General features: G+C 37.6%; 2 pseudogenes; both read left to right on the top strand.

The window, feature by feature from the left end:
* The first annotated feature begins 31,823 nt into the window (after window positions 1-31,823).
* Window positions 31,824-46,165, top strand: LOC126941905 (flavin-containing monooxygenase 5-like; annotated as a pseudogene).
* Window positions 46,166-57,597: 11,432 nt separating this feature from the next.
* On the top strand, window positions 57,598-64,495 carry LOC126957851 (flavin-containing monooxygenase 5-like; annotated as a pseudogene).
* Window positions 64,496-72,089: the final 7,594 nt, after the last annotated feature.

Here is a 72,089-nt window from a genome sequence, read left to right as displayed (position 1 = left end):
GTCTTTCATTATCTGTGAGATCAGTTCCCTGCATTACCTTCCCTGTCTCAAGTTAAGAGTAGTTTCCATGTTCCTGGTTGATCCCTGACTGATACAGACACATCTCCAGGAAGGCTTTCCCAGCACCACCCACCTCCAGGTCCAAAGCACCCTATGGACACACCACTATTATATCTATTACACGGCATGTGATTGCTGGTCTCCTGTGTTAGGTTTTCAAAGCATTTTATGTGAATTATTTTGTCCTTATAACAATACTGTGACTACAAGGACAATGCAAAGACTTATTTACAGATGGAGAAATAGATTCAGACAAATGATTTGATGTCAGGTTCTTTTTCCAAGCCACACAATGATATATATCAAGAACCACATCAAAATACCACCTCATGTCATCTAACTTCACTAGGGATGCTTACATGTCAGGCTGTCACGTATTAAACTGCTGGTCATATTTGCAGAGAATAACCTTATCAGGAGGGGGTAGTTTTGTATACAAGTACATCAGTAAAATGAGTTTTATTAATAAATAATGCTCTCCAGTTTGAAGAAGAAAACATATAGTTTGATTTTTCCTAAAGCTGATATACTTTAGCAGGAATTAGATTCCATATTTCAGGCTTGAAATATTACACACGATACAAAACATTAAAACCCCCAAAATTTTGTTTTATGTGTTCATGTAGTTAGGATTACAATAACTTTTTCTTGGAGAAAACAACATATTTTCAGTGGTGGTATGTTTTACCTTAACTTTAAATTACTTAGATATGTAGCCATATTTTTTTTAAAAAAAAAATCAAGAATGGCTGTTAATGTACACAACAGATACTATATATTGTATGGACTCCTATTATATCTTGGAAAATGAGAATAATGTGCTTCATAGAATTGAATTATAAGTCATTGTATATTGAAAACTCTTCAAAACCATAAAGTACAGTAGTGTTAAAACATTATATGCCCATCTGCATTTGTATAGATAAATAGATAATACAGGTAGCAAGAGATCTTGAAAGATAGACAGAGACTGGAAGGGTAAACATCAAGATGTTTAAAAGGATCATCATGAATTATAGTCTTCACCATAATTTTCTATAAAATAATAATAAACATGTGCTGCTCTTATAATTAGAAAAAATTGCCAATATAAAAGAATAAAGGATAAAAGAAAGTCTAAGTATGATCACTACTATTTTCTATGAGTCACTACAAATAGCCCAGGGCTTCCTGGATGCCCTCTGCCCAGTACTCTCCAGTCACCCCTCAGTCTAGAACTTGAACCCCTCCAAACTCTGCAGGCAGAGAAGTAGCGCTTATTTCCTCTGCTTATTTTCACTTTCTGGTGTACTATACACATTTTTCTTTTCCTGTCCTTCTATCTGTTCCCCAATAAATTTTTTTTTGCTCTTCTTAACTATTTGCCAGAAAATATCTTCTCTCTTAGTAAAGGTAATGAGAAATTGCTTTCTTTGAAAGAATTTAGTCCAGGAGCCTCATAATTCAACATATAAAGAGATTTCTTCCTTGTTACTCTTGTATTCTAAAAGATGGTGAGTGTCTTCTTCTCTTTTAGGAGAAGGCTGACGGTGGCAGGGCAAGCATCTATAAATCTGTCACCAGCAACACTTCAAAGGAAATGTCAGCCTAGAATGATTACCCTTTCCCTGCCCATCTTCCCAACTATTTGCACAATTCTAAACTGATGGAGTACTTCAAGATGTACGTCAAACGCTTCCACCTTCTGAAGCACATCTGGCTTATGATAAATGAGGCAGAGGGCACTTAGCACAGGTGGAAATCTTTTGGGAAGGTGAAAAGCCAGGCCAGAGCAAAGTATAGCAAGGGCTCCATTCAGTTCGGGGGGTTGACTCGAGCATGACAGGGTTCACCTTATATACATCTTCAGTGAAATCAGCAGGAGCTTCTCTCTTCTCTTCCTTTAGGAAAAAAAAATACGGTGGATTGGCTGAAACATCAGACTGGACCCCTTTTGTAGACTCACCCCTAACTATGATGCGAACCATGGTTGGGAGCAAACCAGACTAAATAAGGCTCTACTTAAAGAGGCCTTGGTAGCAAAATCAATTCTAAAGGAACTCATTTATGAAAGCCCGGAGGAGAGTGGCTATAACTGACCTTATTCATTAAGGCCAAGAGTTCTTGGGAAGGAGGGCAAGTGGGAGGAGTGGTCATGAGTCTGAGTTTGTCTCATTCCCAGTCAAAGGTGTGCAGTGTGAAGAAGTGCTCTAACTTCTCGTGCACAAGGCAACGGGATGTTGTGGTCGAGCCTAGAGGGAAGCAGAAATCCTATGTCTTTCATGGGATTGTGGTGTGTAGTGGCCTTCATAGCCATTCCGTATTACCACTCTAGGACTTTCCAGGTATGTCATACAGAATGCTAAGGCACTGCTTTTATGGGGTTCTATCATTGTTGTTATTGATATGTATTTTTAAAGTTTTCAACTCTGAAAGTCACCTTATTTTTACAATAAATATTACCTTTTCTGACTGTAAAATAATGCATGCTCTTTGAAAGTCCATTCAAATAATACATAATGTTTTAAATTGAAAATAAAAATTACTAGTATCTCATCAGCACCTGGATTACTTCAGAGCAAAGTCCTACATTTTACCACAATTGGAAGGTTGTTTTGTGGTGGTAATAGTTTGGAGTAAATAGGAAAATCAAAGCTACAGAAAATATTTTTAGATTTAGCCTTATTTTGTGTGTATGTATATGCATAGCATGACAAATATAAATAGCTATTTGCTGGTGTTACCATGCATCTTAAAATAGACTGAATGTTACTGTTCTACTATTTGGAAGCTCAAGCACCTTGAATACTAGGAATGGTGCAGGAATAATTTCCCTACACAAGATCTCTCTGTTCATCGCTAGAAATATGATACGTATTTAGTCTTCTTGAAGAGTACTGAACCTTAGACTCCTTCAAGGTTCCCAGGATGCTCTGGATTTCTCCACATCCATTGTTTCTTTCCCAGTGTATGAAAAGATGAGAAGGTCATAACTGGACAAGAGAAGTCTATTGACTAACTAGTTAATTAGAGATTTAAACATTCCTGTATTTATACATTCAATAATAATTCAAGAAATGCCTATTGAGCACCAACTTACCAGAGGCTCAGCAGAGAGCAAAACAGACAAAACCTCCGTCCTCAAGGAGTGTGCATGGTAGTTGATGGAGACAGACACAAATGGGATAAATATGTTGGAGAAAATAATTGTTGAAGTGAAACATTTACCAGGGAAGGAGGAGGGGTTTTAGCAATAGGGGATTGTTTTACAACATTAAATAAGGTGGTAAGGCGAGACTCAGTTAGAAAGGGGCATTTAAGTAAATACCCAAAGGAGCTGAGGAAGTGATGCAGGTCTCTGGGGAAAGCATACTGTTTTGAAGGAACAGCGTGTGCAAAGGCCTTGAGGTAGGAGTGTGCCTGACAATTCCAGTGTGGCTGGACCAGAGGAAAGAGTGGGAAGAAGATGATGACAGAGAGTGAAAGAGGACCAGATCAAGAAGGGCCTTCAAATCTTATGTTTGGACTCTGACTTTGGACTCTGAGCCTCAGGAGTGGCATGCTCCCGCCACTTTGACTGCCGTGTTAAGAATAGCTGGGAGAAGATGGTAGTGGTGGAAGCTGGGAGACCAGTGTGGATGCTCTTGCACTAACCCAGGTGAGAGAAGATGGGGACATATATTGATATAGAGATGATGGGTACACGTATCGAGGTGGTAGCAATGGAGATATATAGAGATGTGCTTGGATCCCACAAGTAGTTTAATGGTAGAGATGACAGGATTTAGTGATGAATTAGAAATGGGATGTGGCAAAAAGAGAGGGGTCCAAGATAATGCCGATGTTGTTGGCCTGCATGAGAGAGAGAGATTGAGGAGGCCACAGGATGACCAGGCTCCAGAGATGCTCATTGAGAGTGGGAAAGAATGGAGTAAGATTGAAAACATTCAAAGGAGACAGCTAAATTTATTTTCTAAACACTTACTATATCACAGGAGCATAACAAGGGATCCTTATACCATTCCTATGCAATAGGTAAAATAATTTCCACTTTACACATTACAAAGTTAACTACTAGGAGATTCATGCCTAGGTTTGTTTGACCTCAAAGTCACATTGACTCCAAGGGCAAAGAGTTCATTTTGGAATAAAAGAGAAACATTTTCTCCTGGGGAAAAGAAGCCAGAGGAAAGATAGATGAAAACACACTAACTTTTAGGTGTTGAGGAACTCACCTTAGAATTTTGTTGTTTTCACACAAATGAGAAGAAAGGTTATCTTCAGAGAATGAGAGGGATGACACTGGCACCAAGGAGAGGGGAAATAATGGAAGTAGCTGCAGTAAGAAAATTGATAGGGACTCTCCTATCCATGGGTAATTGAACTTGCCAAACGTGGAGTTTAGGAGCAATTAGAACCATGCCAGGAGTTCACTATGTGAGAATCAATAACTGTTTCCAAGGAAAAGCTAAAGTTTTGGAGCAAACTCTGTAGGGAAGAGGAGACTCAGCAAAGACTGAACCACCATTAGGACTGAGTAAGGCTGTGTGTGCAGTGTCACAGGAGGAGAGCAAATGAAGCCCATATGTGCAGACCCCAATATTGTTTAAAAGATGAAATGTTGCAAAATCAATCAGCTTTTGTGGCTTTGCTACATAATGTTTCTCTTTAAGTCAAAGTAAAAAACTTATTTTTTAGGAAAAAATGAGTTCTTACATCCTCTTAGCTGCAGATCTTGTGGGTGGTGATGGAATGTTTGGCCCCAGTAGGAGAACAGAGAGATAGTGCTGGTAGGAAGGGTGTACTTGCCCCAGAAGGTAAAGGAAACAGCTATACAAGGATGAAGCTTGGGTAGGGAAGACAAGACAGAGGAAACTGAGTCCAGAGCAGTAGTTGTGAATAGCATGGGTGACAGATGAGGAAAATATATTACTTAAACAAGAGCTGAGCTCCTCCTTGAAGGCTTCTCAGAATACAGATATGTAAAAAGGAGTCAGAGGTGAGATATCTGAGTTTCTCAGAAGTCTGGGGGTCTGTTCTGGCTTGGAATTTACAGTCTAGAACAAATCTGTAGGAGGATTCATTCTGCCTGATGGTGCTGGGCTGGCAGGGTCCATGACACTGGTGTCAGTAGACCAGCAAATGAGATGTGTAAACAGAACAACCTTTGAGTTCAGTAATAAGCTTTAGAGTATTCCAGGAGTTAAAATAAATGGAATAATGACCAGTACTTTAGTAATTCTGTTCTTTCCCACAGGGATCGAGAGGTTCAAAGGCCAATATATTCACAATTGGCAATATAAGAGGCCAGAGAAATTTTGGGAGATGAAATCATTGTGATTGGCCTTGGAAATTCTGGAACTGATTTGGCCATTGAGCTCAGCCATGTAGCTGCACAGATTTGGCTACTAAAATTCTCTGCCCCTCAGAGCAACCTGCCCACTTCTCTGAGCATTGCATGAAATATGTATAGCATCTACCCCGTCACACACACAGTCTTGATTGTTAATTACCTCTTCACACCTGTTTTCTTTGTGCAACATCATAGTAACCCATTTTTAAAAATTGAGAATGGAGTAAAAATAAATACTTCAAACTTTAACACCTGCCATATTGTTTATATTTACTAAAGCATCTGGATGCTTCATTAGGTCAGCCAAGGGTTTCAAAAATCAACATACCAGAAAACCATTTTTTATATTTCTTTCTTTTCCATTGACATGACATTTGACACCATCTCCCAACTCTGAGTCCTCCATACTTAGATTCCAGGGACATAATTAACGAAGTGCTCTAGATACTACAATACTATGATTAGCTGATAGATGGCATTTACATGTCAATTTGTTAATTTCTAATCTCCTTGCATTATTTAGTTTTTCTGGAATTTAGAACCTAAGTGATTGTATGTATGAAACCCTCCTTTGAAGAAGATTCAAAGGGCTAGTGAGTGAGATCCAGAGGGAGGCCTGGGCAGATTTCTGGAGCTATAAGCAATGTTAGGTGTGTCTGTATGTGTGAGTATATGTGTGACTGTATCTTGGTCTAACTGAATTTGAGAAGAGAGGAACACTTTAGGCTAAAAAGGCAAGAGACTTCTTATCCACTTATCCTCTTGAGCCAAATAAGAGATATATGAAGAATATTTCTCAGTTCCCAAGAACTGAGAAAAGCATCTTATGAAAGGAAATACATTGTGAGGCAGTTATTTTTCATATATTTGTCTTCTCTCCCAGGTGTTTCTCAGCACAAGACAGGGTGTATGGATTTGGAGCCGGGTCTGAGATTATGGGATGCCCATGGACACTGCCCTCGTTACTCATTTTAAATCTGTCCTCAACAAATTTTACCCTGCATTCTTAATCAACAGATGGACAGAGAATAAATTAAATGCTTGATTTAACCATGAAATCTATGGTTTACAATCCCCACATAGGTATGTTTTGGGATTAAAAAAAATAATTTGGGGTCTTTGGGGTCAGCAGCTAAGACTTGGAACATAGAGGTGGTTTAGAGTCCCTGTTTACCATCTTGAAAATAAACTTCAACTATCTTAGGAGAATGTCAATCATTGTTGCTTTTATCATGCTTCTTTGAACCATTCTACTCACTTATCTTACAGGAAAATATCGAGTTCCAGGATTAGGGTGGCAGCTTCATCTGTCATCTGACACCATCTTCCAACTTTGACTCCTTCCATACTTAGATTCTAGGGACATGATTAACAAAGTGCTCTAGATACTATAATATTAATACTATAATTAGCTGATGGATGGGATTTATGTGTCAATTTGTTCATTTCTACTCTCCTTGAATTATTTAGCTTTTCTGGAATTTGGAACCTAAGTGGGGCATGAAAGTGGATAGGCCCACTCATTTAATTCACATACTGGCTACTTATATAATAAGGAACACACAGAAGGTACTCAGATAATAGTTATTCATTTACTACACTTAGTGTTTGGCCATTTCCTTCATGGTTCTCAGGCTTCTGAAATTCACTCCTTCTTTAGACTCTGAGACCTGCATAAGGTGGACAAGCAGTAGATGGTATACTGTGTTATAAAGCATCACCTCCATTTTCCCAAGCCAAAAGAATCAGGAATCTGGCACTATAAGGGGAGCAATAAGAGGGGAGACTTGGGGCAGGGAGAATCCTTTGAAATGCAGCAAACGCTTTCTTTGCCTTGAATAGAATTGTGGATCCAGACAGCTATCTGAATCTTTGCTTCACTATTTACTAGCTATGTGATATCACCAAATTTACTTAACTACTTACTTACACCTCATTTTTATTTTATATAAAATGGGGACAACGTTAGCACCAACTTAGAAAATTGTTTTGAGCATTAAATAGGAAAGTACATGTATAGCTTGTACTAGTACCTAATGCATAGTAAATGCTCAACAAATTTGTGTTGTTTTATATTATTAATTTTCTGACTATAGTAAAATTATACCTATGGAATTTAAGTTATGGAGGTGACTGACTGACAATATGAAGAAGTCAATGCCATCTAAAGAACTTACCTTTACTTACATTTCCCAAGCAAAACGGGTGTGCTATACCATGCAGGGCCATAGAGGAGCACCATGTTTGGTCAGGCGGAAGCCAGAGCAAGGCAGAGAAGTAGAAGGATCAATAGTAAGGATGGCAAAATATAAAGAAGAAAATTTCAAGAAGGGAATGGCCAAACGTCAAGTGTAGTAAATCAGTAAATATTATCTGAGCACCTTCTGTGTGTTCCTAATCATATCAGTAGCCAGTATGTGAGTTAAAAGAGTGAACCCATCCACTTCCATGCCCCAAAACTCAAAAAGGGAAGTTTGCTGGAAACAAATGAGGAAATATTGCTCAACTTTTATATGAAAACAGTTTTTGTCTGCATCTGAAGCATACAATTCTGTATTCTGAACACTGAATCTAAAAAAAAAATACATAATGGAGCTAGAAAAATCTCAGAAAGACAATGAAAATGATGAAGGTAGACTGATGGTCTGCTGCATGAAGACACAGTAGAAATCTGCAGATATGGTGGGGTGAAGGAAAGATGGAATGTGGAGTTCACTCAACGCTGACTGCAGACTAACAGCAAATATTCCCGAGGCTGAAAAAAGTAAAATTTGGGATAAGTATAAACATGCACACTGTATGATTAATTCAAATATGGTGTCAATAGAATAAAGCTTTGCTTGAAAATATAGCTAGAGTACTAGGGAAAGAGAAGTAGTAGAAAGTGGAAGAGGTAGGCAGGGGCAGACCACATAGGGCTTTGTAAGACTACAGAATGGTGGGGATTTGGGTTTTTATTTTCAGTGAAATACAAAACCACTGGAGAACATTTTTGTATATTAAAAGGATCATTCAGGCTGCTAAGTGTAAGAGAAAATGTAAGGAGTAAAGGGTGGAAGCAGGAAGACCGCTAATGGTACTGAAATTAGATAGTGCTAGTAAATTTATTAAAATGGCATGTATATTCTCAATATAAAATAAAAACAAAAATATAGTCTGATTTTCCTGTTCCAATGCAAACACCTTGGCAACTACTTTTTAAAACTTTCCTATGAAATTATTTAAAAGAAGTTAGATGTTAATGTACTACCAGTATAAGCTTTTATACCACATTTCAAAATCTTTCCTTTGTATATAGTAAGCATTAATAAATATCATTGGCATTCTGATACATACAGAAAGTTTCCTCAGTAAGTAATTCAGAAAAAGATTTGAGGAAAAGAAATATTTCTGTAAAACAAAAATGTAGTTCTCTCATTAAACATTAAGTAGTTAATGGTAAGCAAATAGTAATTAATAATAAGCAAAAAGACTTACTATTAATTTTCCTGTACTTCAGTTGTTATTATTCAGATTCCTGAGCCATCAAATGACTATCAGTGATGATCTACCCAACCACATAATTTGTGGAAGAGTTGTGATGAAACAGAATGTGACAGAGTTCACTGAGACAACTACCATCTTTGAAGATGACTCAGAAAAGGAGATTGATGCCATCATCTTTGCCACAGGCTACACCTTGTCTTTCCCTTTCTTGAAGGATGACTCATCAATCCTGGACAACCAGTGTTCCATGTTTAAATATGTGTTCCCTCCTCGGCTGGAGAAACCAACCCTAGCTTTCATTGGCATCCTTCGGACAGTGGGAGCCACCATTTCCACTTCAGAAGTCCAGAGCTGATGGACTGTACATGTTTTCAAAGGTATGTGCTGACTTCAGTATTTAGAAAAGGTTGCCATCAGGTGGTGTGATTTCAGAGACATTGCAAAGGTCTTTTGCCGTAAGACATCTCTGAAGTTAAAACCTTTACAATATCTGAAATTCTGCCACTTGAGATCTGTTACTTCAGTGTTTGATAACTACTTATTTAATCTTCATGATTCCTGTGTGAATATGAAAAATAAAAATTACTCTCTTAAGCTACTAATGATAACTTATTGGCAAATAATTCCTTAGAGCACTATGGGGATGTATGTAGCATAGAATGTGAGAGCAGTAGGGAAAAAAAAAAAAGATCTCAACATGAAGTAGAGGTGGGAAATAACAGCTCTCTTACTTCCCAATGTTGTTAGAGTCATTCTGGAATAAGTGAAAATTAAAGGAAGCATTTTTTGCCTATCTTTCAAGTGTCCATTCAAAATATAAAGAAAACAAGCAGGTAAATTCGGCAGAATCACAGAGCCACTGGAATAACACTACAGCACAATTCAAAGAGCAAGGGCTCTATAATCAAATAAACCTGGGATTAAAAACTAGTTCTACCATGTACTGGCTGCATGATCTTGGCCTGCTACTTGACCTCAATTTCCTCATTTGTTAAAAATGGGAAGACATGTCTACTTTGCAGGATGGTAAGAATTAACAATTAAGCACCTTGACTTTAGTAGGCATTCAATAAATATTGATCGAATAAATAGAGATTAGCCATTGTTGTAATCCATTATTACTATTCTTTATTTTACCATTAATTCTAAGCTCAAGAATGAATCAGTGATGACAGATTCAAAACCTACCTTTATAAAATGATGCCAATAATATTGTAGTAATTCCGTTTATTTGTCTCTTTCTCTTTTAAAAACTTTTCCGTATTTCCTGGAACGTTCTGTGTTTTTCAAAATGTAGGATGTCACCCATTTTAGGAATGAAAGAGAATTGTTGGAAGATGACTTCCGTCCATTAAGATGGAAAACTAGTACAAAACCTTGGTGTAAAGAAAACAATCAGAAGACTTTGAATTACCATTAATAGCTACAATCCATATTTGTAAACTAAGTAGTAATAGAAATGAACAAGTGTAACTTCCTATTTATGGGAGAACCAGAGTATACACTCTTATAAGGGAACTACAAATAAACTCATCTGTGCCTTGTCAGTTGGGTGAGACTCAACCCTTTAGTCCATCCTTCTTCATGGGCTTTGAGGGCTTTGAGGTCTGCTAATCAAGATGTGAACTCATCAGGCATGTGACAAAGATGTGTGTTTGCAACTGGCAGGCATGTGCCCTGTTAAAACAATGAGTGGAGGGCATTCCAGAGCTGTCCCTGGATTCATCTTCCCCACGCCTGTGCTACCTCACTCATGATGTTCTTTACCAAACGGAGCTTCAGGGTGTCTATTTTTTCCTGAAACCACATCTTCTCAATAAAAAAGCCATGTTGAAATCCGGAATTTCTTTCCTAGGATTGAACAAACTACTTTCAGTGAGTGACATGATGGCTGACATAAGAAAGAAGAGAAAAAAAATGTTGGAAAAAGTATAAGAAACTTGTTTTTTGGTAAAAGTCAATTGAAAGAGTTTAGGTGGAGCTGTTTGCCTTACAAATATTCTTTATATTTTAATCATCATAATGTCTTGATCTATTTATCAAGATGAGATCTCAAATTATCAACTTTTAAATTTCCTCTTAATCAAGCATACTATCATGTATGGAATGTTTAGGGGTGAAATGGACACAGAATGGTCCTTCATGAAAACTTCAGAAATGTGTTTAAAGTTCATGGAACGGCAGCCACAGCATACAGTTTTAAATTTATGATAGCCTTACAAATGTAAGGCATAGAAAAATGTAATATGAACTGAAAGATTGTTTTATTTTCTAGGATTCCTTTAAGGAGTTTAAGAAGTTATTTCCTTTAAGGAATTGGGAAGATAAATCAATGTGAGAAATGAGTTGGCGAATCATCATAGAATCTGATTAAAATTCTGATGTGAGTTCAGAAGCTTGTAGATTGTGCCAGACCTTCTTAATGAAAAAGTATTCTCAACCACTAGGGTTGGGATGTAATTTATTTCTATTCAACAAGTGTCTGTTGAGAATCTACAATGTGAATGTCACAGCATGTTCTCTAAGATCAAAGGGCTTACATCCTAAGAACAGTCAGTTATCCAGTAACTTTTATTTAAGAAGATTAGCCAAGAGTTGCATTTCAGTAATACATAAAATTAATGTCACACATACCTAAATAACTGTCATGTACAATTCATAGAGCATAGTTCCCACCACCGATTGACCAAGATAAGGTTGTTTCCTGAATGAAAACCAAATGCATGGCAAAAATATAGAATTTAGGACAAGGAAAAAATATCATTAGTAAGACAAAAATCTTCTGAAACACACCTATTACTATCCAAAAACCCTTCCAAGTATTTGAAGGAGAAAAATACACCTACGTGAATATTTCATTAGAAACTCCCGAAACCAGGATGGCAGAAAACAAGGAAACCAAATTTATCTCTTGCTTTTTGAAGAAGTCATCAATGACACAGTTGCTATTAAGCCACTAATAGCCATCATCTTTTCCCTATAGATGATCTCCTCACACAAGGTCTACCCAGTATTTAGAGGAAACTGCTTGGAGGGATGGAAGTTATCATGGGACACAAGGCTTCTGATTTTGTTTCTTTTTGGTCTCAGATTGCTGAAAAATCCTCATGAGGCACACAGAGTGTACTATGTAGATTACATAGATGAAACTGCCTCTGAAATTGGAGCGAAACCCAACCTCCTCTCACTCTTCTTGTGGGATCCAAAGCTGGCTATGGAAGTTTTCTTCGGACCATGCACACCTTACCAGTACTGCCTTCAGGGGCCAGGGAAGTGGGCTGGAACCCAGGAAGCCATCCTGATCCAGAGAGAGCAAATTATCAAGCCCCCGATGACTCATATCCTTACTCCTGACCAGCCTTCATTCTCTGTATTATTTTGGCTTAAAAGTATCAGTGCAGTCCTTCTTATCTTTGTCCTCATTTTCATCATTGTTAAAGGATAATCCTCCTTTGTGCATTATTACAGTATAGACCAACAATGGTACACAATAATTTAGAGCCCAGCATATGCAAGTGTTTTTCTCTCAATTCAGACTAGACTAGTGCAGTGAACTGTCTAATAATTCCAAAATTTCCCATGCATTGATATTTTGGCAAAATTGGAGATTTTGCAAACAGAGTTTTCAAGTAAAGTGGTTTGTATAAGAAATTACTTTTGAACTGCACATTTAATTTCTGTAACACGACAAATATTCCAAGAAATTCCAAGTACTCCTAAGCATCTCTTTATAGTAAACACATTTTTTGTTGGCTTCTTGCAACTGGTAAATTCTTGTTTTTGCATCTGAAGCACAGGCTAAGAAAAAGTATCTCTTCAAATAATCTAGAAAATGTTAACAGTGAAAAATATCACCAGAAACCCTTTCCACGAGGGCCACATTCTATAGAATCATGGATACTGAAGTAACAGGCTATTTCAGATATGTTTGAGGATTTTTTTAAGGTATGGAGGGTGGCGTGGAGAGAAAAAGAGGAAATAACAGAAGTCAGGAACTCTACATAATTTTGTGTTCTTTTAAAACTATTGAAAAATACATTGAATAAGTCACATAGTAGACATAGAAAATTCTATAAACGCACTCAGGAGAATAAGAAGCAGATGTGGGTGAAAAGAGTAGAAGGTATTTGCAACATTTACAAACACTTTAATAATTAATCAAAGAGATGAAGTATTTTAGTCTCTGATTCAATCACTCCTAGTGAACCTAGTTCTGATATTCTGTATAAGCTTGTTTTTTATCTGAAATATATTACTCATTCTTTAATTTACTGAAAAAAGTATTTATTGAGCATCTGCTACATCAGATTGTGCTGAGTGTTGGGAATAAGCAGGCTCACTGGATAGCATCTGGTCTTGTGGATTTAATGCCGTCCGTGTACTGATGATGCTCAATCACAGATCTTTAACCTTCGACCTGACTTTAAAAGGCTGAAGTCTAAAGCTTACACTTACATCAACCATGTGTCTATTCAACCTATTCAAACTTAAGTAAGCCAGACCCTGGTGTTTTACTCTAGAGATTGGCTTCCCCATTTCTATAAATGAAAACTTTGTCTTTTCAATCCCAAAACAAAAAGTTTTGAATCTTTTGATTCCTCTCTTTCATACCCCATGCTCAGTCTATCAACAAATCCTGTCACTTTCAAAATAAATCCAGAATCTCATCACTTGTCACCACCTCCACTGCTACCACCTGAACTCTTGCCACCATCTTTTGTCAGTATTACTTCAGTAGTCTCCTCACTGGACTTCTTATTTCCCCCTTAATCTCTGTGCTTTCTTCTCCTTATAGCAGCCAATTGATATTTTTAAAATGTGAGGTTATGACATACTTTACTGCAAACTGCCAGTGGCTTCCACATCACTCAGAGTAGAAGTCAAACCCTAACAATGACTTACAAGTGCTTCCCGATCTGCTTCCCCACTGCTCTTCTGACCTCATCTACCACTACTCTTTTCCATGTTCGCTCCTTGAACAAGCCAAACCCACTCTCACTTCATGACCATTGCACTTGCCATGCCCCTTTCCAGGAACATGCTTCCCTCTGAGGGTCCACAATGCACCCTCCCTCACCTCCTTCAGATGTGTGCTCAAATGTCATCTTGGGGCCGGGTGTGGTGGCTCACGTCTGAAATCCCAGCACTTTGGGAGGCTGAGGCAGGAAGATCACTTGAGGCCAAAAGTTCGAGAACAGCCTGGCCAACAGGTTTGGTTTAGTAGAAACCCCATCTCCACTTAAAAATATATATATAGGCTTGGTGGTGCATGCCTGTAATCCTAGCTACTTAACAGGCTGAGGCATAAGAATCAAGAATTGCCTGAGCCCGGGATTGCAGTGAGCCAAGATAGCACCATTGCACTCCATTCTGCGCAACAGAGCAAGACTATCAAAAACGAACAAACAACCAAAATGTCACCTTGTCAGTAGGGTCTTTCCTGATTGCTCTGTATAAGACAGCATGCCTCAAAACAGTCACTTTCTATCCTCCTTATTCTGCATTATTTTGCTTCCTGTCATAATATATAACAACTATTACTCTGTTATTTATTTGTTTTTCTGTCTCCACTTCAAAGTGGCCAAAAGAACAGGGATCTTCACTATTTTGTCGGGAATAGTTCCTGCCACAAACTGGTCCTTAAAACATGTTTGTTGAATAAATGAACAAGTAGATATCATCCCCATCTCTGAAGAGCTCACAATGATAAATAAGAGGCATGTAAACAGATAATTAACAATTTATCATTGGTGTCTCTGTCTATAACCAAAATATGAACAAAATGCTGTTGGAACTCAAAGGGTAGAGCAAAGAACTCAATGAAGGGAAATTAGGAAGGATTTGCAGAGATGAGGAAAGTTGATTTAGATCACAAAAAGATGTTTAGGAGATTTTTCCAGCAAAAGAGAAGGGCATCAAATATGCAGTGTGTGTGTGAGTAGATCAGCCTGAATGCCAGAATGTGGGACTGGGTGAGGAAGATGAACCTGAAGAGGTAGTCTGGGGGCATAATTGGGAGAACCTCGGCTCACCACACTGATTCTTATTCCTTTGGTTCATCTGAGTCAGAACCACAGCCTCCCAACCCCCAGCTTCTCTCCCCTGTGCCCTGGTCCTGTTCTCCCTGCATCCAGCCTCTCCTGTCACCCCACACCGTCTCCCAAACTCTCTGCCAGAGCCGACTTTCTGAAACTCCAACCTGGTCACATCATTCCTGTGCTTAAAACCTTAATTTTACTCTTTGTGGTCTATGGGACTGGACTCAAACTCCTTACCTTGCTTGCACATAAAGTCTCTTTTTATAGGTCGAAAATGAAGTAAGAATTTCCACTTTTATTTAAGTTTTCTTTATTTTATTAATCCAGAAAGGAAATGTTGGAACTCAAATTTGAATCTGATACATATTTCAATTGCCTCCATCTCGAACCTCTCTCAGTAGATGAGACTTCCAAGGAGGCTCATCTTTACCATGTCTCCTCTTTTCCCACATTGCTACAGACATAATCACATTAGGGTAATTCCAAGCAAAAAGGATTTTGTTTTGTTTTTTCATAGTTTGGTCTGACCTCTCACTGACAAATAATCCTCTCCAACAATGGTTCTTAAATTTAACATGCATCATAGTCCCCTGGAGTGCTTTTGAAAACATAGATTGCTGCACTTTACCCCCAAAGATCATGATTACACAGATCTGGGGTAAGGACCAAGAATTTCCATTTCTACAAGTTCTAAGATGCTGCTGCTACTGTTGCTGCTATCTGAAGACCACACTTTGAGAGCAATCTCATGGGCAATGTTGAGATGGTAGATACCAGACCTTCTAGGACCCTGGGACAACCAGGTCAGCATCCTATTTAAGTGAGGTAAAGACCTAGAGAGAGATTTTTCCTTGGTCACAGCCAGTTCTGCCTGAGGCTGGCCCTGCCCTGGGTAAAAAAAAAAAAAAAACCACCTACTCTAACAGCTTCTACACACACACCACCTAGCTCACACCAGTGGACATTCACAATAAGTACTTATGTCCAAATAATTAAGTTCTACTGAACCCAATTATGCTGGAGTTCAGTGTAAATGCAAAGCATTTTCCTAACATGTTTCTTACCATGTTCTTATCCTAAATCTTTGATCGTTTCTATTTCAAAGAAACAATCATTGCATGTGTATTATAATTTTTGACATCAGATAATATTCTGTACAAAATCTTTCAGAGGTCAGAAAGTTTTAATATCCTTTTATCCTCAGGAAATGAAACAGATGTGTTAAGCTGTCTAGCCTACAGCTTCACACTGAATCACTAGGCGTGGAGATTAAAATCCAGGAGCTCTTAAGGGTTACATCTTGTGCCTAAGACAACACAGTTGCCCAGTCATAGTCCCTTCAGTTTTCTTGAAAAATTACCAAGAGAAATGGAGAAAATTAAGAACTTGAAAATAAAGAAATTGTAAGAATGGAATTGTTCTGTGAAACCATGTAAACATAGAAATGTCTAACAATTATTTCAGTTCCAAGTACAATATAAAACACAAAGGTCAATGTTGTCTTCTGAAGAATAAGTTATATAATAAGGATGGGCTTTAAAAAATACTAATAGAAACCTGGAGCTAAAATCTCGAATTTTCTTAACACAAGTTGAGATGAAGAGAGACTAACTCATGCTATTAATAAATTCTCCAGTTTAATAGGGAGTACTCGAAACATACCATTCACTTGTGACTACACTGTGGTAATTCTGAGACACCCTTGGGAGTGGGGAGTGCTTCTGATTTGGCCCTGATTCCACTGTCTGAAAGTTTGGTGTACTCTGTGTCCCAGCACTTGGGCAGTTCTGCATTTTCAGTTATGTTTCTTGGTCACAACTGAAATGGGTCTTAGGGACCCCTGCCCTCCTCAGTGACTAAGCAGTTTTTCCTCTGTACAGTCCATCTTCACAGACGTCTGGCAGTTCAATGTCTTTTTTTTTTTTTTTTTTTGAGACAGAGTCTTCCTCTGTCACCTAGGCTGGAGTGCCGTGGGGTGATCTAGGCTCACTGCAAGCTCTGCCTCCCGGGTTCACGCCATTCTCCTGTCTCAGCCTCCCCAGTACCTGGGACTACAGGCACCCGCCACCACGCTCGGCTAATTTTTTGTATTTTTAGTAGAGATGGGGTTTCACCATGTTAACCAAGATGGCCTCGATCTTCTGACCTTGTGATCCTCCCGCCTTGTCCTCTCAAAGTGCTGGGATTACAGGTGTGAGCCACCGCGCCTGGCCAGTACAATGTCATTTTTAATCTCAAACAGTTACAATCTATTTTAGTCTAGGCAGATGGCTCTTTTGTCAGTACAACTCTGTCACAACTTCAGCTATCTATTTCGTTCCAGACAACTCCAAGTACCAATAGCCATAGCCACAGCCTTCTTTTTACATGCTTCCTAAAGTTGCTGCATTTCTTTGGCTTCTCACAACTGTGCTTCTCCACCTTGACACACACACACACACACAAACACACACACACACACACACCCCTACCTCCTGTTTTGCTACTTTTCTCCCTGAATCCTGCCTTGAATCAATTGCATGTTCTTTGGCCTTTTCAGATATTAGTGGGAGAGAACACCTTGAGTTCTTTTGCTCAACCAAAAGGATTTCCTGGCATCGCTGCCTTCTCTAGACTTGGACACCTTAGTCTACTCTAAGGCTTTAACAATGAGTAGGTTGGCTGTACCCTTAGTTTGATTCTGTTCCTAAGGCTAAATTTTAATCAACCATTGTCACTGAAAGGTCTTCCCAGTTTCATATTTTACTTATTGGGTTCAGAAGCCGTTGCCTCTTCCAATCCTGTAAGCTCGCAAAGTTTTAAATTATCTTTATTTCTTTTGTTCTTGCTTGCAAACTGGCCAACTCTCATTTGTGCTTATTTCTTTCTTACAGTATTGAACCAACTAACAGCAACCAACATACACTCCTCACATTGTTTTCCAACCTCTTTCTCTAGAGTCTAGAGCAAGGGTCAGCAAACTTTGTGTGCAAAGGTTGAGACAGTGAATATTTTTGCTTTGTGGGCTATATAGTCCTGCAGCAAGTATTCAACTCTGCCAATGTAGCACAAAAGCAGCCATAGACCATGTTTTTTTTAAACGAACATGGCTGGGTTCTAGTACAATCTTATTTATGAGCACTGTAATTTGAATTTCATATAATTTGTTCATGTCATGAAATAGCATTCTTTTTATTTTTTCAAGCATTGAAAAATTTAAAAATCATTCTATGATGCAGAATTATTTGAACTCCCTGATGATGATGACATAGGGTAGCTTACAGAATACTTCTGAAAACTTCAACCAATAAAACCAAAACCAATATATACAACTTTCTAAATGCCAGATAAGAGGTAAGCAAAGAAAGCCCTGTTCATTTAGCTAAGGAAAAAGATGGATACATTAAAATATGGAAACAATAAAACACAATGACAGAAATGAAGTCCAAACATCACTTATGAAAATAATTGCAAACTAGTAAAGCTCTCTAATGGGTTGAATACGACAAAGTCTATGTAGAAGAAAAAACAAAGTGGCACAAATGGTTATACCAGAGATTGGCAAACTATAGCCCACAGACCAAATCCAGCCCAGCCTGTTTCTTGATTCTATAAATCAAGTTTTATTGGAACATGGCCATGCCCATTTGTTCACAGATTTTTTGTGGCTGTTTTCAACCTATAGCAGCAGATTTGAGCAGTTGAGACAAAGACTATATGGCCCACAGAGCCTGAAATATTTATTTGGCTTTAAAAAAAAAAAAAGTTTACTGATCCCTAGGTTGGACAATAAAAAATAAACTAAGATATGTAATAGAAACAGGAATTAAATATTTTTAATAAAGTGGAATGAATTGTCAACCTTCATTAAGTGGATAGAAAATTGCTGAGTGTTAAGGGTAAAATGAGCTCAGAGTAGAACAACCCACATTTTTCAATTTTATTGTAAGCTGCACTATAAACTCCTCAAGGTACAGATTTATTTAATTTCCCAAATCATAATTCTTTCTTTACCAACAATAAAGGTTAAATATCAGTCTTTCTTTCCATCCAAACTAATTTTTCAGTCTCTAATTTACTTCTTTTCAGAGAGTGGTATTTGAGTGAAACCAGCAACACAACTGAGGGCATATGAAAAATTTTAGGAAATTATTTATAGTACACATTTACAACATACATGAGAACTCTTAACAATTTCATTAAGCAAAATGCTTTCAATATAATGTATTCAAAAATAGGCAAATGTACTGTTTCTCTATATTGATTCTTATGTTGGATTAAACTTTTTAAACTGCAATCTGAAAACATCCCAGCTCACCTATGTGCAATGTGTACTCATCTCTTTGAATGGCCTGGGGGATTCTATCCCAGTTTGAAAGGAATTCTCCACCTGAGCTGGGGTGGGCTTATTTGCCAGGAGCCAAGCCACTCCTGCTGTAGAAGAAACCCATTCCTTCAACTCTTCTGCTTTTTTTAAATCAAAACGAAGAGCCCATGTCTCCATTACATATCTCTTAATTCACTAATTTATTTTGGACCACCTATAAAAGACAATGTATACTTCCATGAGTCCTCCAGGCAACTGATGTCATGGAATAGTATCTTAATGCAGAATATACTATCCCAACACTCCTAGGACAATTTATTTACTTGGAATAGGCATGACTGTGCCACATCCGCATTCTCCTTCCTATTCATTTATCTCACAGATAATTATTGCGTGCCCACTGTGTTAGGGTTCTTTGGAGAAACAGAACCAATAGGAGATACATAGATAGATATTATACAATATTGTGGGGACTACCAAGTCTTAAATTTGCAGGTCGGGCTGGTTGGCTAGAGACACAGAGAAGAACTGATGTTGCAGTCTTGAGTCTGGAGGCAAATGCCTTCCTTCTCAGGCCGCTCTGTCTTTTTCCCTTAAGGCCTTCAACTTATTGGATGAGGCCCACTCATTTTATGAAGAGTTATCCGCTTTATTCAAAGTCACTGATTTAAATGTTAACGACCTTTTTAAAAAATACCTTCACAGCAACCTCAAAATTGGTATTTGACCATAGACACCCCAGCCTAGGCAAATTGACATATAAAATTAACTATGACACCCAACTGTGTTCCAGGCACTGAGGATACAGTGGTAGATAAGGCTGCCAGACCCATGGTCTCAAGTAACACACACAATACAAGTTCATAGAGCAAAACTGAATTAGTATAAAATACACAGAGGAATAATACATGTGCAGACATTAAATGTGGGGAGAGCATAACAACCTGGTGAGTGCAGTTAGGCAAACTTGGCCTTGTTGTCGGTCACTGATGGGGGACAGGTGTGCTCTCCCAGGGCTCAGCTCTTAACATCTCCTCCAGGAAGTACATCACCGTAGGACTCAGCAACATTCCCCATGGGTCATCTTTACTGTGTGTGCTGCTCATTTGGGCAAGCAAGGGTTGGCTCTCCCACACAGAGTACATGCAGCCTTAGAAGCACGTAGGGGAAAAATGTTCAGCAGAGGAGCTTTTATGTTCTTTCTGCTTCTACTGATGCTCTTCACTTTTTTCCTACTTTAATCTTTTTGCAAGACTCACTGAGAAAATAGACCAAAATATACACCCCTGTGAATGTGTCATTCAATTTAGTTACCAAGACTTGACTGACATTTCCCCGATGACAGGCCCAGAAAATTTCAATTTTGCCCTGAGTTGCATATTGTCTATTTTTCTTCACCACGGTCAGCCTTAAGACTTTGCATCACTACCAGTCCCTTTTACAAAACACGTTGGTCCCATTTGACCCAAAAGTGTTCTTTGTAATGATATAATCTCCTCAAGCCCTTCCTGGATATATCATAATATGCTTATGATCTAGAAGGAGATAGGAATGCTATGTTAACCAACAGTTGAACAACTGTTAAGAAATTACTCAAGTATCGAGAGTAACAGGCTACTGGGAGGTTTGAGAGAAAGGGTTTGTCAGGATAATCTGATTTCATTGGAACTCTACAAGCTCCGCAGCTGGGAAGAGGTGACTCACCAAATGGGGTCAGCTGTTTTAAATTCCAGGCACTTTAAGCTGAGCTTTGCTTTCTGTCTTCTATTGTTTCTCCTATAATCATATACTTTCTCTTCTAATGTTAAATTATTGGGTTTTAAACTTTATTCCATATTGATTTTGCCTGCTGTCCCTCAGTTCCAGTCTCTAGTCTCCAACCCCAACCTGGTAACTTCTCTCTGACCCCTAATGTCTTCCATTGTTTCAATTTTGTTTTTCTTCACTAGGGACCATATCTGACTCACTTAAATACAGTAGTTCAACACAAAGAACCCAAGTTCCTGCTGTTGCCAAATATCTTTCAAGGACAAAACCCCAGTCATTGTAGATAAATGAGAAGAAAGAGAGATCATTTATAATGAGTTTAAAATAAAAGATCTGATTCTGTCTCATACCATATGCTTGTCATTACATTAGGCAAACTCTATTTAAATCATAAAATTGTTTTATGTGCTTAATTCTGTAACATTTCCCTCCTCATATGACCATCATCTTAATGATATTTAATTAGCATGATACTTTGGCACCTTTGTAAATTTGGGCATTACACATTATTATCCAAGTAATGAAGAAGTCAGGGGAAAAGTCAACAGAGAAAAATTGCACAGGAGTCCCTAAAGAAATTCTCACATCATGTTACAGGTCAGACTGTATTATAAAGGTACATGGCTTGCAACTAGCTGCAGTATTCAGTATACAGAGGTACTTTTAAAAGGATAGATAGACATTATTGGAATTAAATCTTAAAAAAAAAACTGAAATTATAAGAGCTACCTATCTCCAAGGACCAGGTTACTGAAAGATCTCACTAGTAGAAAGTTTCAATTTACTTTTTCTCAGCAAGATAAAAGCACCTATTTAAACTATTAAATTGGGGGATCAAAATAGAAAGAAAGATTCCTGGATGGATCATTTCTAATGCTGAGAACATAGCGTTTTAAGTTGTTTCTTCCATAATGAAAATTGTTCAAACATTGGGATTATATCGTCTGCTTCTTTCTTTCTTGCAGTTTTCTTTATATTGTTCATTTGTATCCTTCTTTGTATTGATTAATTTCTATTTTTCATGGTACTTTGTTGCTAGCCCCCTGTCAGAAGGCATTCATTAAACAATGAATGAATGGGTATAAAAATGAGGAGAGACGGTGACTTCAAGGAGTGGAGCAGACCTTTCCAGCCAGCCTTGAACTAGACACACATGACCATAGTGATGTTGTCATCACGTGTTTCCTTGTTTGCTAATGAGATAAGAAGGAGCTCTAAAGAATGTTCTCATATGCATTGTCCATAGGATTAAAATGAAGGAAGTAATGTTGGTTGTGATCGAGAGCCAGAAGAGTAGCTTAGCTGTTTGTTCAGCTACTGTTGCTGATATATAATACAATTGGATGTTGTGGAAAACATTGCTTGTTTCTATAGAATCTTATTGAAAAAAACTGCTGACCTGTGACCAGGCTTCATTTCAGAGGATTATGTGCATTATCTGCCAAGAAATTTCCTCAGGCATCCTTATAACTGAGTTTCTGTTACTGGAAAGTAGATGTACAAAGGATTAGAACATTTTATCTGTATTTTCTCCTTTTCCCAGGTATTCAGAGGAACACATAAGCTATTTCGTTTTTTATAACATAAGTTTGGAGTGAAAAATGGTAATAAGTAATGAAGATTAAGAAAACAAATTAACTTACTTGACTATAGTAATCATTTCACTATGTATGTGTACTTCAAAACATCATGTTGTAGGCCTTAAATATATTTTTAAAAGGAAAAAAATTTAATAATAAGGCAGACATACTTCACACCCACAGGTTACACTCTCAATCTCCCTTACTTTTTCTTTTTTTTCACCTTTCTACATGCTATTTACTTTAATCTTTCTTTTTTCTTTTTTTTTTTTTTTGAGATGGAGTCTTGCTCTATTGTCCAGGCTGGAGTGCCGTGGTGCAGTCTCAGCTCACCACAACCTCGGCCTCCCAGGTTCAAGCGATTCTCCTGCCTCAGCCTCCCTAGTAGCTGGAATTACAGGTGCTCACCACTGCATCCAGCTAATTTTTGTATTTTTTTAGTAGAGACGGGGTATCACCATATTGGCCAGGCTGGTGTTGAACTGCTGACCTCAGGTGATCCGCCCACCTTGGCCTCCCAAAGTGCTGGGATTACAGGTGTGAGCCACAATGCCTGGCCAATCATTGTTATAACGATTGACAGTCCATCTCCTTCTGCTAGAATGTAAGCTGCAAAAGGGCACGCCCCTTTGCTTGCATTACTGATTGTATTCCAGGTGCCTACAATATACACCATTTACTCATGTAATCGATTTCACATAGTAATTCTGCAATGAACACAAAGAATTTTTAAATTGGGATTTTTATTTTACATAATATATGAGTTCTACAAACAGTTCTCATAACCAAGGGGTGGCAGACTTTTTCTGTAAAGGACCAGGCAATAAGTATTTCAGGCTTTGCAAGCTCTAAGGTTTCTGTCACAAATATTCAGCTCTGCTGTTGTAGTGCAAAAGCAGTCATAGGTGACACGTAAAAATATGAACATTGCTGTGTTCCAATACAACTTATCTATAGGTGCTGACATTTGAATTTCATTTAATTTTCAGTGTCATGAAATATTCTTCCCCACCCCATCTATTTAGAATGTAAAAACCATTCTTAGCTTGTGGGCTAGATTCGGCTCATGGGCCTTAGTTTGACAACTTCTGATATAAACCATCCTTCACAAATCAAATCATCCTGTAAGTGAAAAGGGGAGGCTTTAGGAGGAGTTGTTGAGGGTAGGGCATCGTGGAATATGCCTCATTGCCTCTCCACGCTGACCAAACAGGAGAACTTGGCAAATCTGATGAGCTCACATTTCTTTTTCACTCCTTAATGGGGAAGATGAAGGGCTCATAATAGGAACCACAGAAATGTCAACAAGGACTTCCTTGTAACTTGTGCTTGATTATTATTATCATCAATCAAGGGTTTCTTGGCAATAATCTTTTTTAAGCCATATGTCCTTGTGAAGTTTAGTTTCGATGAACTGGAATGATATAATCTATAAACCCATAGAACTCAGCCCAGGCAAGCTGCCACAGGCCACAATATGCCGAGAACAAATGAGCTAGTGAGAGTGCCATAGCCAAGCCCTCCACATCCCTTAGGGTGACCACAAATGTCCTGTGACCTTTTGACACAGGACCTATGTCAACATTAACCCGTATATTAAATACAGTAAAGCTGAATGCAATTCTTGCATTTCAAACAAAAATATGGTAGAAGGGTAATATTTTCTTCCTGCACCTCAATGGAAGGTTTAGTCCCTGACCTCCCTTATAAGATCACTAATCTGGTATATGACTAGCTAACGGAGCATAAGTAAAGCCACACCTACATAAAACCAGAGACAATACTCTATTTCAAACTACAGTAATTATTTAGAACATGCTAGATCCACTTTCTTGTTTCACCTCCTTCCTCCCTTCCCTGCTCAGCAGTAGCATTGAATGGTGTCACTCACAGAGCAGCTCTTCTCAGGTCCTCAGTTGATCCTGGTGGGGAAGAAGTGCACTAAAGCCTCACTGTCATCAATGGGTGACATATGGAATGGGTCAGTTTTCCATCTTTACTGTGCCAAACTTTCGTCATCTCCATGCTCTCCTAGTCCCATTCACATCCTTACTTCCCTAAGATCAATGAGATCCCTGCTCTTCTGCAGCATCAGCTTAGCAATATATTTACTCCAGATCCAGACCAATCTTTACTCCCCTCTTAAGTACTGCTGGAGAGAAACTACATCTATGGGATATTGATGCATCTGCAATGCTCCAGTTTCCACCTTCAATGCTGCATGGCAATTCATGCATTCATTCAATAAACATGTACCAGTGCCTACTCCTTGCCAGTCCTGCCTACTGGGAATACATCAGCAGGCAAAATGGACAACCATGGAGTTTACATTATAGTAATAAGAGGCCAACATGGAACTGAATAAAATAATAAAATATAGAGTATTTTTAAAGCTGACAATGGTATAGGGACAGATCGAGTGAATTAAGGAGGATCAGAAGTGATAGAGCAGGCAGGATGAGCAGGGATGCTGCAGTTTTAGACAGGGCCCTCATGATGGGACTCACCAGGGATTTTGTATTATCCCATTTTCAGGCCCCTCTCACATTCCTCTCAGTGGTTGCCTCCAGTCTTCTAGCTTTCCTGAAATCCCACAATGAGCTGGGCATGGTGGTTCGTGCCTGTAATCCTAGCATTTTTGGAGGCCAAGGCTGGAGGATCACTTCAGCCCAGGAGTTTGAGATCAACCTTGGCAGCATAGCAAGATGCCATCTCTACAAAAAAAAAAAAAAAAAAAAGAGAAAGAAAAATTAGTTATGCATAGGGGTGCACACCTGTAGTCCTACCTACTCAGAAGGCTGAGGTAGGAGGACTGCTTGAGCCCAGAAGTTTGAGGTTACAGTGAGCTATGATCATGCTACTGCTCGCCAGCCTGGGTGACAGAGCCAGACCTTGTCTGTAAAAAACAAACAAGCAAACAAGCAAACAAACAAATACCCTTGCTGAGAACCCATCCACAGCTCCCATCTCTTTCAGAACACCACTTTGCCTCCTACATCATTAAGAAAATTGAGGCAATCAACTATGAGCCGACTCAAACTCCTGTATCATCTACCGTTGCATCAAACTTCCCTCCAGTTTGGGAGGAGACCCTCCTCAAGGTCAAGGCCAGCATCCCCATTAGGAGCCTTGGAATCCATCTCCTCCTCCTCCTCCTTCTCTGGGTTCCACCACAATTATGCCTCCTCCCTAATATCTTCAACGTGACCCGCTTTCTTAATAATTCTCCCTCAGGCTGTGAAGAAAATCAAGCAAGAATCAACCATTCTGTCTTTACCTTGCAAACCTTTTTGCCTATTATCTGATTTCACCCTTTTCTATTCAAACAAGCTTTTGTATTCCCAGAACCTTGGTCTCACTTTTCTTTCACACTTAAAAACAACCACAGAAACTTGACTTCTCTTGCCCATTTCTTTGTTTGAACTACTTATGCTAGCGTTTAAATGAAACCAAAAAGCTATTTCCCTAATTCAGACCCTGGACTGGCTACATAATTTGCAGGATTCAGTGCAAAATAGAAATGAAGGACTTTTTGCCTAAAACTCATTAAGAATTTAAAGACGTTAATGGCAGAGCAGTGCCAAGTGCCAGGTCCTGAGAGCAGGGCCCTGGGACAGCACACGTCACACACCCATGGAGCAGATTCTGGTCAGACCTTTCTACTGGACTCCTTGCTGTTTATAACAACACAGACCACCACTGCAATACAATTTTTTCCCTTCTGACTCCCAGAGGCAGAACAGTGCATTATTTAGAGCAGGGGTCCCCAGCCTTTTTGGCACTAGGGACCAGTCTCGTGGAAGACAACTTTTCCACTGACTGGTGGGGATTGGGGGATGGTTTTGGGATGATTCAAGAACATTGCATTTATTGTGCACTTTATTTCTATTATTATTACATTGTAATATATTATCAAATAATTATACAACTCGCCATAATGTAGAATCAGTGGGAGCCCTGAGCTTGTTTTCCTGCAACTAGATGGTCCCATCTAGGGGTGATGACAGACAGTGACAGATCATCAGGCATTAGATTCTCATAAGGAACATGCAACCTAGATCCCTCACATGTACAGTTCACAATAGGGTTCAAGCTCTTAGGAGAATCTAATGCTGCTGCTGATCTGACAGGAGGCGGAGCTCAGGAGGTAAGGTGAGTGATAAGGAGTGGCTGTAAATACTGACAAAGCTTTGCCAGCTTGCCCGCCACTCACCTCCTGCTGGCCCAGGGGCGTGAGGAACCCTGCTGTATGAGAGGATGTAAATATATAAGAAATATAAAAATACAGAAAATTATTTACAAAATACAGGGAAATAAAACGTGCCCCAGATACAGATATAGCACAGAGGAGAGTGCTGAGCAAGTGATCTTGGAGAAGACTTTCCTAAGTGGGGAGGCACAAGTGGTGGCGGTGGTAGTGAAGGTGAACTGGGGCCAGAGAGAAGGAATCAGGATAGCGCAGCAGATGTGGCAACAGTTCTCAAATCTGCACTACGTCACTATTTCTTTGAATGTTTCCTGTGAGATTAAGTGCTTAATTCATAGTTTATTTTCCTTAATACAAACCTTTAGCCCGATTCTGCCCTGTGAAGTCAACCATGATACTGCGTTTAGAAAATATTGACAGCTTCCAAATTTCCACAACTGTGTCGGACTCACTAATACCAAGCAGACAGGAAAGATAAACAAGGATCCCTGTTTGTCTATGAACCATCACAAAAAGATAAACTTCATTCAACTGAGAGCAGAGTCGACGGTGCATTTACTCTTAGCATTTCAGACATAGAGAAATACATTTCTCTGCCAAACCAAGGACTTTAAAGTCAAATTTGACTTCTCTTCCAACTTAAAGTTAGTTTTATTGCATTGCATATTTCAGAAACAAGAGTTTTTGTAAATGCTTTCAGAAAAAAAAAAATGTTTATCAGTAGTAACTGCATGGTTCTCTCTTTTTCCATACCTACATCCAAAAGAATAGTGTGAGGTATCAGGATAAGAAAAGCAGGTATGAGAGATGATGTTTACTTTCAATAGGACGGGGGGCCAGGGAGAAGCCATAGGTGTAAGATTCCATGCTTTTCTGTGATTTATAATTTAGGTGTAGATATGGCTCAAAGGCATGAAGAGAGAGTTTGCTCCATGGATCTTTTTGGAAGGAGAAAAACAACACTGAGAAGAAAATGAAACATTTTAGATGTACAGGAAACTGTTGTTTGAAAATTTCTGTGAATTGAATAAACCAGTGATGTCCTTCATCTCCCACAAATTCTGAAGCACAGAACAGAAATATAGTTTAAGAAAGCATGTAGTCAGACGCTTGCAGCAATGGAATGCTAAGTTTTACATTACTTGGTAAAATTAGAATATATGTTCTAAGAGCTTCTGTTCATTTGAATTTTTTTCTGTTTGCTTTCACATTTCTGATTTTATCAGTTAATCATATGTTGAGATTTTTTTCCCATTACAAAATTAGTAGAAGCACAGAACAAGGACTATTGTATATAAGATAAGTAGGTATTCATGTAAGGTAAGAAATAACTTTCTAATGGCCAGAGCTTTTTGAAAATGAAATATACTGTCTATGAAATAGCAGCAGCCTCATCATTGTGTGTGGTCAAGACTTGATAAACAGAAGTGAGCTGTACTGTAAAGAGGATTCCTAAGTTTGTTAAAAAGTTGGACTAGATGACTTTTAAATTTCCCTTTCAACTCAAAGATGTGGGTCTAAAATTCTTCCTACGTTATAAGTGACAGCCCAAAAGCCAGTTATTTAATAACAATCATTTTTATTTGTTTTATATATATGTATTTTGTATAGAAAGGTATAAAGATTAAAAACACCATCACCCATAGTTGTATCACCCAAGTGTTATTAGTAACAATCTGATATATTTCTTTCTGTAATTTTTATCTTATTTTGTTTTCTCATAAAAGTTATATGCATTAAATGGACATTTTCATTGTCTACACTATAATTTTTCTTAATATTAAATTATCTAAAATGATACAAAGGTTTTGACTTCTGACTAGTGAATTAATGACATTGTTTATTTCCCAGAATATTTGTTATACTTTTCCCAGCCAATGAAAATGATTTCATTTGAAAGGTCTTTAAAATGTGTCAATTAGCATTAAAATGTATTGCAGACCAATATTAGTAGGTGAATTATAAATACCATCACATTAGACATGGTCCCAGCCCATCCATAAAAGGCTCATGGCAATTTTAAATCCAAATTGTAAGACTTATGGGAAGGGATTATACATTAACTAATCTGATAACTTATAAATATCTTCAAGTTGCTGTGGAATGACTCTGTTTTCAAGAAGACAGAGGGAGCCAATACATCTACTTCCATTAAGAAGCTGAAATTAAATTTGAATTTCCTTCTTTCCAAAGGTTGGTCTCTTATGTTTGCCTTATACTATATATTGTCTTGTTGGGGGGAACCATGGGGATAGGCATTAACATATTTTATCTAATTATAATTACTTGGTGTAGTATTCTGATTGCCCAACTATGTTAGCAAGTAAAAGAAAAGTAGGGAAGTTTAGAAATTAATTAATTCTCTCAAATTGTATTCTGTAGATATTTGTTAGCTATAAGTCTCAAATCTCTAGGTGCTTATTACTCAATCAAGACAAGACAGGATAATAACTAATAAAATGATGTGTGAAATGCAGTGATAGAGATGTATGCAAAGCACTGTATGGTCACGAAGATGGTTGGGCTTAATGATGCCTGAGAAGTTTGGGGAAGGTTTTACATAGGAGATAACTAATAGAAATGGGAGGTCCTTTCTGCAGTGTAAATAGCATTTTCAACAAATGACATTTTCATGAAGAAAGGGCACGAGTTTACAAAGTCACTACAAATGATTCAGCAAGGTTGAAACACTGTTTGCATGTTGAAGGGGGCTAGCCCCTCCACACTTGTGGGTATTTCTAGTCAGGCGGGACGAGAGACTGAGAAAAGAAATAAGACACAGAGACAAAGTATAGAGAAAAAAAAAGTAGGCCCAGGGGACCAGCGCTCAGCATACAGAGGACCCGCACTGGCACCGGTCTCTGAGTTCCCTCAGTATTTATTGATTACTATTTTCACTATCTCAGCAAGAGGAATTCGGCAGGAGAACAGGGAGACAGTGGGAAGAAGGTCAGCAAGAAAACATGTGAGCAAAGGAATCTGTGTCACAAATAAGTTCAAGGGAAGGTACTATGCCTGGATGTGCACCTAGGCCAGATTTGTGCTTCTCTCCACCCAAACATCTCAGTGGAGTGAAGAGTAACAGAGGAGCACTGCTGCCAGCATGTTTCACCTCCCGCCACAGGGCGGTTTTTCTCCTATCTCAGAACTGAACAAATGTACAATCGGGTTTTATACCAAGACATTCCGTTCCCAGGGACAGGCAGGAGACAGAGGCCTTCCTCTTATCTCAACTGCAAGAGGCCTTCCTCTTTTACTAGTCCTCCTCAGCACAGACCCTTCACAGGTGTCGGGCTAGGGGACGGTACCCCTGGTTTATTGAGAATGGAGAATGGCAATGACTTTTACCAAGCATACTGCCTGTAAACATATGGTTAATAAGGCACATCCTGCACAGCCATAGATCCCTTAAACCTTGATGCCATACAACACATGGTTCTGTGAGCTCAAGGTTGGGGCAAAGTTACAGATTAACAGCATCTCAGGGCAAAACAATTGTTCAGGGTACAGATCAAAATGGAGTTTCTTATGTCTTCCTTTTCTCAATAGACACAGTAACGGTCTGATCTCTGCTTCTTTTCCCTACAGCATGTATCTTAAACTCAGCAGTTACAGTGTAGTGTCTTCAACTTTATCTGCACCACCCTCTTCTCCCCTTAGATTGAGGCCTTGAAGTCTAGAACCCCGTCATATTCTTCTCTGTGGCCTGAGCAACAAGCTAGTACCTGGTCCACAGTTAAGAATCAATAAGTGTTTGTTGAACAAATAAATAAGGAGTAAATGAATGAATGTACAATCTATGGCTTAGAAATACTAAGTTTTGGTATTTTTATAATAATTTTGAGTTTATATTTATAGTTTTTAAGAAATTTCTTTTATTTTAGTCAGTTTTTATCAGATCATTAAATAAGAGAGAAAAAATCAATATGTTGGATTTACTTTACTTTCATAGGCTTTTCTACAGTGTAATTAATAGTCATTGTGTCTACTTTCTCTGGTCTTATTTTCTTCTCAAACTACTGTAAGATGACTTCTACCCTCCTACTCCACTGAAACTTCTCTCTCTCTCCCTCTGTCTCTTTCTTTTTAGAGACAGGGTCTCATTCTATTGCCCAGGCTGGAGTGCAGTGGTACAATCATGGTTCAATGTAGCCTCAAACTCCTGGGCTCAAGCTATCCTACCACCTCAACCTCCCAAGCAGCTAGGACTACAGATGTGCACCACTAGGCCCAGCTAAATTTAAAAATGTTTTTGAGAGATGGGGGTCTCTCTATGTTGCTCAGGCTGGTCTCGAACACCTGGCCTCAAGTGATCCTCTCACCTAGGCCTCCAAAAGTATTGAAATTATAGGCATGAGCCACCACACTGAGCCCATTGAAACTTCTCTAGCAAGGATCACAAATGGACACAACCTTGGTACATCTAATGGATGTCCTTATCTCATTGAACTTCTTATGTTCCTCCACATTTCTCTGCATTTATCACTTCTGCCTTCACTCATGTTGTCTCTGCTGTCTGGAATGTTACACGATCCATACACATGCACATACACGCACACGTGCGAGCATACACACACAGACGCGCGAACGTGCGCACACTCGTGCGCGCACGCACACGCACACACCCCTCCCTTCCTGGCCTCTTACCTAGCTGATTCCTAGTCATTCATCCTTAGGTTTTTGTGCCTGTGTCACTTCCGCAGCAGGTCAGGTATTCCTTCCTTGTGCTGCCTGCTCATAGCACACAGGGTATGATGCTACTATTACATTTATCACGTAGCCTGGGAATTATATGTTTGCATTTCTCTCTGTGACTATACTGAGAAATTTGGTGGGGGGAAGGAATATTTCTTTCTGTATACTTTTGTATCCCTTATACCTCTCATAGTCCCTGATTGGTAATCAACATACTGGTGTTCTCATTGTTAATAAGAATAGTGAAAACTTAGGGCAACAGACTGAAGGTCTTTGTGACAAGTAATTTTTGTTTAAATGGGATGGATGACAGTGACAGAGCTCTAAATTTCTACTAACCAGCTGAGACACGATGGCAAAGAAGCAGATTGCTGTGATTGGAGCTGTAATTAGCGAACTGGGTGCCATTAAGTGCTGCTTAGATGAAGATCTGGAGCCCACCTGCTTTGAAAGATATGATGATATTGGAGGTCTCTGGAAATTTCAAGTAAGTTTAGATTTCATTTGGTTTTAATCATGTAACTTTAAAAAAAAAAAGCTAGAACAATTTGATGCTGGTTTCCTCAGAGGAAACATATAGCACATCACATTTTAGGAATTATGTAATGACTCTAATATTCTTGCTTACGGATTAACGGAGGAATTATATGAATATATGTCAATTTCAGATTAAGCCATGAAATTTATCAGATTCTCTTCAGGGTAGCTGAGATTCCATGTGGTCATCAAAAATATTAGAAAGATATAGTGGTTGAGGATCCTTTCAACTGATCAGATGATATTGTGCCCAAAGTTAGAGATGTCACACCATTTTTTCCCCTGACTTAGCATGGGTATACAGTAGGGTAGGATGGTCTATTGCTGGGCTTCTCCCACGTAATCTCATATTCTCTTCTGTGGTCACACCTGCTGACTGGCCATTGCATGGTATCTTCTCTTGTCAATCAGAGGGCAATGACTTTTTATTTCTCTCAGTTCTTGGTAGCAGGAGATTTATTGCCGTGAGGAATTCAAACTTGGTGCCAAACGTTGAATAGGCTTAAGTTCCTGGGTGGTCTCATCTTCTTTTGGTGCTTCATTCTGCCATCCTTGGAAGTGCCCTTGAAGTCCAACACTTCTGATCAGTATTTTCCAGTTCTGATAATCCCAGAGAGCCACTCTGCTCACCAGTCATGGCTCGCTTTCTCATGGGTGTGCGTGAATGAGCAGATTTCCTTCTCTTGCTCCTGGCTCTTGTGCCCACCCAGACCATGTTTCAAGAGCCAGAACCCTCTCCATCCAGAATATGGAGAGTGGACTTGAGGCAAAGTTATCAACTATGCTGCCCCACAGGGACTTTCCTCAGGTGCCACTGGAGCAAATCAGTGCCCAATCAGCATTCAGATAGACCCTCCAACCTGCTGTTAGGGTCATTCAGATATTCTTCCATAACCTGTGGATTTTCCTGTGTACAGTTTTAATTGACCTTCAGTTCTAAATGTCCTATAATACCCATTTTGTTTCTTCTTTAAGAGTGCATTCATTCAACAAATATTTTTTGGGCCCTACTCTGTGTCAGGAACTTTTCTAGGAGCCAGGAAATATATTAGTAAACATGAATACAAAAATCCTTGACCTTAAAAAGTTTACATTCTAATGGGAAAGGATAATTAAATTAAAAAGTAGTATGGTTAATGCTGGTAAGGATAATAGAGAAAAATAAACCAGGAAATGAGAGTTTGATGAATATAAATTAAATATGTGCTCATGAAAAGCCTCAAAATGATTTTTGACAAGGAATTGAAATGTAAGAAAGAAAGCTGAGAAGAGATCTGGGGGAAGGGATTGAGAGGAATCTTTAAGTGCAGAGCTGTGAGGTGGGAGCATGCCTTGCATGTTAGGGAAGAACCAGAGAGCCGATGGGGCTAGACTGTAGTGGCCCAGAGGAAGAAGTCTAGCAGGTGGTCAGAGGGGAATGGGAGCCCAGATCATATTAGCATTTAGACGCCATGATAAGGACTTTGACTTCCATATAGATTAAAACCATGAGATGGTTTTAAACGAAGGAGTAATGTTCTATGGCTTGTGTATTAACTATAAAAGACAACCCTGATTGCTCTATTGAGAATAGAACAAAGAAATGCTAAGAAATTTGTCCAGTTTGAAAGCTACTCAATAATGTTCCAGTGGGAGATCACAGCAAACTGCACCAGGTTTCTAGATACACAGATTTTTAAAAAATATGTTATAATTTCTTATATGTTGACTTTTTCTATTTCTTTTTGAATTCACATCATATATTTAAAAAGGTTTGTGTCTATTATATCTTCTTAGTGGATAGTTCCTTTTATCCATACAAAACACCTTTTTGTTCCTTTTACCTTTAATTATGTTGTGTTGGTATTAATCATGTATGCATGAATTTAAAATTAAAATATTGCTAAAGTAGATATCTTTTTGTTATACCTTGATAAGCATATTTTTTCCATCACTTAATTTTCTGGTTTTGTTTGTTTGTTTGTTTGTTTGTTTGTTTTTTGAGACAGAGTCTCGCTCTGTTGCCCAGGCTGGAGTGCAGTGGTGTGATCTCAGCTAACTGCAAGCTCTGCCTCCTGGGCTCACGCCATTCTCCTGCCTCAGCCTCCTGAGCAGCTGGGACCACAGGCGCTTGCCACCATGCCTGGCCAATTTTTTTGTATTTTTAGTAGAGACAGAGTTTCACCGTGTTCTCGATCTCCTGACCTTGTGATCCACTCACCTCGGCCTCCCAAAGTGCTGGGATTACAGGCGTGAGCCATTGTGCCCGGCCAATTCCATCACTTAATTTTCAATTTTACTTCATTTTATTTTAGGTTTGCCTGCATAAAACCTGGTTTTACTTTATTGTTCAATGTAAAACCTTCTATTTTTCTTATTTTAAAAATTGTGCTGAGGTGTAATGTATGCATTAAAATGCATAAAGTAAGCTGATCTTATGTGTACAGCTTGATAATTGTTATATATTTATATATCTATACAACTACTGCTTAAGCAAGATATAGACTATGTTCAGAATCTTAAAATAGTCCCGTGTGTTTCTTCACTATTTTGATGCTTATCACCATTAATTACTCCTGATTATCTTTGAAACAATGCATTTATATTATTTTTTGTATTTTTTGACTTTTAATTTATGTAGTTGAGATTTATTCAAATCATGGATGTAGCAGTAGTTTATTTTTTATTTACCATTAATGTGTAGTATTCCAGTATATGAAAATACTGCAATTTATTCACTTAGTCTCCTGTTGATAAAATTTTGTGTCTGGTTTCTTTCACCCATCATTTGTGTATGTCAAATGCATTCATTATATGAGAATAGCTTTAATTCGTCTAAAAATTTTAATTGTTGCACAGTATTCCATTGTTTGAATATACCACAATGTATTTAGTCTTTCTTTTTTTGTCGAAATTTGGGTTGTTTTTACTATTTGGCAATTGTGAAAATTCTTGCACATGCCTTTTGGTGGATATAAATTTATTTCTTTTGGGAACATTCCTAGCAGTAAAATACCGATTCAAAGTTTAAGCATCAGTAGATATTGCCAAGCAGTGTTCTAAAATGAATGTATCAATTCACATTTCCACCAATAATGTATGAGAGTTCCACTTGCTCTACATCCTTCCAAATGCTTAGTATTATTAGTCTTTTTATTTTGACCATTCTGGTGGATATGGAGTGGTATTGATTATAGTTTTGCTTTGTGTTTCCCTCATGGGTACAGATGCTGAACATCTTGTAATATGCTTATTGGCATAGATATTCTCATTTGTTAAAAATTTGTTCAAGTCTTCTGTCCATTGTCAATCTAGTTTGTCTATCTTTTTTCTTTAGTAAGAATTTTTTTTTATATATTTTGTATATGAGTCTTTTGTTGCATACATTTGTTGTGAGCATATTCTGGTATGTGGTATGTGTTTTTACTATCATAAAGATAGTATACCTTTCGACAGAGACTCATGATTTTAATGAAGCCCACTTTATCAAGGTTTTTAATGGTTTGTAATTCTTTGTGTCACAGATAAGAAACTTTTATTTATCCCAAAGTCCTGAAGATGGTTCCTTGTATTTTCTTCAGAACCTTTATTGCTGTACCTTTAATGTTTAGATTTATGATCCATTTTGATTTACATTTTGTGTATGGTGAGATATAAGGATCCTGTTCATTTTTCTCATATACAGATATCCAGTGGATATAGCACCATTTATTGAAAAGATCATTATTTCCCCCATTGAGTTACAATAGTGCCTTTTATTTATTCATTCATTTTTGGAAATTTGGTGACTATTTATGTGGAGTTTTTTCTTAGTGTGTATCACTGGTCCATATTTCTATCCATACATCATTGCTGTATCTTTATAGTAAAGTTTGGCATTTTTGTTTTTCTTCCTAAGTATTTTCTTTAATTTTCAAGGATGTCTACATTTTAATGTAAGTTTTAGAATTAGCTGTCAATTTTCGCAAAAATATCTGCCAGAATATTATTTGGGATTGCATTGGCTTTATGGCTATAGTTGGAAAGGATTAAATTTTTAATAATACTGAGTCATCTCATTTATGTAATAGTATGTCTATTTATTTATTACTTTTTCACTTCTCTCAGCAATCATGTAGAAGCCTTGCATATCTTTTCTTAGATTATTCTTAAGTATTTGATGTTTTTTATGCTATTGTAAATAATAGCTGTTGTGAAAGTTCCACTTTTCAATTTGTTGCTAGTAGATAAAACCATTAATTTTTATGTGAGCTTTGTATCCAGCAACACTGCTAAATTTTGTAATGCTTTGAATGTAGATTATTTTGGATTTGCTATGTACATAATCATGACTTCTATGCTTAATAACAGTTTTACTTCTCACTTTCCAATATTTATGACTTTTGTTTCTTTTTGTTCCTTATTGCATTAGCTGGGTCCTTAAGAATAATGTTGCATAAAAGTGCTAATAGAAGATATCTTTTTATTCTTCCCAACCTCACCTAAAAGAAAAACTGCTCAATATTTTACCAGTAAGCACGATGTTAGCTAAGATTTTTTGTAGATTAAGAAAATTTCCATCTATAAATAGTTTGTGGAGAGTTTTTTAAAGTCACAAACATACGTTAACATTTATAAAATGATTTTTCTGCATCACCTGAGATCAACATCTCAATAATTAGCATTGCTATGTTAGTGCAACACATTTTATAGATTAATATTCAGATGATAAAATAAATTTTTGTTTTCAGAAAAACCTACTTGGTCATTTGAAAATATTTTTAGTCATTGCTAGATTAGATTCACAATTTTTTTCTGATATTTTTAACTTGCTAAAATATAATTTTCATCAATGTTTGTGAGACCTTATATTATAATTTTCCCCTCTTATAATGTCTATCTCAGGTTTGATATCAAGGTTATTCTAACTCAAGATTATGAAATGAGTTCAGAAGTGTTTCTGTTTCTTCTATTTTCTTAAATAATTTCTGTTCAATTGGTATTATTTTATTTTCTTTAAATGTTCAGAAGAATTCAACAGTGAAACCATCTGAGCCAGTTTTCTTTGTAAGAAGCTTTTTAATGACACATTCAACAGATATAAGGATTTCAATTTTTCTTTTGCTTTTCATGTCAGATTGGTAAGTATTGTTTTTCAAGGAATTTGTCCTTTTTTCTAAGTCAACAGTTTAAGGGGTATTATTCATAATAACCTCTTTAAATATTTTTTACTATGTTTAGATTCTATAGTGTTATTTTATTTTTATTCCTAATATTGACAATTTATGTTTTCTCTTTTTGGGGATAATCTTGCTAGGGATTTATTAATTTTCTTAATCCTCTAAAATAACAAACATTATCATGCTGTGTACTGTTCATTTAATTTGTATTTCAATGATTTCAGCTTATATTTTTATTATTTTCTTTTTCTTCATTTTTGTGTTTATTTTATTGTTCATCTAGGTTGTTTTTTAAAAAAAAATATTTTGGATTCAGCAGTACATGTGCATGTTTGTTACAGAGGTAAATTGCATGTCACAGGGATTTGGTAGACAGATTATTTCTTTTACTCATGGCAAAGGGTAAAGCAGGAGCAAGCCTCCCACATGGTGGGAGCGGGAGCAAGAGAGAGGAGGTTCCACACACTTTTAAACAGCCAGATCTCCTTAGAACTTACTCACTATTGCAAGGACAGCACCAGGGAGATGGTGCTCAACCATTCATAAGAAATCTACCCTCATGGTCCTGGACCCCACTTCCAATACTGGGGATTGCAATTCAACATGAGATTTGTGTGGGGACAGATATACAAACTATAGTAGATTTTTCTCCATCCCTTTACTTTGAGCCTATGGGTGTCATTGCTTATGAAATGGATGAAGACAGCATACAATTGGGTCTTGCTTCTTTATCCAAGATGCATGCCGCTCTGTGCCTTTTAATTGGAGCATTTAATCCACTTACATTCAAGGTTAACATTGATACGTACAGATTTGGTCCTGTTGTCAATGAGCTATTAGATGATTATTATGCAGACTTGATTGTATTGTTGCTTTATAGTATCAATGGTCTATGTACTTAAGTGTGTTTTGTGGTAACCATTAACAGTATCTCCTTTCCATAATTAACACTCCCTAAAGGATCTCTTGTAAGAGAAGTCTGGTGGTAACAAAATCCCCTGGCATTTACTTCTCTGAAAAAGATCTCATTTCTCATTCACTTATGAAGCTTAATTTGGCTAGATATGAAATTCTTGGTTGGAATTTGTTTTCTTTTCTTTAAGAACGCTGAATATAAGGCCAGGCACGGTGGCTCACTCCTGTAATCCCAGCACTTTGGGAGGCTGAGGCAGGTGGATCACCTGAGGTCAGGAGTTTGAGACAAGCCTGGCCAACATGGTGAAGCCCCATCTCTACTAAAAATCTAAAACTTAGCTGGGCATGATTGCACATACTTGTAATCCCAGCTACTCATGAGGCTAAGGCAGGAGAATCACTTGAACCTGGGAGGTGGAAATTGCACTCCAGCCTGGGCAACAGAGCAAGGTTCTGTCTCAAAAAAAAAAAAAAAAAAAAAAAAAAAAAAAAAAAAAAGAATGCTGTATACAGGCCTCCAATCTCTTCTGGATTGTAGGGTTTCTGCTGAAGTGTCCACTGTTAGCTTGATAAGGTTTCCTTTGTAGGTGACCTATCCCTTCTCTCTAGCTGCCTTTAACATTTTTTTCTTTCATTTCATCCTTTGAGAATCTAATGACTATGTGTCTTTGGGATGGTGGTCTTGTATAGTATCTTACAGGGACTCTCTGCATTTCCTGAATTTGAATGTTAGCCTCTCTAGCAAGGTTGGAGAAATTTTCATGAAGGATATCCTCAAATGCTTTCTAAGTTGCTTGTTTTCTCTCCCTCTCTTTCAGGGATTCCAGTGAGTCATAGATTTGGTCTGTTTACATAATCCCATATTTCTAGAAGGTTTTGTTCTTTTATTTTTGTTCTTTTTTCTTTATTTTTTTCTGACTGTGTTCATTGATCTTCAAGCTCCGAGATTCTTTCCTTAGCTTGGTCTATTATGCTGTTAATACTTGCAATTGTATTATGAAATTCTTGAAGTGAGTTTTCAGCTCTGTCCAAACAGTTTTGTTCTTTCTTAAAATGACCATTTTGTCTTTCAGCTCCTGTATCATTTTATTGTATTTCTTAGATTTCTTAGATTGGGTTTTGACTTTCTTCTGAATCTCAATGATTTTTGTTTCTTCCACATTCTGAATTCTAGGTCTGTCATTTTTACCTATTTTAGCTTGGTTAAGAACCATTGCTGGGAAACTAATGTGGTTCTTTGGAGGAAAGAAGGCACACTGCTTTTTGAGTTGCCAAAATTCTTGTGCTGGTCTTTTCTTATCTGTGTGGGTTGATATTGCTTCAGTCTTTGAAGCTGCTGTCCTTTGGGTGAGGTTTTTTTCTTTAATCTTCTTTGATGCCCTTGAGAATTTGATTGTGGGATAAGATGGGTTCAGTTGACTGGCTTCATTTCTAAAAGATTTTAGGGACCCAAAACTCAGCTCAGTATTCCAGACTGTGTCCTCTAACTGGGGGACTGGTACCAGCCCCAGCTTTGTTCTCTGATGTTAGGATCCTGCTGCACTGGAGGGGCCAAGGTGCTCCTGGTCCACTGGCCATAACACTCCAATGGGGGAGTGTGGGTCAAAGTACCTCTTCAAGGTGGGGCAGTGGGATCCATGCTCATTTGCATGTGCTAGCCAGCTGCAGCAGTGCATCAGCTGGGGAGGGTGCTGGAAGGGGAGCGGTTGCCGTCATCTGTGCTAGCACTACCTACTACCAGCAGCGGTCGCAGCAGTAGAGGCGTGGCACTCATAAAAACAGGATTGCCAGTGCCCATGAGCACATCCATCCTGCAGGGGTGACCTGGTGGGGTGTCAGTGAGGAGGGGGATGGGAGGTGTGGCCTGGCATCATGGGGTGGGGTGTTAGCAGGGATGGGGTAGTGGGGTGCACTTGTGTGTTGGTGGGGGAAGGCTGGCTCTCTGCTGGAATTCTTCTATAGTTAAATGCAGGCAGCCCAAGAAGGAGCTATGATTAAAGCACTGGGAAGCACCCCAGCTGGGCATCCATGGTTGCACTGCCAGCGGGTGTAGCCAGGCTGGGGCCCCAGGTGAGGCCAGCAGACAGGGGTACACAGATCAGACTGTCTTCATCCCACAGGCAAGACCACCCTGCTTTGTCCAGGTCCAAAGTCACCCTAAAGCTAAAGTCTCCTAGAGGAACATAGTTGAGCCTTGGGAGATGGGTGCTCCAGCCATGCTCCACTATACCTAACCCTCTGAGCTCCACATGTGCTTGAGTCCTGCCCCACCACCTCTGTATATGAGTTTCTTCATGAGTTTCTCCTAGAAAAACTTTGTATATTAGTTTCTCCATTTGATTCTGTTAATTTTTACTTTACATATTTTGAAATTATGTTATTAGGTGCATTTGAATTTAAGATTTTAATATCTTCCTGTAGAATTGACATTTATATTATTATTTCTTTCTCTTTATGTCTAATAGTTCCACGATATCTAATTTGTCTAATGTAGCCACTCCAGTTGCCTTTTGTCTCTTGTAAATAAAATAAAGAGGTTTTGTCTGGTATTTTATTTTTTGTTTTAATTGGAGTGCTTACATATAATAAAGCATGAATATATTGGGTTTTAATTTACTATCTGGTATGCTTTTGATTTGTTTTATATCCTTCTTGTTTCTTTACTCTTGATTTCCTTCTTTCTTTTGGTTTTACTCATTTTTTATTTTTTTGTACATTAATTATTTAGATATCCATTTTTGAATTATCCTTTTTAATTTTAATGCATATCCTTGTCTTATTGCTTTCTACCTGAAGAAGGCAAAGATCTTATAACAGTTTAGCCCCGTTTTCTGACCCTTGTGTTATTATGTATTTTACTTGAATATTTTATAAACTCCACAAGATATTACTATTACTAATGTTTTAGTCAATATTTTTATGTTTATCCACATATTCATGATTCCTAGGGTTTTCATTTCTTCCAGTATTTCATGGTTCCATCTTTGTTTATTCCCATTTAGCCTGAGGAACTTCCTTGCATGTGTCTCATAGTGTGGGATTGCTGGCAACAAATTCTCTCAGTTTTTGTTTGTCTGAATGCAGGTTTATTTCACTTTCATTTTTGATGGGTATTTTCACTGGTATTGAAGTTTATTTCAGTATTTTAAAGATAACATTCCAGTCTTCCTGACTTCTGTCATTTCTATTGAGCAATCAGACATAAGCCTATTGTTGACTCAGAGTAACTTCTTTCTCTAGTAGATATGGACAGAAGAGAGAAAATGTTCATGGAAAAGTAAAAGGCAATGTTCTTTATTATTCCCAATTACTTTTCTTCTCTAAAATATTTTATTTAGATTCTCTTGTTATTGTAAAGTTTATTTTATTAAGAGAATCTTTCTCCTGTAGAAAAATACTTCAGAGAAAATGCCTAGTATTTACAAGTAATCTGTGACCATCAATACTTCCAAGGAGATGATGTGCTTCAGTGACTTCCGTGTCCCTGATAATTTTCCCAAGTACATGCACAGCTCCAAACTCAGGACTACTTCAGGATGCATGCCACACACTTTGGCCTCCTCGATTACATTGGTTTTAAGGTAAAATCTAAGTAAATCATTGCATAGTCAATGTGTGTGTGTGTGTGTGTGTCTGCGTGTGCATGTATGTGTGCAGACACACTCAATTGTACACACATGAGCTATATTTGGCATCTTCTGGTACGATCAGAGAAAGAGATCATCAGCGAGCTTCCACCCTAGAAAATCACCCCTTATAAAGAAGTAATGTTTTGAATATTTCACTTGAATATAAGGTTGAAGAATTTTGCCCAACAGAACCTATTCTAATAAGACTTTGGTGTGGCATTGTAAGGGTCCTTTCTGTCAGCCTTAAATTCAACTGTTGAAGGACTTAGAATAGTGGCAGTAGTAATTGAGCCATATTATATTGTGTGTATATAGAATAAGAATGAAGGGAAGGTCATATAAGCAACACAAGGAAGACGTTTTTTCAGATCCATGTAGTTCCCATAATCTACCACCATGACCCCCAACTCACACTTAAAAATCCATCTCTATAGTCATGGTGGAATATTAATTCCTATCTGAAACTCTAAAGCCAAGTGCAGGGAAACTGAATAAGTTTGTGCTAAAATATGAAAAATATAAGGAATATTAGTCTCTTGCATGTGGAAGTCATCCTGGAAGGATATTTCTCTTGCAGCTTCAGTCACTCCTCTGTTTTTTCACTGTTAAGTATTAACTATTTCTATTTCTATGGAAAATTGGATTTTTAAATAAAATACCTGTAATATCTTGAAAATGCACACACGGCAAAGGCAGTCACTGTGGGAGTGGGAACTAAAGTGAGAGCAAATGCCTCTGATGAAGATAGAAGAGTCTCAGATAAGTTGTATTACTCAGACTCATGGGGTTTGGGGGAGGAGGGATTAAAACTGAGAACTGTGATAGTGTATCACCTATGTTTTGCCCTTGTTCTCAGACCAAAGTGCAAAGTGTGAGGAAGCACCCAGATTTTTCTGTCAATGGACAATGAGATGTTGTTGTGGAGACTGAAGAGAAGCAAGAGACTTTGGTCTTTGATGGGGTCTTAGTCTGCAGTGTACACCACACAGATCCCTACTTACCACTTCAGTCCTTCCCAGGTATGTTACTAAGAATCTGTTTGGTAAAAGAGTACTTTCCAGATATCCCACAGAGCAAAATGATTGAGCACGAACTTTATTACTAGTCTCTGGTCACATTCAATAACAAACAACTAAATACCCAATATTTATGTTAACAGGACAATACTAGACAACAAAAATAGGCAAACACACATCTGTTTTTTACTTTCTATAGTTTTAAATAGCTTCTAATTAATGATAACAATTAGCCCTGGCCCACTTTCAACTGGTTTTAGTTTTGTGTCCATTCATCTGATCTCACTTCCTTTCAGAGAAAGTGGAATTACTAAAAATAAGGGGCAAATGGCAAGCAAAGCAAGCAAAAAGCTGGCAAATCCACAAACTTAAAAATTTTAGAGTATGGGACAAAATTTTAAATAACATTCATTTATCACTGGTTTTCATTGCTTGATAAAAACACACTAGCAGCTTACTGTTTGGTAAATTCCTTTGAATTCCATTTGGTAAAATGGTGCCCATCTCAAATGAGACTATTACTTGAAAACAAAACAAAACAAAAAAGCTTCCCTATCCCCTCTAACTAAAGCCTCTCCCTTTACTTCTGATCCTTTTCCCCTCCCTTTACATCAATTGCTATCAGAAGTCAATCAAGAAATACTCGATATCTCAGTGCCTTTCCATGATGTCTAACAAGCCATCATAAGAAATTCTTTGGTGGTTGAGGCAAACTGAAAATAGAAGAGTCCTAGATGAAAATCAAAGGACTTAAACTTGAATTTTTGTTGTCCAACTGACTAGCTGAGTCATGTATGACAAATACCTGACCTTTCTGTGTTTGCACACCAACACAAACATTTGTAAAATAAAAAGACCTGATTTTCTAAATGTTAAAATGCAATGTAGTCTGGAAATTATTATATAATTATAACAAAATATATAGATTATATTAATAACTGTAATATACGTATCAGCTTCCTTTTGACTTGCTTCCTGGCTGAGAGACACACCCTACAGAGACACTTTTGGGACATATATATATTTTAATAAGTGTCAGGGGACAGAGATACAAACATGCCTAGAGCGAGACAATGTATGAGAATGCCAGACACAGATTACGGCTGTTCTGAAGCTCTCAGCAGAGCCAGGGACCACATGAGGGCATTAGGCACTTGGAAGGAAGAAAAGATGTCAAGTTGATGAAGAAAGGCCCTATACTTCCTCAGAAAATAATGAAACAAAACAAAACAACAACCAGTTTCCAGCTTCATCATTTTGCCTAAGAATGCAGAGGACAATGTAATCATGAATAAATTAGATCATAGTGAAATTGTTGTGAAACTTTCAATTTGGAATAGGTCCAAGACAGATAGATCTACTATTTGCTAAATACTTTATATGGCCACTAGTCTATATTTAGCGTGTGTGGGTTGTAAGTCTGAGTTTACTCCCTGCTTTCCTAAGCTCTGTGAAATATAAAATTACATTTTTAGGACATAGGGTGATGTTCCATATAGCTAACCCAGACTCAAAGTCTTGCTCTTCCAGATGAACCAGAATATAACTTTCTATGTGTTGAGTTAGCAATGTGAAAAATACCCCTAATAATGAGAAATGTTCTTCCGTCACAGGCATTGAGAAGTTTGAAGGCTGTTATTTCCATAGTCGGGAATACAAAAGTCCTGAGGACTTTTCAGGGGAAAGAATCATAGTGATTGGCACCGGAAATTCTGGAGTGGATGTTGCGGTGGAGCTCAGTTGTGTAGCAAAAACAGGTTTGTTTGTTTTGAACAACTTCACTAATGGAAACACAACTTTCACTAATGGAAATCTCTGCATTTATAGGTGCCATTCAGAATGTAGGTTTAGTCTGTGAAGGACCAGAGAAGAAAGTGAAATCTATGGACCCTGACCTCAAGGTGTTTACATTCATGGGGCGCAGAGGATAAATGCAAAATAAATCCTTCATATTCACAGTGGAAAAATACATGTAAACAAATTACTATTAATTGAGCCAATTCAGTAAAATATTAGCATAGATTAAAGAAAATGTTAGATAATTAATCTGACTTTTTTACTACCACAGCAGTGCTTTGGTCCTGAAACAGACTTCAAATAGTAGTAAAGATAAGAAATTGCAAATCTATCTGGAATCAGTAGATTTTGGTGGTAGAATTAAATAATAGAAAACAGAGAAGAGTTAATGATGATGATAAATATATAATTCTCTTTAACTAAAGTGTTATACTCTAATGATGAGGAAAGATAAAATATTAAATTTTGCTTTAGACATAGTTTATTTCATGCAAAACCAAGTTATCTAAGACTTTCATTTATGCTTGATTATTCAATATTATTTCTTCTCTTAAAAAATTAATAACACTCAGAGTTTATTAAAAAAATGAGATAACTTTCACATTCAGGATCATTGGCCACATTTAATAAAGCCTTAATAAATAAAGCACCCTACCTATGAGGATATTCAGATATCCTGATTTTCATTACTTATTTGTCTTTATTTGTTATCATTAATCATTAGTTTTTAGAAGAAATTACTAAGTGAATTACTAAAAGTTTAGTTTATTTTTAAAAATTTAATAAGCATTTAAAAAGGTAAATGTTTGGTCACTAGCGCCCATCTAATCTATTTTGTACTTCACAGATTTGACCAGGAGGAACTGAGATTCAACATCCTCAAGACTGCAAAAGCACCTATAATCAAACAACTTAATATATTTCCTAATTTTATCAGCATGCAGACAAGTTTACAAATACATTATAGAAAGATTTGAAGAGTGATTCTGGTTACATTCAGTTAAGCAGGATGCTAATCCTGAACGATCTGATGTATTAAAGTTTTTAATGTTTGTGTCTTTGTTTTGATGCATACAATATAGTGGAAGTCTATAGTAGTTAATATGATGATAATCGCTTCTAAATTTAAATCCTTATTTATATATGAAGCATAGCTATGTCTATGTCCAAGAAAGAATTTTAAAATAGTAAATCAGAAACTTGTAAACTAGTGAATACAATTTTCTATTTTTCATTCAGAAATTTGTTGTCATAGACACAGCCTTTAACTGGAAATCAGTAGACAGGTCTGGTCAAGCACAGCATTGCAACCACTGTGTAGTATTTTACTACCTAATCCTCAGTAGCCAACACTGTTAAATCTGCGCAATGAGTAGCATATGAATAAAAATAATATCATGTAAAATGTTCTCTCTCTCTCTCTCCTTCACTGGTTTGCTCTATCTCTGCCTCCCTCAGGTATTCTTCAGTACTAGACGTGGATCATGGATTTTATACCATGTTTGGGATAATGGGTATCCCATGGATAATTCACTTTTCACTCGGTTCAATAGTTTTCTCCAGAAAATATTAACTACAACACAAATAAATAACCAGCTAGAGAAAATAATGAACTCAAGATTTAATCATGCATACTATGGCCTGCAGCCTCAGCACAGGTGATCACCAAGGGGTCTTACTTTATGCAATTATGTGTATGTGTAAAAGGGAAGTTACCTTAAAGACAGTTCAGCTTCTGGCAATTAACATTTATTTCGGTAAATTAATCTCATACACTTGCTAGTATAAATCACTTATATTATGATGTACATAATATATGTTATTGCACCTAAACCTGTCAGACAAGTGCCTGGAGAACAGCTTCAGGAATCTCCAAGGTGAGAATGGGAGAGTGGCAGATTTTGGAAAGAACTTGGTATGGACTTTGGTAAACGTCAAAGTCAGCCCTTCATGAAGAATGCCTGGCCCTAGCACTGCACAGATTAAGAAAAATATGAAGGAGTAGGTTGAGTCCTTCCTGAGGCCAGGAAAGGACTGAAAATGAGGGGACAGGAAGGCCTTCTCTATGTACATCAGCAAGAGAATGCATTACTGGTTTCTATATCTTGGACCCAAAGAAGTGGTCCTCTTCACCTTTTACCACCTGCAGAACAGCCACCACAAGGAGCATTCTGATAACCAGACATCAGCCCCAATGAGCCATCAAAAATCTACCATCCCATGTAAATGAATCGGTATCCAGAGAAAAGAGTCAGAAAATCAGAGCACATGCCTAGCTAGGGAAATGGAGGAGGAAAAAGAAGTCAACTTGCATTGGAATAGGAAGAGATCTTAAGGGGGATTCAACTGCCACAAGAAATATTATTCAGAGCTTAAGAATATCATTTGGCAACTAAAGACAAGACTAGATAAATGGAAGGAAAAATGGTTACTGGATAGATTAAGAGAAATTGGAATAGGTGGAGAAGACTTGATGCTTAAATAAATAACAGAATATTTTTTTTCAGATTGAAAAGAAACCAGGATGATTTATGATCCTGAATTTACCATCCTGAATTCCAGGGTGGATTATGGACACACACACACAAATATACCCAATCACATACATGTACTCTTATGTAGTATTCCTCAGTTTCCCCTACTTTTTTCTCTTTCCTGATCAAGATATATCAGCCAGCTGCATGTTTTCCCTTGCAGGCCTAAATCCAAGCCCGGGCCTTGAACATTTTCAGGCACTGATAAAGGTATTTAGGTTATTGCCCCAAACACCAAAGGATACTAGCCCTGGACCTAAGCCAGATTCCTTAAGCTCTCAGATAAATATCATAACCTGACCTTCTCATTGTGGATATACCTAAGCGGAACATTCCTTGTCTTAATAATCTGTAGAGAATTAACATAAAGAGAAGTAAATGAAGTAGGGGGAAGCCACATGATTTTACAAGTGGAGGTCAAGGCACACTCTGTGCAGCATTCGACCTCAGGGACATACAACCAGAAGCCAGGAAATTCAGAAAAGAGCTGGTAACAGAGAGACCTCTCTTCCTGTTGGGACGGTTTTCTTGGGTATTTCCAGGTTATTCCTACATCCAAGTTCCAAGAATCACTGCCCAAAGCATTCAGCATAAGTGTGATGCAAAATGCTTTACATTCTGTATTTGCTGTTTGAAAAATTAGATAATGAGCAACCTGGAAACCAATCATCATAACTAAAGATGAGCAGATTGATGCATAGCACTGTTCTTCCCTACTCCCACTCTCCCCCTCTCAAGTTTTTCTTTAAGCACTTAGTCCCTTCTAGGATTGATATGGGATAAGCACATTTGTCTAGCTGGCATGAAAATAAAAAGCTGGTTTATCTGTAAACAGACATTAAGTATTTTAGCTATTTCCATGCGTGTCTTACAATTCACAAATCTGAAATAACTCAGATTATTCTTTATGAAACTCTCAAACCCAATAATAGCATGATAAAAAGCAACACCTTCAAGATATCTCTAGGGAATCCAAATGTAGGAAAGCATAGGTACCTCACCGGAGCCCTCAGGGTCCCTCCACCGCCTGAGGATAAGTCACTTCTCACTCTTGATCTGAATCAACAGAGAAATTTCTGCAATCCCAGTCCTTGGTGATTTAGGACATAAGGATCCAGGAACTTTATAGGTAATCATGGTACCAATTCTACCCCCAAAATATCTTTCTCAACAGCTGTCTAATTTCTAAAATGTTACCATTCAACTTTTCATTTGTTAAGTCTCTCTTTCATTATCAGGCAAAGACCTCCCAACCCCAGTTGTGGCAGTCTGAATAATGGCCACCTAAAGACATTTACATTCTAATCATTGAAACCTGTGGCTATGTTACTTTACATTGCAAAAAGGACTTTTTGTGATTAAGTTAAGGATTTGGGGATGGGGAGATTATCCTGGATTATTCAGGTGGGTCCAAAGCAATCATAGGATTCTTAAAAGAGAGAGGAAGGAAGTTGAATGAGAGAAGGTGATGTGATGCTGGAACCAGCCTTTTACAGCTGAAAAAGGTGAGAAAATGAATTCTGTTCTAGACCCTCTGCTAAATTTGTGGCGATTTGTTACAGCAGCATATATAAAACGAATATACCGATTTAAACCCCAATCATAATTTACACTTTTGTATCGAATTTCCCAAACTGCACTCTGGAGAATTTATTCTAGAGTACTTTAAATTGAAATGATGGAATTATAAAGTGATCCCTAGCAAGTTATGAAAATGCTACCGTCTAATCACCACTGTGGATCAGTAGCTTTACTGATTCTCTATGTAAACATATCTTTAAAGATGGGAACCATACATAAGATAACAGGTTATTGGATCCAGAAGTTGGGGTGTATGGCATAGTAAAGCCCCATCTTTGAGACCATTTAATCCCTCATTAAAGGCTTGGGTAAACAAGCCTTGGGTATATAGTTTTCTATAACTTTTTAGAAATAACTTATTTGCTCAGAAAAAGACTTGGCTATATTTCTGGGCATATATGCAAAGGAATATAAATTGTTTTATCATAAAGACACATGCTCCTGTATGTTCATCACAGCGGTATTCACAATAGCAAAGACATGGAATCAACCTAAATGCCCATCGGTGGTAGACTGGATAAATGTGGTACATATACACCATGGACTACTATGCAGCCATGAAAAGGAATGAGATCATGTCCTTTGCAGTAATATGGATGGAGCTAGAGCCCATTATCCTTAGCAAACTAACACAGGAACAGAAAACCAAATACCACATGTTCTCACTTATAATTGGGAGCTAACTGGGGAAAACAGGTGGACACAAAGAGGGGAACACCACATTCTAGGGCCTATTGGAGAGTGGAGGGTGGGAAGAGGGAGAAGATCAGGAAAAATAACTACTGGGTACTTGGCTTAATACCTGGATGACAAAATAATCTGTACAACAAACCCCCATGACACAATTTACCTATATAACTAACCTGCACTTGTACCCCTGAACTTAAAAGTTTAAAAAAATGACTTCACGTTTTTGCAGCTATTAACATCTTCCAAAGAGATTTCCCTTAATACAATTTTGAAACTTCAGGCATAATGTGAATACGTTAACCTGATATTTTTCTAAAAGAATTTTTCAGTAAGGTCATAAGGGAAAGAGTGTGAAGGTCACTTACACAGGTCAGGTGGAAAGAAATGAAAGGATGGTATAGAGAAGAAGCAGACAGAAACGTGAATTCAGAGGTTCTGAAAATAATCACTTTGGGTTTTACAGTTTTCCATCACACCGACTCTGGCCTATGCCTTCAATTTATCAGAGACTGGGTAGGGCTCGGGGAGTTTTGTTGTTACTGTTTCCTGAGTCCTGACAGCTGGAAGTGGGTAGCAGTGCATTCCCAGGTCATGGTGGAATTTTAGTACCCTGCCAGGATCTTAATCACCTGAGAATCTAGGAGGTCTGGGACCCGGCAACCCTTCAGAAAACATACCTGTTCACAGTATGCAATAGATAAACAGGACTAATAGAGAGAGGAAAAAAAAAGACATTTTGTAGGTGTACATTAAAAATACCAACTTTCTCAGATGAGTAGATTGCAAAAATTTTCTCCCTTTCTGTAGGTTGCCTGTTCACTCTGATGGTAGTTTCTTTTGCTGTGCAGAAGCTCTTCAGTTTAATTAGATCCCATTTGTCAATTTTGGCTTTTGTTGCCATTGCTTTTGGTGTTTTAGACATGAAGTCCTTGCCCATGCCTATGTCCTGCAGTAAATGATGAGTTGATGGGTGCAGCACACCAACATGGCACATGTATACATATGTAACAAACCTGCACGTTGTGCACATGTACCCCAGAACTTAAAGTATAATAAAAAAATAAGTAAATAAAAAATACCAACTTTCCTCCATTTATTAATCTATTCTAAGGGATATGAAGAAAGGCAAAAGAGCCCTGAGAATATATTTTCCTTCATAATTTAGGGAAACAATTAAACAATGAGGCAATTCAAAGATCAAGATGATATTTAAATACTGCATAAAACCTTCACCCATGAAAGACCTTTAAGTGCACAGAATCACATCTTTTGATTGCTGATTTTATACATCTCTGTTAAGGATAAAAATAAAACACTTTGAAATAGCCCTCTCAGATGACTGTGGACCAAGGGCATTGAAAACTTTTATCCATATAGTCCAGACAATATTCCTTCATCACTTTTACAGTGAGCTGTTGTATATTGGCAGAAAGTGAATGTCTAACATATTTTCCACTAGAGTCTACTGCTACACCCAGAACTAATGAAACAATGTGTAGTCCATGATGATTATGTGGATCTTTAATTTCACAAATTTCTCCTAATGAGGTGCGATAGTTAATTTTAGGTGTCACCTTGGCTGGATTAAGGAATATGTAGAGAACTGGGAAAGCATTACTTCTGGATGTGTCTGTGGAGATGTTTCCATAGAAGATTGGCCTATGAGTTGGTGGACCCAGTGAAGAAGCTCCACCCTCAATGTGGGTGGGCCACATCCAATTGGCTGGGGGCCCAGATACAACAAAAAGGCAGAGAAAAGGCAAATTCTTTTCCCTCTCTCTTGGAACTCAGACACACTTCATCCACCCTTAGACATCATAAATCAAGCTTCTTCAGGCTTTGGACTTCAGAACTTATACCAGTGGACCCCTGGTTTCTCAGGCCTTTGGCCCCAGAATAAGAATTAGATCATCATCCTCCCTGGTCAGGGGCTTTCAGACTTGTACAGAGCCATGCTACCAGCATCCCAGGGTCTTTCATTTGCAGACTGTTGTGGGACTTCTCAACCACCATAATTAGGTGAACCAATTCCTCCAATAAATCCCTTCTCATATGCCTATATCTGTATCTATGACTGTATCTATATCTATACCTATATAGATATAGAGAACCTATTCTATTGGTTCTCTCTCTCTAGAGAACACTGACTAATACAGATTTTGGTACCAAGAGTGGTTCTGGAGGAATAGAATTTTAAGGATGAGTTTCCTACACTGGTTTTGGAGTTTCTGGAACTAGTTCTCTAATCTGATTAGACCTAAAAATGCTAAGGACTCTACTCCTAATAGTACAGAAAGTACTAATAGTCCGTGGTGTAAGCTATTATAGAGCTATGCAAAAGAACTGTATTTGATACTGCTTTTTTTTTGAGAGAGAGAGGGTCTCACTCTGTTGCCCAGGTGGGAGTGCAGTGGCACAATCTCAGCTCCCTGCAACCTCCATTTCCTAGGTTCAAGTGATTCTCGTGCCTCAGCCTCCTGAGTAGCTAGGACTACAGGTGCGAGCCACCACACCTGGCTAATTTTTGTGTTTGTGTTTTTTATTTTTTGGTAAAGACAGGGTTTCAACATGTTGGCCAGGCTGGTCTTGAACTCCTGACCTCATGTGATCTGCCCATCTTCGCCTCCCAAAGTGCTGGGATTACAGGTGTGAGCCAGCATGTATTTGACACTCTTAATCAACCACTTATAAGAGGCAAGGAACTTGATAACCCTTTATATAATACTTTCAAACATTTGTGGAAAATTAAGGAACATAATGACCTTGATTGGTTACATCCAATGTCACTGAACAAAGTAGTCAAGCTGGAAGGATGGAGATTATGCATGGTTTCAGCAACATGAACTTTCACTTATCAACAATGACCTGGCTACCTTAATTGCTGAGTATTCAATCTGCCAGGAGCAGAGACCAACACTGAGCCTCTGACATGGCACCATTTCCTGGGGTGATCAGTCAGCTACGTCATGGTAGGTTGATAACATTGGACTACTTCCATCATGGAAGGAGCAGTGTTTTGTCCTTATCGGAATAGTCACTCTCAATACAACTTTGTCTTCCTTGCGCACAATGCTTGTGTCAAAACTACTATTTGCAGACTTATGGAATGCCTTATCCTCCATCATGGTATTCCACACAGCATTGCTTCTGACCAAGGAACTCATTTCACAGCCAAAGAAGTATGCCATGCTCTTTTTTGGGAGAAGGGTTCATGCTCATGGAATCCACTGATCTTACCACGTACCCCATCATCCTGAAGCAGTAGGCTTCACAGAACAGTGCAATGGTTTCTCAAAGTCACAGTTAGTGCCAGCTAGGTGACGATACTTTGCAGGGCTGGAGCAAAGTTCTCTAGAAGGCTGTATACACTCTGAATCAGCATCAAATGTATGGACCTATTTCTCTTACAGCCAAGATTCACAGGTCCAAGCATCAAAGGGAAAAAATGGAAGTGAGACAACTCACCATTACTCATACTAGACCACTAACAAAAATTCCTGTTCTTGCAACTTCATGCCCTGCTGGCTTACAGATCTTAGCCCTAGAAAGAAATACAACAATGACTATACTGAACTGGAAGTTAAGACTGCCACCCAGTCATTTTGGCTTCTCATGTATCTATGCCAACAGGCTACAAAGGGAGTTAAAGTGTTGGCTGGAGTGATTGATCCAAACCTCCAAAAAGAAATTGGAGTTAAGAAAGAGTATGTCTGGATTATAGGAGATCCCTTAGGGAATCTCTTAGTATTACTATGCCCTGTGATTAAAGTGAAAGGAAAATCACAACAACCCAATCCAGGCAAGACTACAAATGGTCCAAATTCTTCAGGAAAGGTTTGGGTCACCCTACCAGGTAAAGAACCATGGCCAGCTGAGGTGCTTGCTGAAGGCAAAGGAAATACAGAACGGGTTGCAGAAGATAGCTGTAAATACTACCTATGACCACACAACCAGTTACAGAAATGAGAACTGTAATTGTCATGAGCATTTTCTCCCTCTTTTGTTAAGAATACATTTTTATGTATTGCATATATACATATTTTAAGCAAATATCTTTGTTTCATTCGTCTTTTGTCTTTATGATATGATTTATTGATTTTATATCAGTATTTAAGCATTGTTAATTTTACTTCATAGTATTTAAGTTATGTGATATCAGAAGAAGAGTAAATACACCCAGGAACTTTACTTCCTCTTTTGGCAAAGGTATTAGGACATTTTTGGCTGTGCACAGGATAGTTGTATCATGTTAGGCTGAAATATTACTTTTTTATTGCCTTTTTTGGAGATTAAATATGGTTTAAGGAGATCTGTATAGGTGCCAAGTGGACAATGGAAGGACTTGTAATGATTGATTTCAAATGTGAACTTGACTAAATTAAGTAATACCTAGAGAGCTGATAAAGCATTGTTTCTGGATGTGTCTGTGGAAATGTTTCCATAGAGGCTTGGTATGTGAGTCGGTGGACTGAGTGGGGAAGATCCACCCTCAGTGAGGGTGGCCCCCACCCAATTGCCTATAGCTCAACTAGACAAAAGGCAGAGGAAAGGCGAATTCTTTTCTCTCTCTCTCCTAGAGCCGGAACACACTTCTTATGCCCTTGGATATCACAAGTCCAGGTTCTCCAGCTTTTGGACTCCAGGACTTACACCAGCAGACCCTCACCAGGTTCGCAGGCCTTAGAGTAATACCATTGGTTTTTTGGGTTTTGAGGCTTTCAGACTTACACTGAACAATGCTACCAGCATCCCAGGGTCTCCATCTTGCAGATGGCCTGTTGTGGAACTTCTCAGCCTCCACAGTCAGGTGAGCCAATTTCCCTAATAAATATCCTCTCATACACCTATCTATACCTATATCTACCTATATCTATATATGTGCATATCTCCTGTTGGTTCTGTCTCTTTGGAGAATCCTAATAAACAGAGAAAGGAACACGTCACCTAGGTAATGAGAGCAGTGCTTTGTCATCACAGATTCCTGACAAAATTTGTCAAGGGAGCTTCTCTTATGCTAAAGAGCCCCAAAGGGTGGAATTGGAGACAGATCTCCTTCAGAAATGATTTATAACAGTTAAGTAGAAACAGTCTACCTTTATCTGCTGTGATCATGTTCCAAGAAAAAAGGTTGGGTTCTTCTAGGAGCAGGTACAAAGATCCTACCCTTCCATAAAAAAACAGTGGCTGGTTAAGTAAAAAAGAGGACTGAGGATGGGAAGGCACTGGCAACACCAAGGTTCCTCAGGATGTCGAGAGGGCACCTTGGGGGCATCACAGAGAAGAGGCCAGAAAAGAGAGGAGACTGTCTCCTGCAACATAATCACTTGGTACATAAGCAACCCAACCTGAGGGGCTTGGGACAGGAAAATCCACAACAGCACAGCTGCACCCCACAAGAATCCAGGAAGGGGATGATTCCCCCTCCTCAAAGACAGTTAAGTTAGATGACCCTTCCTTTGTGACATTAGAAGACTGTGGTTAGTCAGCTGGGTCTATTGAATTTTCCTTCTTCCATCTTCTGCTCCATAAACACTTATTGCATTGGTTTAACCACTCTTCCAACAGCAACAATATATCCTGAAATTTCAGTAAAAGCTTTGGGAAAGTAAGAATTTTTTACTAATAGTAGAAATCTGGAAAAATCTAAAATGTGCAATATAATATAAATTTTTCCACCATTAAAATGTATTAATTCATTTAATAAATATTTTTTAGTACCTGTATACAGTTGTCCTTCAGTATTCTCAGGAGGTTGGTTCTAGAACTCTCTCAGATACCAAAATTCTGGGATGCTCAAGTTTCTTATACAAAATGGCATGGTATTTGTATATAACCTATATACATCCTCCCATGTACATCCTTCCGTATATTTTAAATCATCTCTAGATTGCTTATAATACCTAATACAGGGTAAATGCAATGTAAATAGTTGTACTGTATTGTGTATTATTTGTATTATTTTTTATTGTTGTATTGTTATTTTCATTTTTTTCTGAATATTTTTGATCCATTGTTTATCGAATCCACAGATGTGGTACCCATGGTTACAGAAAGCCAACTGTGTATGGAAATATATTCACAAAATTGTTAGATGAAAAAGTAGGTTAGATGCTATAAGTAGTACATTAAATTTTAAAATACATATAGATTGATAGATATAAGTAGGTATACAGAGAGAGAGAGAGAAGGAGAGAGAGATGAAATCCAAAACTATGTATACTGTATAATCTCTGGGTTGATGAAAGAAGCAATTTTTATTTTTTTTCAATTTGACATTTTATGATTTTCTAAATTTGCAAGTATGTATTAACTGTGGGATAGAAAAAAAATGGAAAACATTCCTGAGTCCATTGTAATAGTTCATGAGCTATAATAACTGTGTGTGAATAGGTAGTGTTCTAGATATCAAATGGATATAAAATTTAAGACAGTAGGAGTTTGTTTTACACCGATTAAATTACTTATTAGCTCCTTTTATAAATAAACATAGAATATCTACATTAGAAAAGAAAATAAAACTTCCTTGAAGAAAATGTGTGTAAAACTGCTATGGATGTGAAGGTACCAGCAATATAAATATATATTTCTCACTGTTTCTAACTAAGTACAAAATGGGCACAGAAGAAAGGTGAACATTAAAACATAGCATCAGTTTTATTGCCAAAAGGACAAGGCCTTCCCAATCAAGCTGGATTGGAGAATGTGACTCATCCCCATAACTAGAATAAGATTCCTATTTCTTCTCCCCCAAACCCAGACTTTGGAAGCTGCCTGGAAGAATAAATTCTTTAGAGTGCTCATCTCTAGCCAGGTGCATGGAGGACCACAAGTGTACTTCACACCCTTGAAGGGCAGAAGAAAGAGGCTAGGTGAGAGGGGGCAGTGCTTCAGCTTTGCTTCAGGTCATCCAACAGACAGCAAATCCTGCCACCTTGCCCATCAGAGAAGCCATTCGTCCTCCCACTAAGAGAAGTGAATCAGGGTACAGAGGAAGGAAAAACCAGAAATAATACCTCCAAAATGCACCCCTGCTGGGGGCTAAAGCAGGAATCCCTTCATTAAAACAACACTGAGTTAAGAGGGGCTTGACCTTACGAGTACCAAGGCCATGTCTCTGTCATTGAGTTTCTGTGCTATCCTTTGGCACTATGATGAGGACTCAAAGATAATGATGATGTCCTTATCTTCACAACGTCACTATCAAGTTGAAGAAGAAATATGGCACACCTGAAAGAATGCAATATTATAGAAAACTATGGTAAGTTTTAAATTGTGTGCTGCCAAGTATGAATAGGTAAAAGAAGGTCAAAAAGAGTTAAAATGGTCAAGAAAAACTTCAAAGAGACAATAGAAAATCTGACCTTCAGCAACATTTCTCTCAATTGACAGAAATGAGTCTTGACAAATAGATGTAATTGGGTATATGTGGAAAAGAAAAGACTTTCTGAACAGAAGGAATAACAGGGAGGAAGATACTAAAATAAAAAGGTCACATTGTGTTGGGTAGTATAAGGGTGACATGCAAGATGGCAGGGTGATGTCAAAGAATGAGCACTAAGATCAAGTAATAGGGTGAATCCAGATTTACCAAGAGCCTTGAAAGCCAGGTAGAGATGTTTAGCTTTGATGCAACAAGAAATGAGTACACTCTCTAAGAAACTGCTCCCTACAGTCATCAAAACCAAGAGCCCTAAAATATTTCTGTCAATATACTAAATGGGAAGACAAGAGAAATTGTTGTTTAACAAGTCTGATATTTTCCATTTCTGGACTGCCATACAGCAGTGATAAAATATAATTAATCTAATTTAATTAGGTTGAAATAGAGTATGCCTTATAGAGGCCAGCTTCTATTCTGATTTTGAATTAGGACCCAACACAACATTCCTATGTACATTTCTGGCCAACCTTGAGCATTTCTTAGTTATTAGTAAGCAGGCTGGCTATACTAGAGATGCTTTTATTATATAAAAATTATATTCTAATAAAATGTAATAGAGTGTAAAAAATCTGAGATATAGCTGCAATAAAAGATTTTGAATCAGCTGAAATTCATGCAAATTTTGTCTTGATTAAATGAGGCAAATATTTTATGATTTTAATAAAATGACCAAAGGCCTGGTCTCTAAATATATGCATTCCAAAATAATATAAGCTAGACTAGAAGCCAGCAAACCTCCATCAAGGGAAATAATGATCATGCTAAAATAAATGGGGGCACTGACAGGGCAATAAACCTTGATCTTGTCTGCCAAAACAAAACTGAATGTCTTCTTTATTCAAGCGACCATGCAAGACAAAAAAAAAAAAATTGCAGTGATTGGCGCTGGGGTCAGCGGATTAGGTGCCATTAAGAGCTGCTTTGAGGAGGGACTCGAGCCTGTATGTTCTGAAAAAAACAATGACATTGGAGGACTGTGGAGATACAAGGTAATTAATAAACATTCTCATAAACTCTGATGTATCTGTGTACTATGAGAGAAGTGTTTTCTTTCTAACTAGGAAATGGAACTCTGATGATATATAACTTAGATATTCTTTAAGTGTTCTTTTCGAAGTGGTGCTATCTTATGTTCATATAAACCTGGAATTTTTTGAAGTGCTTACACAAACCTATTCACTTTTATCCCCCCAACAACCCCATATGGAATACTTGGGGTATCAGTATGCAAATTTTACAGATGAGGAAGTTGAAACTCAGAAAGTCTGTGTAGTTATCCAGCCTCTGGTACACTTGGTAATAAGACCAGATCTCCTGAATTCTGGTTCTGACATTTTCCTCTCTACCATAGAATCATCCTCTTTATGTTGCTTTGTGTTGTTTAATGTATGCTGAAAAACTACCTTTACCAAGAAAGGTGTGTGTAATCATGATTACACTCATGCATAGCTTAAAGCAATAGGTTTTATATCACGGATAGCATCCAAGATGAATAGAAGTAAGTGTACTCTTAAAAATAATATCTTCATCGTTTATGCAGCCAACAGACACATGAAAAAATGCTCATCATCAATGGTCATCAGATAAATACAAATCAAAACCACAAGGAGAGAGCATCTCACGCCAGTTAGAATGGCGACCATTAAAAAGTCAGGAAACAACAGATGCTGGAGAGGATGTGGAGAAATAGGGACACTTTTACACTGTTGGTGGGAGTGTAAACTAGTTCAACCATTGTGGAAGACAGTGTGGTGATTCCTCAAGGATCTAGAACTAGAAATACCATTTGACCCAGCCATCCCATTACTGGGTATATACCCAAAGGATTATAAATCATGCTACTCTAAAGACATATGCACTTGTATGTTTATTGCGGTACTATTCACAATAGCAAAGACTTGGAACCAACCCAAATGTCCACCAGTGATAGACGGGATTAAGAAAATGTGGTACATATACACCATGGAATACTATATAGCCATAAAAAAGGATGAGTTCACGTCCTTTGCAGGGACATGGATGAAGCTGGAAACCATCATTCTCAGCAAACTATTACAAGGACAGAAAACCAAACACCACATGTTCTCACTCATAGGTGGGAATTGAACAATGAGAACACTTGGACACAGGAAGGGGAACATCACACACCAGGTCCTATTGTTGGGAGGGGGAGGGGGAAGGGATAGCATTAGGAGAAATACCTAATGTAAATGACGAGTTGATGGGTGCAGCAAACCAACATGGCACATGTATACCTATGTTTTTTTTTTTTTTTTTTTTTTTTTTTGAGACGGAGTCTCGCTCTGTCGCCCAGGCTGGAGTGCAGTGGCCTGATCTCAGCTCACTGCAAGCTCCGCCACCCGGGTTCACGCCATTCTCCTGCCTCAGCCTCCCGAGTAGCTGGGACCACAGGCGCCCGCCAGCTCGCCCGGCTAGTTTTTTGTATTTTTTAGTAGAGACGGGGTTTCACTGTGTTAGCCAGGATGGTCTCGATCTCCTGACCTTGTGATCCACCCGTCTCGGCCTCCCAAAGTGCTGGGATTACAGGCTTGAGCCACCGCGCCCGGCCCGTATACCTATGTATTAAACCTGCACATTGTGCACATGTACCCTAGAACTTAAAGTATAATAATAATAATAAAAGAAAGTAAGTCTTCTTGAGGTATAATTCATCTTTTTTAAAAAGCAGCCTTTTTTCTCTTAAGTATTCAACATATTTATCTAATACTTTTTGTTTTTAATCCCTTAACATTTTAATATACATCACATTTGCATGATTTTTTTTTCTCTCAGCTCTCATAATGCTTTTTTCCAGGGGGCTTCTCTTAATCCAAATTCTTTTAGTTGTGATGTCTTTTTTACCCTTTGGAAATTTCTCTTCTCAACCCCTTTTGGTCTGTTTTAATTTTGTTTGTTATGCTGCATTTTAGTATCTATAATCTTCCTTCCATTATAATATAATTACTGGTATTAATTTAGGTCTGTCATTATAAGCAAAATTCTGAACGATAAAGAGTTCCCTTTGTAGAGAAATGAGTCCAATGCCTCCGTCCTTCCTGTTGGGCAATATTACAGTAAACTGACTGTCAAGTACATTTTTTCAAGGAAAAATAAGCCTAAAACCACCTGTCTGATCATACCTAACACATTCTTTGTTGTGCTGCTGAATCCTGACAGCCATGGGTTTGTTGATTCCCACAGGAAACACCTGAAAGCGGAAGACCTGGGATATACAAATCTATGACCTGCAACACTTCCAAGGAGATGACAACCTTCAGCGACTACCCTTTCCCTGATCCTTATCCCAACTATTTGCACAATTCCAAAATGATGGAGTATCTCAGGATGTACACCAGGCACTTTCACCTTATTAAGCACATCCAGTTTCTGGTAAAGAATGAAAAGCATGCTCATCACCTACAGATTGTTGAAGGCAAATCTTGTGTAAGCCAGAGAAAGCTAAGGCGTATTTTCAATTTGCATTTTCCATTACGATTCAGAGAGAAATAGCATGTTTTCTATTAGTCTCAAGACTAGTGAATCTAATATTAGTTTTGCCCACCAGAGGAAAAGCATTGTCTCATTATTTGAACCTGAAATCTCGTTTTCAATTAATTTTATTAAATAGAGAACATAAATTATAGGGGAAGATTACCGTGTTTTGTTCTCTAAGGTACCTTGATGTCTGGAAAGGGATCATTTTAGGACATTTATGTGAACAAAATTCCTAAAGATCCGGAAACTCTGAATATAAAAGGCACCACCTATTTTATTTGTTAAGACACAGAATTGGGGGGAAAAAATGGAAGACTGAGAACAATGCTCTAAAACCAAGGCTATCTTTCTTTGTTCCCAGTCAAAGGTGTGCAGAGTGAGGAAGCACCCTGATTTTTCATCCTGTGGCCAGTGGGATGTTGTGGTAGAAACTGATGGAAAGCAAACCTGTGTCTTTGATGGGATCATTATTTGCAGTGGCTATTACAATTAAAAGTGTTTGCCCTTAAAGGATTTCCCAGGTATTTAAAGGATCAGTATACAAGAAAAATATGTGCATTCTAAGAATCATAATATCTGCAGTATTACAGCATTGGACAGAACTGTTTACATGGTACAGTGGGGATATAAAAAAAAAAGAGGGTGTAGCAACTTTCTGGAATAGCCAGGAAAGATCTGATAATAGAAATATAACACTTGAACTAGAAACTAAGAGTTCCTCAGGCAAGCCAAGGTCTCAGAGCAGGCATTCCGGGGAAAGGAAGCGGTACATGAAGAGTAATACCCTGTGAAATAGTCACAGGAGCTCGGGGAACGACACCCACCTGATGCTCCTGGAGCAGGTGAGTGTGCAGGGAGAGACATGTAGGAGTCAATAACTGAAGTGTGTGTGTTTGTGTGTTTGTGTTTATGTTTGGAGGGGCGGGTACGTGATCGTACTTTTATTTTGTAAAGATCAGTCTTGCAGTGATGTGGAATATTAATTGATACGGAAGAGGGAGGCAAAGCAGGAACATCAATAAAGAGGGTTTTGTAATAGTCCATTAAAGAGATGGTGAAAGCCTCTAGTAAAGTAATGGTAGTAGGACTCAAAAAGGAGGAGAAAAATTCAGGAAATATTTTGGAGGTCATTACAAGACTCAGTGGATGTTAAAATATGCCACAAATAATTTTTTATTTAATATTTTTGAGATTTGGCTTTATTTTTGAAATATTACTTAATATTTTCAAAAAATAATCAATTTTTTTAGATTGAGTCTTGCTCTCTCGCCCAGGCTGGAGTGCAATGGGGCAATCTCAGCTCACTGCAACCTCTGCCTCCTCGGTTCAAGCGATTGTCCTGCCTCAGCCTCCTGAGTAGCTGGAATTACAGGCACGTGCCACCACACCTGGCCAATTTTTGTATTTTTAGTACAGACAGGGTTTCATCATGTTGATCAGGCTGGTCTCGAACTCCTGATCTCATGATCTGCCCCCCTCGGCCTCCCAAAGTGTTGGGATTACAAGCGTAAGCCACCACACCCAGCCAAATTTTTAAAAGATGTTTTGAAATTTCTGTTACTCTAGACTTGCACCATCTTAGTCACTGCTAGCAAGATATTGCTACTGAGCATTTGCAATGTGGCTAATATGAACTGAGAAGTAATTTTAGTGTAAAATACACACCAGCTTTTGAAGACATAGTAAAAATGTATAAAGTATGTCAATAATGCCCTTGTAAGCAGGACAATGGCCATGGAAGTTCGAATCCACTAAAAAGTGTGTAACTACTCACCTGCCTAAAAATATTAATTGGTAATAAAATATAAAAATTTTAAAATTAAAAAAACCTTTTTATATTGATTATATACTGATAACAGATTATGTTGGGTTAAATAAAATATATTATTAAAGTTAATATTTTTTCTACTTTTTTCATATTACTACTAGAAAATTTAAAACTGCATACATGGTTGAATTATATTTCTTTTAGACAACACTGCTCTATGTTATATTTTTGACATCTATTTATGGAGTCACAAAAATAGAAGAACAGCTCCTCATGAATCAGTAGAGAGTAAGAAAAAGACAAACCCTCCTAAAGTGACAAGTCATCATATTGAGCAAATTTAAAACTGGATTTTTAAAAGGAAACATTAATATGGTTTGATTTTTTGTCTTAGCATATCATCACTGCCATTAGATATTTCTTTCCTTAGATAATCACATCTTGCAACATTGGCAGCAACAGACCAACCAACACAGAAGAGGATTTAAGTAACATATACTTCAAGTTTAGAAATAAATTTTCTAAAACAGCCTTTCCTATTTCTGTTTGTGATTTGAGAGATTCTACCCTTTCCTTATAGGGATCAAGAACTTCCAAGGTCCATATCTCCACACCTGAGCATACAAGCATCACGACAATTTTGTGTGGAAGACAGCAGTTGTGGTTGGCATCGGGAATTCTGGAGCAGATGTGGCTGGCGAGATCAGTTACATTGCTGAACAGGTTTGACATTCTAAACTGATTCTGTTCTTTGGTGTAACCTTATACCTGCAAAGCATGGACCATGGTGAGTCTAGGCTTTTGTTATTGCTTTAGCAGTAGCATCCCAACCTTGACTGCTGCTCTCCAACCTGGTAATAGCACTTTCTTCTTCTGATTATATATGAGTGAAAGAATGGAGAAAACCAAAATAATAGTACCCTCCCATACCATAATGCACTGAAATCATGAAAGATATCTATCAAACTAGAGTCAGATAGCTTTGGAATTATCGAGGTATAGCTACGCTATGCTAGTGAGATGGAAGCTTTCAAACTGAAATGAATTTTACAGAAAATTCCAAAATTTTCACACTGGAAATAAAGTTTAAACAGAGAAAAATATACACAAGCGCGAGTAAAAATACACTGCTGATACATGAGAAATTTGCCAGAAATAGGGTGGAAATTTTGTGAATTTCCTAAAAAAAATTTCTAAAAAAAATGAAGAGTAGGAAAAAATGAACTATTTTTTTCTCTACAGGGAATGTTTTTGACCCCTAAAGAGCATGGAGAGATTACTTTTCAAAACTCAAAATTAAGTTTCATTTTTGATTTAAGATTTTCAGGAAGAAGACACAAGATTTCCACTACTTAGAGTCTTCTGTATGGATGAAATTCAGTCAACCATTCTGAGTGCTATCTTACCCCTGCCAAGCATTGTATGCAAGATACAACGATAAATGAGTTATAATCTCTGAGATTAAAGACCTCACAAGCTAGTGATTTTATTTTCATTAAAAACTCTATAGACTTTTAAAATCTCAGTTAAATAATTCAAAATAGAGAATTTACAAAATGTATCTTCTATTTTTCATGGACTTCATACTTTTCATGTTAAATTTTCCATTTGTAAATGTGAAAAAAATTCAAGATGTGCATTTTCACATTGCATTTTTGTTTTTTGTGTGTGTGGTTTTGTTGTTGTTGTTTGTTTGTTTTCTTAATAGAGGCATGATCGCTCTCTGTCACCCAGGCTAGAATGCAGTGGCACTATTGTAGCTCACTGCAATCTTGACCTCCTGGGCTCAGGCGATCCTACTGCCTCAGCCCCACGAAGCGCTAAGATTACAGGCATGAGCCACCATGCCCAGCCTGTATTTTTGTTGTTATCCCAGTCTTTGCATTCATATATTTTCCATCAGTCTAAATTGTAGAATGATAGAAATGAGAAGGAGCCTGGATACTAACTTGTAGCTCTCAACATAATAAATCATTCATGTTAACCTTTTTTTCCACATTCTGAGACCTACGAAATTCCAGACATCTAGCAGGGCCATAAGTAAACATTAAAATAGAAACAAAAAATAAACAGATGAATTAAAATGACTTTAAATAATTGGACCTGGACCTGAGAAATGTATAAAGTGAGAGAGAAGGAAGAGAATCCGGAAGGGGGAATGAGATGATATGGGAAGTTAACCATATTCCCTTGACAGTTTAGAAAAAAATGCATCTGAGCTTCTGAGATAAAAGTAATAAGAAATAAAATGGTAATTTGGCAAGAACTTCTTTCCTACAGGTCTTCCTCAGTACAAGACGAGGTGCATGGATATGGAACTGGGTTTGGGATAATGGAAATCCTTTGATATCACAGTCTTCACTTGTTACAATACAATAATGGAAAAAATTTTCCCCACATTCATGATCAACAAATGGGTAGAAAATAAATTAAATGCAAGGTTTAACCATGACAATTATGGACTACAGCCTCAACACAGGTAAGGTGTAGGGTTTAAAACAAATAAATAATATTTTAAAGCTACTAGACCAAGCAGAATCTATAAGCTATATTTAAGAAATAAGAATTAAAAGGTACCATTCTAATACTTGGTAGCATTTAGTTGGATAGAGAGTATTCAAGTTATTTCCTTCCTACTAATAGCTCATGGTCATTCTACTAAGGTTCTGCTAAGAAACAGATGTGGGGGGTTGGTGGTAGGGGAGTAGAAACAAACTTTAATACTTGTTTTATTTGAGACTCACACCATCTAACTCTGCCACCCTCTATTTCCTCTTTTGCTATCATCTATTAACCACTTCCTGTTCACTCCCAGATTCAAAACTGTGATTGCTCTGGAGGACCTGACTGTCACCCTCAAACCTACTGTCAACCAGGACAATTTCAATGCCTGTATGTATGACTACCCAATACCCATGCAGTGCAGCCCCTTGACTTCCTCAATTGCCCTGGTCTCCTGTCGTACTTCACTTGAGCCATCCATACCCATGGCCATCCTGGAACGTATCACCCAGAACTGCAGTGCATCCGGATGCCATTCCAGGGCCCATTCTGTGATTGCAGCCTCTTCCTTTTACGCTGTCACCCCACTACATGCTAGCTAGTTCTCTGACCTTATCCAGTCCTCTCATCTCATGTCTTCCTCCTCTTGTTCTTTCATTTCTGTTACCATTTTTCTTCTATTTTCTTTCTTGCTCCCTTTTCCCCACTTGCCCCTCAAAACTTGGTGTTATCCATGTATCTATTCTTGGTCCTCTTCCCTTTTCTTCCTACACAGCTTCCTTTATTTAAAAAAAAAAAACCTAGGCAAAAGATAAAAGCTTGAAGTAAAGCAGTGAAAATTAAAAAATAATAGTATTAAGAAGTATCTGGATGAAAAAGCATATGTAGCTTTATGACTAACTTATGTAGGATGTGTGACTCCAGGTTCTTCCCTGAGGAAAAAGTATTCAGAAGATGAAAGATGTGTATTAATAGTAAAGTAGAACTGAAAATACGGCTTCCTACTACTAATTTATAGTTCAAGTACTAAATTACAATTACCAAAGGTCTGTGTGTCACTGAACGTAAGTTTTTCCAATGAAGATTCACTCTTAAAATCATGCGGCTGCACCGTGTAGGCCCTTGAAAAATATTAATGACTGACTGGTGTTAATATTTACATTATATTGAGTGAAACTACATATGTTAAGAATCAAAAAGCTTTATTCCTGGAAAAAAATACTATTAGTTAAAAATATATTTAGCTAAAAATAATCGGGTGTATTATCACCTGATTATCACAATCTGATCTGATTGTTATATTATTATTATTACCGTTTTATAGATTAGGAAACTGAGACTGAAATGTTATGAGACTTTTCCAAGTTCTCACAACTCGTAAGTGACAGGACCAGTATTAGTCTAGTTCTGACTCTGAAAATCAAGTTTGTAACCAATAAACTATATCACCTTTTCAGGAATGCCAACATAGAATATAAAAAATTGGGAGGCTGAGGTGGGAGAATTACTTGAACCCAGGGGGTGTAAAACGAAAAAGAAGAAGAAAAATCAGGATCAAGTTTGATAGAATTGCATTGTAGTTTCTGATAACCAGAGTAAATTGATTAAGTCATCTGGAGAAGTTTCCCACAGATTCCTAAATAATTTTTATCAAGTTCTCCATGATCTGATTAATGAGAAGTCAGAATTGTATCTAATCAGGATACATCACCAGACAGTTCTTTCCTGATGAGTCAAAATGTGATAGAAAATAGTAGATACCTTCACTGAATCCTCTACATTTGAGACACAAAATTGTCAATTAGACAAGTCAAGAATTTAAAAGATGTACTGCTGTACACTGAGGCCAGAGTTCATATCCAAGTGGCTTATGTTGTTTCTACATCTTACATCGTTCACATTCTAAAGCCATGTGGTTATTCCCTTAGTGAAGTCATTTCTAATAATAACACATTTTATTCTCATTTAAAAATATCTACAGTGTATCACTACTTTAGGTAGATATGTTGGTTTCCATATATATATATATATATATATATATATACACATACACACACACACACACACACACACACACACACATATATACACATATTGCCCCTCTTTCTTCTAGCCACTCTGACTAGTGTAAGATGGAATCTCATTGTGGTTCTGATGTACATTTCACTAATGATTAATAATGATGAGCATTTTTTCATACATTTGTTGGCTGCATGTATGTCTTTTTAACTTTTAAGTTCAGGAGTACATATGCAGGTTTGTTACATAGGCAAACTTGTGTCATGGGTGTTTGTTTTACAGATTATTCCATCACCCAGGTATTAAGCCTCATACTCATTCGTTATTTCTCCTGATCCTCTCCCTCCTCCCACCCTCCACCCTTTTATCAGCCCAAGTGTGTGTTGTTCCCCTCTACATGTCCATGTGTTCTCATCATTTAACTCCCACTTATAAGTGAGAACATGAAGGATTTGGTTTTCTGTTCTTGTATCAGTTTGCTGAGGATGATGGACTCCAGCTCCAACCATGTCTCTGCGAAGGACATGATTTCATTCTTTTTAATGGCTGCATAGCATTTCATGGTGTATATATACCACATTTTCTTTATCCAGTCCATCATTGATGGCATTTCCGTTGATTCAATGTCTTTGCTATTGTGAACAGTGCTGCAATGAACATATGCATACATGTGTCTTTAAAACAGAATGATTCACATTCCTTTGGGTATATGCTCAGTAATGGGATTGCTGGATCAAATGGTATTTCTTTCTTAAGGTCTTTGAGGAATCACCACATTTCTTCCACAATGGTTGAACTAATTTACACTCCCACCAACAGTGTATAAGCCTTCCTTTTTCTCCACAACCTTGCCAGCATGTTATTTTTTGATAACATGTGATATGGTGTCTGATTGTGGTTTTGATTTGCATTTCACTAATTATCAGTGATGCTGAAGTTTTTTTCATATGATTGTTGGCCACGTGTATGTCTTCTTTTGAAAAGTGTCTGTTCACGTCCTTTGCCCATTTTTATGAGGTTGTTGGATTTTTCCCCTGTAAATTTGAGGGCATTATATAATGATAAAGGGTTCAATTCAATAAGAATATCTAATTATTCTAAATATATGTGATATATGCAGAACTTTCCACCCAAAAACAACAGAATATACATTCTTCTTATTACTACATGGCACATAATCTAAAATCAATCACATAATCAATAATAAAACACTTCTCAGCAAATATCTTATTTGCTCATGTCCTTTGCCTTCATTTTAATGGGGTTGCTTTTTGCTTGTTGATTTGTTTAAGTTCCTTATAGACTCTGGTTATTAGACTTTTGTCAGATGCATAGTTTTTGAAAATTTTCTCTCATTCTGTAGATTGTCTGTTTACTTATTGATAGTTTATCTTGCTGTGCAGAAGCTCTTTAGTTTAAGTAGGTCCTACTAGTCAATTTTTTGTTTTTGTTAAAATTGCTTTTGAGGACTTAGCCACAAATATTTTGCCAAGGCCCATATTGAGAAGGGTATTTCTTGGGTTTTCTTCTAGGACTTTTAGTTTGAGGTCTTACATTTAAGTCTTTAATCCATCTTGAGTTAATTTTTGTACATAATGATAGGTAGGTTTAAATCTTCTCCATATGGCTAGCCAGCTATCCCAGCACCATTTGTTAAATAGGAAGTTCTTTCCCCATTACTTATTTTTGTAACTTTGTCAAAGATCAGATGGCTGTAGGTGTGTGGCTTTATTTCTGGGTTCTCTATGCTGTTCCATTGGTCTATGTGTCTGTTTTTGTACCTGTACCATGCTGTTTTGGTTACTGTAGCCTTGTAGTATAGTTTCAAGTCAGGTAATGTAATGTCTCCAGCTTTGTTCTTTTTGCTTAGGTAATATGTCTTTAAAACCATATTATCTTTTTAAAATAAACAGGCAATATATTTTAAAACATGTTTTAAAACATTTTAAAACAAAATGTTTTAAATATTTTAAAGATATAAGTTTAAGGAGGAGGAAGAGATATAGAGGAAGAGGGAGCATGAAATGTTCCAGTTATTCTGGGTTAAAACTCCAGAATTACATTTTTGAAAAATCTATAACTTTGCTGTGGTGCTATCACTTTGATCTTTGACTTCTGTGTCCAAAGGGCCAGTGGTTTGAAATTGGACTAGTCCCACTTTTTCTTCTAAGGTAGAACCCACTTTTAAAAAGCAGCTCCAAATAATTAGAACCATTTAATAGTAAACTGAATAGTTTCACAGTGGCAGCCATAGATGGAGATAGAACAATGTCAAAAGAAACCATGCATGATGCTGGTCTACTGCACCATGAGGAAGCCTCCACTAGAGGCATGCTTCCACCTTTGCATTCTATTTGGGAGTGTTGATTTTGACTTTCACTGGGGTCTCTCCTCTCTTCATCAAGCAGAGTAAAGGTTCTTCATGCATCTGATGTCTCTTTCATTCCCTGACTATTGGTTCCCACATGTGTGACAGCAGTTTTGGGTAAATGCATCTGCTCTGCAAACCTAAAGTCTCCCTTGGTGGGTCTCCTTAGGTTCAAGACTTAGGAAGAAGTATTAAAAAGCCCAACTGCAGCTGCATATCAAAGCTACAATCTATCTTAAACTTTATCAGAAATAAAGTTGGTGTTTTCATTACCATACGCCTGACTTCTGTGTCTTAATTCTGACTTGTTTCTGAACTCAGAAGGGATTTAAGGGCTGTGAGCAATTATTACCCCAAATGCCAAAACAAAACACTGTTATGAGAAATTTTGGAGATGGAAGAACAAGGCTACGAACACGGGGGAAATCAGGACTATTGTGGAACCAAAAGAGGTAGAAAAAAAGAAAATCTATGGGGGAGAAAAGTGAAATACCAAATGAAGAGCTATAAGAACACCAAGTAAGATCCTACAACCTCACCCTCGCTTCCACTCTGATCCACAGCACCTTAATAGTCTCTCATGAAGAATGGGAAGAATTGGAGACTCCTCACTACTAGATAACAACTTAGAGGATCTTGATGCAGAAGCATTAAATTCTAACTTTATTTCTGTAGGAGTTCTACCAGCATCCCCTTTTTGAGGATAGGGGATAAAGTTTACAAGACCGAAGTTTACATAATATCTCAGCTAACCTTAAGGATTTCTAGGTGAGAAAAAGTGAGATTCTGTTCATTATTCCTAAACACTTTATAAATTAAGATTTATGAAACTATGTTTTTCCTATTCGCTAGAATGTTTTCACTAGAAATCTGTGACTATGACAATATTTCAAGATCTGTATTACTAAATTTCAACCTCAGTGGGAGATTGGCATCCACAATCCCCAAATAATGGAAGGTGTGAAGATGTTAACAGAATTTAATTATCAATTTTTCTCAAAGCAAGACAAAGCTATCTACACAAAGCCAGGTCATAGTACAGATATCCCAAGAGTCAGCACTCTAAACTGTAAGCCCACTGAGGAACAAGACTGTCACCTGTATCTTAAGCTTCTCTTCTAAGTAAAGCTGTGGACTGGAGTTCTTGCTTGTCTCCTTGTTCCATTACCTAAGTACATTCATTTTCACACTTCTATTCCAACTGGGGCCTCTTTTACTTTTTCCCTGACCTCTCCAGTAAAAGTCCCCTCCTTTTCATTCACTTCCATTAATTATAGCCTAGGCAAAAATTTCAAAGAGTTTTAGATTGACTACTTATCCAATCAACTAACACACACACTCTGTTGCTAAGTTATAATTTAAGAAATAGGTCAGAAACTGATTCAGAATAACAGAACACCTTTTTTTATGACTTTGATGTGGTTAACCTCATAAAAGAAAATTCAGCAGAGACTTAGCAGCCTAAGCCTAAGGCATTTCCGTCTTAAGTATATATTAGTATATATTACATTTATATTAGCTTCCTAAGTATACGTGTTTATTAGCAACTATTTTTCAGAAATTATCCTTTTATTAAAAGTTCACATCATTCTAAATACTTTTTTTCTAAACTTTCTTTAGAAAATAAATTTAAACTGTTGAAAATTCTAAAAATTCAAATTTTAACAGCTGCCCCAGGATTTGCTTCTTTAATAGTATTAATGATTCTCATCATTTTGGAGATAATTAACTATCAAAATTTATGCTCATGGGCTTGAGGCAATTTGAGTCTATAACAATATTACTATAACTTTGTTACAAGGTGAAATATGAGAAAAATAATGTGGTATAATGCAGCAAATAACAATTTGTGGAAATTTTTCACTGAATTAGCTGATCATTTCACCATTCTGCACATTCAGTTGGCAGGTTCTTTAGTGTATGCATTGGTTGGTTGTATAGGTACTCAATGATGAAAACTACTTAAGAAGTGGCAGAATCTAAGTATCTATAAAATACTTGATCTACCAAGATCTTAAGAGACTCTTGGAGATTTATTCTAGGGTTTGGGGTGGTCCTCTATTTTCATATTTGTATAAACTTGACGTAACTACCTGGATGCTTCCTGTTTTTTATTTATACAAAAGGCAGGACAGTTTTGTTTCTAAGAGCTTGTGTTCTAGAGCCAGGCAGCTTGAGTTCAAATCCTGGCTCTCCCATTTGCCAGCTCTGTGATTGTAGGCAAGTTATTTGCTCTTGTTATGTTCAGTTTCCTCGTCTATAAAATGTGAGTGATAATATAGTCCCTACCTCACATTAAATAAGTTGAAGATGTTTAAAATAGTACCTGCCACAGCATGAGCACTCAAAAAGGTGGTTATGTTAATAAATGTTAGCTGTTAACATGTCAAGCTGTTAGGTGTCAATCACATTTATGTGGCTCATTTGTGATCCTGATTCCATATTCTTTAGTGTAAAGAAAATGTATAAGAAACCAAGATAGCTTTGGGAGGCCGAGACGGGCGGATCACGAGGTCAGGAGATGGAGACCATCCTGGCTAACACAGTGAAACCCCGTCTCTACTAAAAAATACAAAAAGCTAGCCAGGCTAGGTGAAGGGTGCCTGTAGTCCCAGCTACTCAGGAGGCTGAGGCAGGAGAATGGCGTAAACCTGGGAGGCGGAGCTTGCAGTGAGCCGAGATCCGGCCACTGCACTCCAGCCTGGGCGACAGAGCGAGACTCCGTCTCAAAAAAAAAAAAAAAAAAGAAAGAAAGAAACCAAGATAGATATCTTTGCAGTTGGCAAGCTCATTTGTGTTTCCAACTGATATTATGTCATAATACCTTGAGAATGTCTACATTATTTCTTCTTCCAATGTGGTATTATACCATACATACTCTTGTGATTTGCTTATAAATTATTTAAGCAAACCACCAATATTGGACATTTCTGTGGTTCTGAAAAATCGCCTATTATTTTCCTGACATTGGACCATGTTTTTCTTCATTTGATGGTGTCAGATTCTCTTCTAAGAACAGAAGATGAAGGGCAGATTGATTTACTCAGCTTTTAATTAATTTCCTAGTTTCTAGTTATCATTCATGTATTTCAGCTCTATTTTGTCACATTTTTCCTACTTCTAACACCTGATCCTTTGATAAACTGAATCTGTAAAGCACATAAAAAACTACACTGTCAATACTTCTT

This window comes from Macaca thibetana, chromosome 1 (assembly GCF_024542745.1).
Source record: "Macaca thibetana thibetana isolate TM-01 chromosome 1, ASM2454274v1, whole genome shotgun sequence".
In the NCBI taxonomy this organism is placed as follows: domain Eukaryota; kingdom Metazoa; phylum Chordata; class Mammalia; order Primates; family Cercopithecidae; genus Macaca; species Macaca thibetana.
This window is presented reverse-complemented; position numbering and strand designations above follow the sequence as displayed.